General features: G+C 39.0%; 1 protein-coding gene and 2 non-coding genes across 4 annotated transcripts; 1 reads left to right on the forward strand and 2 right to left on the reverse strand.

Moving 5' to 3' along the window:
- The first annotated feature begins 10,826 nt into the window (after positions 1-10,826).
- Positions 10,827-16,068, forward strand: LOC105034927 (protein IQ-DOMAIN 3). Of its 2 annotated transcripts, none has more exons than XM_010910261.4 (6): positions 10,827-11,005; positions 11,237-11,388; positions 11,482-11,781; positions 13,095-13,316; positions 14,721-14,840; positions 15,022-16,068. In XM_010910261.4, the coding sequence occupies exons 2-6, from the start codon at positions 11,284-11,286 to the stop codon at positions 15,748-15,750; spliced, it is 1,476 nt and encodes a 491-aa protein (XP_010908563.1). In that variant the 5' UTR covers positions 10,827-11,005; positions 11,237-11,283; the 3' UTR covers positions 15,751-16,068. The 2 variants fall into 2 exon arrangements, with proteins under 2 accessions (XP_010908563.1, XP_010908564.1); XM_010910262.4 differs by having other exon boundaries at positions 10,868-11,005; positions 11,278-11,388.
- A 40,947-nt stretch (positions 16,069-57,015) lies between these two features.
- Positions 57,016-57,121, reverse strand: LOC114913167 (small nucleolar RNA R71). The gene has a single exon (XR_003799200.1). It is a non-coding gene; the product is annotated as a small nucleolar RNA R71 (small nucleolar RNA).
- A 14,191-nt stretch (positions 57,122-71,312) lies between these two features.
- On the reverse strand, positions 71,313-71,419 carry LOC114913168 (small nucleolar RNA R71). The gene has a single exon (XR_003799201.1). It is a non-coding gene; the product is annotated as a small nucleolar RNA R71 (small nucleolar RNA).
- Positions 71,420-72,089: the final 670 nt, after the last annotated feature.

Below are 72,089 nucleotides of genomic sequence, written 5' to 3' on the forward strand. Positions count from 1 at the left end.
AGGTGGAACCTGGCTCCCATAGGAGTCCGGACGGAGCCGCCCTGCTACTGATGGAGGAGCCCGGCTCCCATGGGAGTCCGGACGGAGCCGCCCTGCTACTGATGGAGGACCCGGCTCCCATAGGAGTCTGGGCGAAGCCGTTCTGCTGTCGATGGAGGAGCCCGGCTCCCGTAGAAGTCCGGGCGGAGCCGTTCTGCTGTCGATGGAGGAGCCCGGCTCCCGTAGGAGTCCGGGCGGAGCCGTTCTGCTGAAGATTTTGGCTGCGGATATTTTATACCCAACACTAGTCCCCCTACTTCCGAGTCTGAATTTCAAGCGAAGGAAGTACACACAGAGAGAGATGTGCGCAGTCGGAATTGCCCCTTCGAACCTTGTGCACCGCCGCCCCCATTTAATGCGCGCACGTCAGAGTCTGTTTTTCGGTGAAGGTGACTTGAAAAGTCTTTTCGGAACCCCCGTTGAAACGCGATCCCAAGCGTCGCTTTGCGGGAATTTGTGAGCGATCAACCCTCGATGGCGGTGAAGGGGATAAGTGCGCCACGCGGCACACACCAGTTGGCCCAGGAATACCCGCCGTTATAACTGTGCCAGGATCCATCGGCTATTTAAACCCCTCGGTCCCTTCGCGATTTCAATTCTGTTGCTGTTCTTTCATCTGAGAGTCTTGCTTCTCTCGCCCCAGTCCCTGTTTTCTTCCCTCACCATGTTCTCTACTCGTGGGGCTATTCTTGAGGGAACCTTTAGGGTTTGGAGAAAGGTGAGGAGGAGAATGGCGGCCGGTGAGAATCTCCGTCGTGCCAAAGGGAGCTCAAGAAAGAATTCCTTCAACAACAGGGGTTTAATAATGGGGGCTGTCGGTGAAGCTATTCTGCCCGCGAATCTCGGGGCAGCAAGGCGGGGTGATACCGGTCAAGAGGGCAGAATAGACGTCATAAGCCATGACGGAATCCTTGACGCCGTCGGGGCCAAGAGACCAGAGGCGGTCGGCGTCGACGGTGTGGCAGTAGAACTTGTTGCGGGGATGGTGGAAGTAACGCATGCCGACCTTGCCGGAGCGTCTCGGGTGGCGGCCGTCGTGGTGCATTCGGAGATGAGGCATATCTCTGGTGTCCCAACCACTCCTGAAGTGGCTACGGTTCTTCTTGAAATAGGTCTTCGCTACTGCCGCCGTTACCCCCACCGCCTCCGGAGATCTATCCCACCCCTTTCCCGCTAAGGTTGGGACTTCGGGAACAGAATGAGGCAAGATGGGGCGAGAGCTGTTATACGCACTGGAGAATGTGACTGAGAAGGATAGAGATGGAGTTCGTAGCTCGGAGCGGCCTCCGGTTCGTCCTGCCCGAACCGTGCTCGCGATATTTGCGATGACGTGTATCTTCTTTCTTCCTGATCCACCGGATCCTGTAATGTGTACTTCTGTTAAACGAAAAAGTGATTTCAGTACCTTGTTTGCATCTTATGTTAAATAGTTGTCTGTCGAACTTCTTCATTTTCCTTTCCTTCTCTTTGTCTGTGTTACGTCGTTCCCAGGTCGTCGGCGACCTTTTCAGTTCATGTGGGGTCGTCATTCGCCGAGCTTCTTTTTGGCTTTTATGTCGTTCGGAGATACCCACTTGTCAGGTTTACTTAGATTTTTCTCCGCTGAAGTTGGAGCTAAGTTCGGCTCCCTTGATAGTCCGAACGGAGAAGCCCTCCGAAAGTTGGAGTAGCTCGGTTCTCGTAAGAGTCAGGGCAAAGTTTTTCTGCAATAAAAGTCATAAGTAAAGTCCGGCTTCCGTAGAAGTCCGGGCGGAGTTGTCCTGTAGCTGATGTTGGCGGCGGAGCCCGGCTCCCGTAGGAGTCCGGATGAAGTCTTCTTTGGCGTAGGGACCCGGCTCCCGTAGGAGTCCGGGCGAAGTCTTTTTTGCGGCGGAACCCGGCTCCCGTAGGAGTCCGGGTGAAGTCTTCTTGACGGCGGAACCCAGCTCCCGTAGGAGTCCGGGCGAAGTCTTCTTAGCGTAGGGACCCGGCTCCCGTAGGAGTCTGGGTGAAGTCTTTTTTGCGGCGGAACCCGGCTCCCGTAGGAGTCTGGGTGAAGTCTTCTTGGTGGCGGAACCCGGCTCCCGTAGGAGTCCGGGTGAAGTCTTTTTTACGGCGGAACCCGGCTCCCGTAGGAGTCCGGGTGAAGTCTTCTTGGCGTAGGGACCCGGCTTCCGTAGGAGTCCGGGCGAAGTCTTCTTGGCGGCGGAACCCGGCTCCCGTAGGAGTCCGGGTGAAGTCTTCTTGGCGTAGGGACCCGGCTCTCGTAGGAGTCCGGGTGAAGTCTTCTTGGCAGCGGAACCCGGCTCCCGTAGGAGTCCGGGTGAAGTCTTCTTGGCGGCGGAACCCGGCTCCCGTAGGAGTCCGGATGAAGTTTTCTTGGCGTAGGGACCCGGCTCCCGTAGGAGTCCGGGTCTTCCACTTTGCTCATGTCAGGACGAGGTTCTCCTCCTATTCCTGACAGGGCTGCGGGGGCACATTAGGGCGTTGCGAGGCCTCTCCCCCCATCCGGTCTAAAAGAACCGGGCCTTCGACTTTGCTCGAGTTAGGGCGAGGTTCTCCTCCTGTCCCTAACAGGACTGTGGGGGCACATATGGGCGTTGCAAGGCCTCTCCCCCCATCCGGTCTAAAAGAACCGGGCCTTCGACTTTGCTCAAGTTAGGGCGAGGTTCTCCTCCTGTCCCTAACAGGGCTGTGGGGGCACATATGGACGTTGCCAGGCCTCTCCCCCCATCCGGTCTAAAAGAATCGGGCCTTCGACTTTGCTCAAGTTAGGGCGAGGTTCTCCTCCTGTCCCTAACAGGGCTGTGGGGGCACATATGGGCGTTGCAAGGCCTCTCCCCCCATCCGGTCTAAAAGAACCGGGCCTTCGACTTTTATAAGGTTGCCCTCTCATTTTTGATACCGTCTGCTTGAATTGTCCCAAGACAAATGGGCACGCATTTTTCGATTAGGACGAAATTACTGATAGTACATCCGTAAGTTTTCTGAGCTCCAAGGTCGTGGGAGGTCGGCTCCTCCGAGCTCCTTAAGATAATAAGTTCCAGGTCGGACTACTTCTTTGACCTCATAAGGTCCCTCCCAGTTTGGGGCGAGCTTTCCCTGGCCCTGTGGTTGTGAGACAGCAGCTCGCCGGAGCACTAGATCCCCTGCTTTGAATGCCTTGTTCTTGACTCGGGCGTTGTAATATCGGGCAACTTTCTGTCTGTAGGCTGCCATTCGAACCTGAGCAATCTCCCGCCTTTCTTCCAGTAGGTCGAGGTTGGCTCTAAGACTTTGCGCGTTTTGGGGTTCGTCGAATGCCATGACTCGTGCCGACGGGAGTTTAAGCTCGATCGGGATGACGGCTTCCGTACCAAAGGCTAAAGCAAAGGGAGTCTCTCCTGTAGGCAACCTCTGGGTGGTCCGATAAGCCCATAGCACATGATAAAGTTTGTCCGCCCAAGTTCCTTTTGCTTTTTTGAGCCTGGTCTTAATCCCCTGCAAAAGGGTTCTGTTTGTTACCTCGGCTTCGCCGTTCGCCTGGGGATGGGCCACTGATGTGAATTTGTGGGAGATGTTTAGGTCTTCACAGAATTCAGCAAATCTGGCTCCCGCGAATTGCCGCCCATTATCAGTGATGAGGGTTCTAGGCAAACCGAACCTGCACACGATCGATTTCCAGACGAAATCCTGCACTTTCGCTTCTGTGATTTTGGCTAGCGGCTCGGCCTCGACCCATTTGGTGAAGTAGTCGATTGCTACGAGAGGAATTTCCTTTGACCAGATGCCATGGGAAAGGGGCCAAGAATATCCATCCCCCACTGCGCAAAAGGCCATGGGGCACTCAAGGGTGTAAGCTCGGTAGCAGGTTGTCTCTGGACGTTGGCGTATCTCTGGCATCGATCACACTTTTTGACATATTCGATTGAATCACGATGCATTGTTGGCCAGTAATACCCTTGGCGGAGTAGCTTGTGGGATAGAGACCTGGCACCTAAATGGCTTCCACAAGCTCCCTCGTGTACTTCCCATAAAGCGTAGTCAGCTTCTGAGGGTCGGAGGCATCTCAAGAGAGGCAAGGAGTACGATCTTTTGTACAATTTGCCCTCATAAAGGATGTATCGGGAGGCTTGATTTCGGAGTTTTCGGGCTTCTTTCGCGTCCTGGGGGAGAATCCCATCTCTAAGATAGGTTATTAGCGGGTCGACCCAGCTGGGCTCGTGGTCGATCTCCAATACGAGTCGCGGTTCTTCCGTACTCGGATGTTTTAAAACTTTAAAGAGGACGCCTTTTGGCAATTCGGCCGGAGCTGATGTTGCCAGTTTGGAGAGAAGATCGGCTCTGGTGTTCTCCGACCTTGGAATTCGCCTGATGTCGAAATTGCCAAAGGCAGGGATGAACTCCTTCACCTTCTCAAGATATTTGGCCATACTATCCTCCCGCGCTTCAAAGCTCCCGCTGACTTGCCCTACCACAAGTTGGGAATCGCGGTGCACCCAGAGCTGACCTATTTCGAGCTCCCTGGCGATCCTCAATCCTGCGATCAGAGCTTCATACTCCGCTCCATTGTTTGTTGCGGGGAATTCGAAACGCAGAGCGTACTCCGCAACGACTCCCTCCGGGCTGGTCAAGATCAGGCCTGCACCCGCGCCTGCCATGTTGGACGATCCGTCCACATGGAGGGTCCAAAAGCTATTGGAGGAACTGGCTTCTTCGTCGGGGGAGTTCGGTTGAGTCCTCAGGTCGTCAATTTTGTTTTGCTCAGGTTCGGCCTCCTCGGGGATGGTGCATTCTACTATGAAATCTGCCAACACTTGGGCTTTTATCACCGGTCTAGGTTTGTAGTTGATGTCAAATTCTGTGAGCTCGATGGCCCATTTCGCCATTCTCCCGGAGATATCAGCTCGGTGCAAAACTGCCTTGATCGGTTGGTCGGTGAGTAACGTCACCGTGTGCCCTTGAAAGTAAGGCCGGAGTCTCCGAGCTGCAATCAACAAGGCGTAGGTCAGTTTTTCTAATTTAGTATATCTGGTCTCGGCATCCCTCAATACGCGACTAATGTAGTAGACCGGTCGCTGGACTTTCATTTTCTCTTTAACAAGGACAGCTGCAAGGGCTGTGGGAGAGACTGCCAGGTATAAAAATAATTCCTCCTTGGGCTCGGGCTTCGCCAGCAGTGGGGGCGAGCTAAGGTAGCTTTTTAATTCTTCGAATGCCTGTTGGCATTCAGAGGTCCAACAGAAGTTCTTCGGCTGCTTGAGGGTTTGAAAGAAGGGCAGACATCGTTCGGCCGACCTCGCGACAAAGCGATTAAGAGCCGCGACTCTTCCCGTGAGGCATTGAACCTCTTTGATTGACCTTGAGGCAGCCATATTTTGGATGGTGCGAATTTTCTCCGGATTGGCCTCGATCCCACGCCCCGACACCATGAAGCCCAGGAACTTTCCTGAGGTTACCCCAAAGGCGCATTTGGTCGGGTTCAGCTTCATTCTATACTTTCGAAGAGCGCCAAAGGTTTTCTCGAGGTCGGCGACATGATTTCTGGAAGACCTGCTTTTCACGAGCATATCGTCCACATAAACCTCCATATTCCGGGTGATCTGCTCCTTGAAGACTTTGTTCACCAGTCGTTGATAGGTTGCTCCCGCGTTCTTGAGGCCGAACGGCATAACCCTGTAGCAATAAAGGCCGCGATTAGTGATAAAAGCAGTCTTCTCTTCATCTTTCGACGCCATTCTAATCTGGTTATAGCCGGAGAACGCATCCATAAAAGTGAGAAGCTCGTGGCTCGAGGTAGCATCCACCAGTTGGTCGATCCTGGGAAGGGGATAGCTGTCCTTTGGGCAAGCCTTATTCAGCTTTTTGAAATCGATACACATCCTCCACTTGCCGTTTGCCTTCTTGACCAAGACAACATTGGAGATCCACTCTGGATAATTGACCTCCTTGATGAATCCGGCCTTGAGAAGTTTATCCACTTCCTCGGCTATCGCCCTCTGCCTCTCTGGGGCATGACTCCGGATTTTTTCTTTTGTTGGCCGATGTTTAGGGTCGACCGCCAGATGATGTTCCATGACTTCTGTGTCAATCCCCGGCATATCCACCGGGATCCATGCGAAAACGTCCGCATTCCTTCGGAGAAAATCCACGAGATGCGTCCGCACCTCCTCCTCCAGGTTGGAGCCAATTAACACCACATGCTCCGCATTCCCATCATTCAAAGAAATTGGTATTAGGTCCTCGATCGGGCCGCCCCTCTCTTCAGTGAGGTCGTCGCGCGCATCCAACCCGTCGACTGGACGGAGGTCCGCTTGATCGCTTCTTTGCAGGGCAATATTGTAGTAGTGCCTGGCCAGCGCTTGGTCTCCCCGAACTTCTCCAATCTCCTTGTCAGTGGGGAACTTCAACTTCAAATGGTAGGTTGAAACAACGGCTCTGAGGGCATTGAGGCCGGGTCGGCCAAGAATTGCATTGTAGGCAGATGGCGCCTTTACCACCAGGAAATTCACCAGGGCTCTGGACTGCTTTGGATGCTGACCCGCGGTCACAGTTAGAGCTATCATTCCTTCCGTCGGAACGGCGTCACCAGTAAACCCTATCAAGGGGGAGCACATCGGCCTTAGATGACCGCCAAGAGTGGCCATTCTCAAAAAGGCACTGTAGAATAAGATGTCGGCCGAACTTCCGTTGTCGACGAGAATGCGACGGACGTCATAATCTGCTATATTCAAGGAAACTACGACCGCGTCGTTATGAGGGAATTGGACTCCCTGGGTGTCTTCTTCAGTGAAGGCTATGGGCTCTTCAACTTTTTTCCGCTTGAGGGGTGCAGCTGATGTGCTGATTGCCTCCTGCAGGGATTCCCCCGAGATGATGTTGACGGAATCCGACGAAGACTGGTCATCCGGCCACCCTTTATCGGCAACCATAGCCGGAGGTAGTTGTGCAGAAACCTCGCAAGAGGGCATCGGATGGGGAAAAGAGGATTGGATGCCGGAAAAGATGGCCGGAAGCGGGTCCGTTGAGCGCTCCTTCAAGAATAAGGGTGCTGCGAAGACACAGGCCCCTTCCTCTAGCACCAATCCTGTTGGTGCAAAAATCCGCTTGCGCCGGAGAAGCTGGAGTCGGGGAAGCCGCGGTCGCCGCCGGGACCTGCAAGGGAAGTCTAAACCGGAGGTGGGGTTGCTCCGGCAAGACCCTCCGACGCTCAAGTCAGTTTTCTGCCTCAACAAGAATGGAGTGCTCGAACGGAGAATTTAGCAGAGTTTTGAGATAAGGAAGAATGAGCTTAAAAAAAATAGCGTATCTGGATCTCCCTTTTTATAGGCGGAGGAGGCAACGGGTTGATGGCGACGTTTGTAACCGCCTGGTAGTGGGCCGCCCACGGTCAGGAGAATTGATTGCGGAAGTTAGTGGAGCAGACACATGGCCATCACCTCAGCCCGCCACGTGGAGTCTGTTACGGGGGGTGGAGCAGCGTCCGTTGTCAGCGGGTAGGAGAATCGCGTGGTATCCGTCGCAGGAGGTGGAGCAGGTTCGTGGCCATCACTGTGGCCTGCCAGGGGATAGTGGAGCTGTGCGGAGTCCGCCACAGGAAGTGGAGCAGGGCGGCTATGGTTACTGCGGCCTGTCAGGGAATGACGGTACTGCGCGGAGTCTGCCACAGGAAGTGGAGCAGGGTCGTGGCCGTTTTGAGGGCCTGTCAGGGGGCGCGGATCTGTCGATTGAAGCTCGGCAACGGTTGGAGCCCGGCTTCTGTTGGGGTCCGAGTAAGGTCCTCCTGGCGGTAGGGGTCGTGAGCAGAGCCCGACTCCCGGGGGAGTCCGGGCGGAGCTGTGCTGATGTCGTCGGCAGAGCCCGGCTCCCGTAGGAGTCCGGGAGGAGCTGCATTCACTGTCGGCGGTGGAGCCTGGCTCCCGTAGGAGTCCGGGCGGAGCTGCACTGCAATCAAAGTTAAGGGAGAAGTCCGGCTCTGGTAGGAGTCCGGATGGAGCTTACCACCAGTTGATACTGAGAGCGGAGCCCGGCTCCCATAGGAGTCCGGGCGGAGCTGTTCTGATGTTGGCGGCGGAGTCCGGCTCCCGTAGGAGTCCGGGCGGAGCTGCGCTGATGTCGTCGGTGGAGCTCGGCTCCCGTAGGAGTCCGGGCGGAGCTGCACTTGCTGTCGGCGGTGGAGCCCGGCTCCCGTAGGAGTCCGGGCGGAGCTGCGCTGATGTCGTCGGTGGAGCCCGGCTCCCGTAGGAGTCCGGGTGGAACCCTCTCGGAGCCGAAGTTGCAGGTGGAACCTGGCTCCCGTAGGAGTCCGGACGGAGCCGCCCTGCTACTGATGGAGGAGCCTGGCTCCCATGGGAGTTCGGACGGAGCCGCCCTGCTACTGATGGAGGACCCGGCTCCCATAGGAGTCCGAGCGAAGCCGTTCTGCTGTCGATGGAGGAGTCCGGCTCCCGTAGGAGTCCGGGCGGAGCCGTTCTGCTGTCGATGGCGGAGCCCGGCTCCCGTAGGAGTCTGGGCGGAGCCGTTCTGCTGTCGATGGAGGAGCCCGGCTCCCGTAGGAGTCCGGGCGGAGCCGTTCTGCTGTCGATGGAGGAGCCCGGCTCCCGTAGGAGTCCGGGCGGAGCCGTTCTGCTGAGGATTTCGGCTGCGGGTATTTTATACCCAACATATGGATTAAAGGATATTATAATCTAGATTCATTGAGACTAACCATGAGCTAATCATGAGGTTTATTAATAAATATGAATAAATTTAGATATTTAGTCTAGCGAGGACGTCGCAGCTTAAACGAAAAAGTATAAGGACTCGTGCGAACGTGTGGTTAATCTCATATCAATTTTTTACAAAAAAAATATTTAAATATTTATATAAAATTAAAAAATTTAAATAATATTTTATATTTAATTTTTTTGATTGTTACATGTACAACTATTCTATACACAAGTCTTTAGAAAGGATACAATCAAAAATTTATACATTCGGCATCTTAAAGATTATTTGATATTCTGCATTTATATTTGTACTCATGTTTTGAACATCAAATTATCAAATCATATTTCGCTTACATTTCGTTTTTCCCTATTGGGTTTCTCGGGCCCGTCTCAAGATCCTCAGACATCCAAATGAGGTACAACTTATTTAATTCCAGCCTTCAGTGAACCACTCAGCTTTTCTTACCCAAACAAACCGTACTCAGCTTTTAGTCAACTCCACTACAGGTCCATATGACGTTCTGGACCCGGACCAGTTTAATGACCGTTTCAAAAGGACCAGTTCTTCCAATCACCCGCAGTTTTCTCGTCTTAGCGTGTTTTCACACTTCCATCACCTCCGTTTCCATCTTCCGAACGGCCAGATGGCAGCACGGGCCCGACACAGCTCATGCTTTTTGTCACCTAGAAATTCTTTGTGCACCGCGTGCAGTGCACACGGTAACTACGTGCGGTGATTGATTCACATGAGAGACTGATGAGAAAAATATTTTTTTTTGTGGACTGCTCGTTTCCATATATGAACCAATCACCGCATGATACGTGCGTTCCGTCTCATGCATTATATATAAAAAAATATCTCTTTTCCCACCACCCCTGTTTCGTATCGTGAGGTGGACTACTTAAAAAACGCCACGATGTTAGAATTTTATATCGACTTCAAGCTTATCTAAAACGTATCAGAACACGAAAACGTTTGATAAATATAGCAACAATTTTAATAAATGAACTCACCAATGAGGTCTCTTGGAAACGAATCAAGGAGTGCGCCTTTTTAAAAGCAGTTGGACAAAACAAATTGGGAAAAAGGAAAAGTCTTCTTCCTAATCCTTTAACTCATCTTTTTGACACGAGGAAAAGTTAATGTCAAGAAAAGTACACCAGTTCCCACCCCTGAACCCCACGCTCACGCTGATGGGCCCCACCTAGTCGACGGCGTTGAATTACCCCACATCCCATGGTCCCACCAATGACGGCACCACTATCCGGAACGAATGCTTTCACGGATCCAGCGCCCCGGTCAGGGTTAACAGTAGAATGATATTAAGAGGCCCAAAAACTAAACCAAATGTACCTCTAACCACGGAGCTTCCAGCTATGTAGGGAATGAGATTAGTAATATCATGAGGCCTCTTATAAATTATAATGCGTGATGAAGTAATGGTATAGTTCTCGGAGCCATCATGAACCCCAACCATGGTAAGAATTTATTAATGCTACGCAGCCCAAGCACGACACCAACGGCCCCTTCTAGTGACTAGCCGGTGTGTCTCTATTCAGATCATTAAAATCCTCTTGCCACGTAGTTGCCACCTGCAAAGGGACTTTCGGTAATGTCATTGGGCCTCGTACGGGGTGTGTGAGTAGTAGTAATATGTTTTTTTCTGCAAAAGTAGTAGTATATAGTTTTGGGAGCTATCATTAAGCCCATAGACCGATCCTTTGATCCGGTGAGAATAAATGCCATCACCGCGAACGCCCCTCAAGCGACTTTACTGCCTTTAAAAGCTCCGTCTGGACCGTCTCTAAAAATGGCGCGGTTGTTCTATCCGGGGGTTAGGGATGGTGGTTGTAGCTTGGGAGACGGATAAGAGAACTGGGTGCTTAAAATGGAAGGGGCGCAGCTCAGTTCTGTTGGCAAACGGACGACCTTCTCTTAGGCGCTGGGTCCCACCTCCACGCTACCTCCTACGGTGGGGCCCGGTGGGAAGACAGAACCAGCACCTGCGGCTGTTCTTCTCCTGCCCCCTGCTGCTGCCCCAGTCCGCGCGCTCACCATCCCCCCGGCCTGCCCCTGCTTTTCTCCCAACCCCCAATTTCTCCGTGGGCCCCGGGTCAGATCGCTCTCCCACTCTGAGAAAAGGAAGAAAGATTGCATTTATCTCTTGGTGTTGATCTAATCGGACCCGCGGAATCCATTTAGTCGTCCCCGTCTCGCTGTTTGTTTGGGTTGTTTTAGAGAGAAAGAGGAGCCGAGCTCGCCGGAGGTCCAGCGATCTCGCCGCGACTACCACCGCCAGGTATTAGCTTTTGGTCTCGAGAAGTTTTCTGTCGTCCTTTCTGTCTTCTGGGTCCTTTTTATTTCTTCTTTGTATAGTTTTCTTGATTTCTAGGTTCTGGTTCTTGATCTTGGATAAAAATTGTTTTTATGTTTTTTTTGGGATTTTTTTTCGTTTTTGATGTATAGCCGAATTTGGGCATGAGAAAAGTTGAGATTTTGATGTTATTTGTTTGTCGTTTATTGAATCAAGGTTTAAGTATAGGAGTGGTATAATCATAATCATAATAATAGAAGAAGATGGAGGAGGAGAAGGATAGGAGGAAGAAGATGGGGATGAAGCGGAAGTGGTGTGTTTCCATCAAGAAAATTTTCACCGCTGAATCCAAGGTGAAGAAAGACCAGGTTAGAACTTTTGATTTCTTCGTCTTTTAGCTTTTCCAATGTCTCAAGCTAGATGGTATTTAATCAAAATGCCTCCTTTCTTCTTTCAATCAGAAGTTCAAACGGAAGAGGAATTGGATATGTGGGAAATTCGCGGATTCTGATCGGTTCGACTCTGGGTCTGCTCGGGAGGGACCTCCACCGCCACCTCCTCCTCCGCCACTGGTGGAGAATGGACAGAACAACCATGCCTACTCTGTGGCGCTGGCATCTGCAGTTGCGGCGGAGGCTGCCGCCGTGGCAGCTCAGGCTGCTGCGGAGGTTGCTCGCCTCACTGCGTCATCAAGCATTGCTGGTGGATCAAGGGAAGGGATTGCGGCGATTAAGATTCAGACAGCTTTCCGAGGATACATGGTTTGAGAACTAATATACTCAAGAGAGAGAGAGAGAGAATTTTTTTTTATTTCAGAAACGGTTCTTTAATGCATCCTCCAAATTTATTGCATTAAAAGGCATAATTTTTTTTCTTCTATTTTCGGGGTGCTCCCTTGATATATGCTATGGAAACTTTCATATAAAATTTGCTTGATTGGAAGTGAAAATTGTTTTTAACGTAATCAAGACATAACGATAAAGTTTTTTTCCCCCTTCATTTGGTTAGCCTTTAAATTTTGAAAAAGAAAAGGAAAAGAATTCCCATCCTTCCTCAATAGAAGATTAGAAGAGAAGGCCTTACGTTTATGGCAGTAAAACCTGGGATTTGCCTAGTTATCATCTGTTTGTTTATTGGAAAAACGACAAAACTCCCGTATGATCTTTAGGAGTGATCGGTTTTTTCAGAAAAACCATGCAAGGCTTTTGCTTTGTGCATCTATTAGAGACTAGAATTTTGGAGGGTAAATTTCTAGAAAAAGTTTTAAGGCTTTCTAATAATTAGAGACTCTGCTGTCTTGTAGGAAGTGTAGACTCTTTGGTTATGAAATTGTATGGTAAGCTTTGGGCAACTGTTGATTTATTTGCCATTATGCTTTTAGAAGAAACAGATGAAACTAGTTTATGACCAGTTCAAGGGCATGCTTGGTGTTGCTTAAAAAAAGTACTTCATTACTTTAAAACAGAAAAAAGTACTTTCTAAAAAATAATATCTGGTAACATTATATGAGACGGGCTTTTTGAAGAAGAATGGTCACAGTGTTCTTATGAGAAGCTAAAAAACCTAGCTTCTGTCTTTTTCTGTGTGTGTAAGAAGAACTTCTAAAAATGCAGAAACAATATCAAACATGCCCCAGGTTGTTGCTTGAAGACAAAACTTAATGGTTATATCACCTATTATGGTTAAATTTTATGAAGTGTACCATTTAGAGCTAAAAGTTTAGTTGCCCAACAATGACATCACATTTTGTCACCTAGAAAGGAGTAAAGTAGGCATAATGGAAAAAAGTCTTATGTCGAGCATACTGTCTTCACACAGGTTCTCTACGCTGACATGATGATGGTGTGACATGTCACGATTTGACCAGGCACACACAAACCATACCAATGCCCATGAATTGCACTATATCTTTGTGCCATGTGGCACAAGGAATCTTTTTTTGCAACTGACTAGTTACTGATAGCATTGCACTTATTTTTTTACTAATGACGTTATTCTTACTTTCTTATGTTAATTTTCTATAGCTGATCTTATGATTTTTGTTTTTTTTTCTTTTTTGGAACCTTTTATTAAGGCAAGGAGAAGATTGCGAGCCTTGAGAGGATTCGTTAGATTGAAGTCATTGGTTGAAGGAAATGCTGTCAAGCGTCAAGCTGGAAACACTTTGCGTTGCATGCAGACATGGGCAAGAGTGCAATCACAGATCCGTTCAAGGAGGATCAGAATGATAGAGGAAAATCAGGCTCTTCAGAGGCAGCTGCAGCTCATACGTGAAAGGGAACTTGAAAGATCAAAGGTATATTCCATGAAACCTTATAAGGGGTATTGCTTGACTTCTGCTAGACATACTACAGTAATTTGATCAGGATATATGGATAATAATCAGGCTATGGCAATACTAATAACTATGAGATGCACATAATGGATTTTTTGTTGATTTTTGTAATAAATGTGGCAAAATGAGGAAGGAGTTGAGGATGAATCAAGAAATAAGGACATGTTACTTTGTGGCTGATAAAAGCAGAATGAAATTAACTGACACAAGTTGGCTATTTGCAACAAAAACTAAGAAATGCCTCCTCAAAAAAGATATAATTTCACAAGAGAAAAATTTTAAAAGGCCAGATTGTAAGTGGTGAGCTAGACTTGGATATGCCCATCTTGATGGAGTTTATGCTATGGCAAGGAAGTCCTATCACTTTTCATGGTCTGTGAATATGTGTTGCATTCATATACGTATAGTTGCTGGAGATGACAAATCTCCAAATTTTAAAGACAACAGTATGGGGGATATGCATCCGTTTAGTCTATTATGATGCATAAGCACTTCTGTGTAATGTTTTCAACCAAATTTTTGTATCACCTAAGAGTTGAAACCAATTTTCTGCATGGCACTAGAGGAAACAGTAAAAGCAGAAATAAACATTTGTCTGGTTCGATGAAAAGAAACTATTCTATATGTTTGAACTAACTTCAAGTCAGATGTGTTCTCCAAGCCATTAAGAGATATTTTTTTATTGTTTCATCTGAAGCACAAAACATGCTTCCCTATTGATGCATCTCACTGATAAGATGACAGTTATTATTGATAATCACCTTTCCCTGACAATTCATTTGGGGTGCTAATGCATATGCCACAGAGATGCAGCTGTGTTTCTATCATGTGTTTCAGACATATCTGAGGCACATGCTTGCCTTATGATCTTTCTGTATCTTCTAATTCATTGTAAAGAAAGAAGCTGGGTTGAATTTGTGAACAATTTGGTAATGAAGGAATTATTTTGTCACATTTTCTGAAACCATTATCATAACCATAATTGACAGGTCTCATCTTTCTGTTGCCAGCATTGTAATTCCTTTGCCGCTTAGATTGATTGTTTGAATTTAGCTTAAGCAATTTTGCCATTCTACTAATTTTTTAAATTTTTTATTCAAATTTAGAAAAACTGAGATCTAATATCATTTGCTTTTTGTGTTCTGAAAGAACAGAAAAGAATATGACTAATTAACCCATGGTTCCACTCTCTGGTTGCACACCTCTTCTGCATGCTATAGCTTAATACCTGCTATCTTACATATATATATTTTTAGGGTTTAAGATATTTCTCTAGCAGCTTTCTTATATTGTTTATTTTTCCCACAACACTAACAGATTGGTTTTAGGCATCTTAGGGACACTAATCTTAGCTTTTCGTGGCAGTTGGGAGAGGAATGGGATGACAGTCTTCAGTCCAAAGAGCAAATTGAAGCAAATTTATTAAACAAGCAAGAAGCTGCTATCAGAAGAGAAAGGGCACTTGCTTATGCATATTCTCATCAGGTACCTATCCTTTGGTTCCTTCACTTTCTTTCTCATCAGACATCCTCTTTTCTCCCTTGGCATGTTTGCTTTGGTGTCACTTCTCATATTTGTTACTTGGATTAAGTTAGCTCTGTAAGTTAAGGTAGTTTTGAGGTATGTAATGTCAAGTATTTTAATTCTTAAATTTGGCCTAGAACAGTGGAAGAGCTCATCACGATCAGTGACTCCAACATTCACAGACCCCCACAATCCGCACTGGGGTTGGAGCTGGTTGGAGCGCTGGATGGCAGCAAGGCCATGGGAGAACCGCAGCATGTCGGAAAAAGATCTGAATGACCATGCCTCAGTGAAGAGTGCCTGCCACAGCATCACAGGGGACGCAAACAATGCCTTCGCTCGTCGAAACAGCATCTTGGAGCGAACCCCGCCCCCACTGCAGAAATCGGGCCGCTCCAGCCGCCAGTCACCCTCAACTCCCGCATCCAAGCCATCATCAGTGGCAGGGAAGCTGAAATCGGTGAGCCCAAAAAATGGTTGGGCCCACATAGAGGATGATTCGAGGAGCATGCACAGTTTGCACTCAGAGCGGGCACCCAGAAGGCAGAGTGTTCCGGGTTCATCAATAAGAGATGACGAGAGCCTAGTAAGTACTCCGGCCATGCCTAGCTACATGGCATCCACAGAATCAGCGAGGGCAAAATCCCGTTTCCAGAGCCCATCAACAATGTGCGATGGTGTTGAGACACCAGAGAAGGGACCCATGAGATCGGCAATGAAGCGCTTGTCTTTTGCAGAGACAAATAAGCAGAGTGTGTCGTCCCCAGGAGGTGTGAGACGCCACTCTGGTCCTCCAAGGCTAAATATTGCCTCATTGAAGGATGTAGGTGTCGTCTCTGAGCAGGATATGAGCAATGGAGCAAGCAGTTAGCCTGTTCAACCAGCACTTACACAGAAGGGAATGGGGGAGACTACTGGTACAGCCAGTTTACTCATTACAGTATTAATTTAATTAGCGTGGGACTGTTCTTGGGTGAGAGCCTACTTTGAAAGGGTTGGTTTCATGGATTGTAGCTATGAACTTTGTTTCCATCCTTTCTTTATTTGGGTTTGTTTTGTGTGTGTTTCTGGACGGTGCTTGGCTTTTGATCATAGGATGTGCATGATTGTGGGGTGCATTGTCTGACATTGGTTGTTGAACAAAAGAGATACGTGCTTTAAATTTACTGACAAGAGATGTTTGTTATTATATTATCCATTTTTCCCTATGGTTTGTAAGAGATGGCAGTATGAAGCAACAATGCACCATCTCAAGTTAATTACCGTGTGAAGAAGAGTTGGCCAGGTAAAATCCGTCGTGCATTCATCAACGTTATGGGATGATTCAGGCCTGAATGAGCCCTCAGTAAAGATGCTTCTTAATGTAGCTAAAATGGCTTGCTTTGACATCTTGCGGCTGTTGCAAGCTTACGGTAAAATATTGTCGGTATGTGACGAGAGATTAGTAGTATTTAGCTAGTCATGGATCAGGGCAGCCGCAGTCTTCATCGAGTCTCTACAAGAGAAAGGTGTAAATAGAGTTGTAACATTTGGAGATTTGTGGATCAACTCCAAAGCTATCTTAACTATAAAATTTCTGTGAAATTTAACCGTGTCAATTATAATAAAGTCACAGAAAACTCGAGCTTCAACCACAATCTGAAAATTGAAGATTGGTGTCAGCAATGTCTATATAATATAATACAAGTTTGCATAAGCTATGCCTTTTACTATGTTTTTTCTGATTCTTCTTTATGCGTCACTCATACCAGCCGAATGATTCAGATTTTATAGCATAAATCCCCCTTTTTCTTTTATAAGGCTCGCATGGAAACACTCTAATGAGGCTATAAATTAACTTCCAAGTGTTCCCAATTTCACCGCGAATCGCGTCCTGTCTTCATCGGTTTGTTGTTTCCTTCTCTCTTGCTGTCTTGTAACTGCAAGCTTCTCCTGTCGCTTAGCATTTTGTTCTCCCATTTCTCTCTTTGCTTATCTACCGCTAAACCTATCTGGATTTCTTTATCCCTTGCAGGCTAACCTTTACTCTCTTGTCTATTGTTGAAAGTGTAAATCTAGCCTGCCTGACCCAAATGCTAAAAATCTGCACCTGCTGTCTGGTAACCAAGATTGCTCCCTGACAATTTTTGTATGTCAGTGAAGCGTAAAACACTAGAAATCTCAGAAACAATAGCTGAAGAGGAGGAGACTTCATCACAACCTTCTCGTGATTATCTTCAGGAAGCATCAGTTCTCAGTGATTTGTAGAATGGAAGAGAATATCTGTTCTGATGACTTTTCAGCTTTTATTTCACACTGATCAGTTCTGATGGCAATAGATTGTGCATGTTCCTCTGTAGTTTGTCCTAAATGTTATATATGACATTTTGGCTAAGAGTCCCTTCATATTGAAGCAAAATGATCTTTTGAGTAGGTCAATAGATCGACCTACTATATTCACATTGGGGCATAGTTGGAGTAACTTTTTAGAGTTGCATTTGGTAGCTCGCAATTTATTCAGATTACTGACAATTTAAAGTGGGCCTATCAGATTATTATGTTTGGTATATTTTTTGGGTGGCAATCCAGATTGCCTCTCAGAAGGTAATCCAGATTGTCTTAAGGAGAGATGGCTATCGAGATTACTACTTTTTTGACAATGTTGCAAAATTTTTTTTACATCAAATTATTTCTAAAAAAAATCATACAAAACCTACCCCCCTCCCCCTCCCCCTCCGGCTCTCACCCTCCCCTTCTTTTCTGAACTCTCCCATGACCTCGCCTCCCTCGATCGCCTCCCCTCCACCCATGCCCTTGTCATCTCCGGCCATAGCCCCGGTATCAATCTCTCCTCCCTCGCCTCCATCACCGCTGCTTCTCCTTCGACAACTTAGCAACCTCTCCCTCCACTCGTCAAGCGTATTTTAAAAATTTTGATTTAAATTTAAAAAATAAAATTTAACTCTTTCTAAGTAATTCAAAATTTCATAAAATTTTATGGAGCTATTTTGAGAATTTGATTCCACATTACTGATAATCTGATTGTCATATCAAATATGTCAATCAAGATTTTCAATAATTTTACTACAATATTATATGTATGTACAAAACACAGTAATCAATATTACTGATAATTTTATAGTGGCAATCTATCTTGAAGGTAATCCACAATATCTTCCAAGATTGCTTGGCGATGCACCTAATGCAAGCTAAGGGAAATATTCAAATTTTTTGATGGAATACTTACCAAGAGTTTGCTTAAGAGATGAACATTAAATTAATTAATTAGTGTATATTGCCATGCATGCCGAAAAAGTAAGCATGGGAGGAAAACCGAACAACACAACAAACAAACAATGTTAATATTGAATATGGCAGGGAGATAGAGAAATGCCAATGGTTTGAGATTTTTGTCTCTTTTATTCTCTTTTCTTTCCTCTCTATTTTTTTTCTTTCTTTTTCTATTTTTTTTCTTTGTATGTATTATTGTGCCATATTTTCAGATATGTGGAGTACTTTTCATCAGGAGATCAATGAAGAAAACTCTCTAGAAGGGAATGAAACACGTTGAAGAAGAACAGCCTTTCTGGTTGCAGCAGCCTTGTAAATCCTGTCGGTAGAATTTTTTTTTTTCGATTTGAACCTCTTTTCCATTAGATCTGAAATTTACCTTTTGGGACCTGCAAGCACACTTGATGAAGCCTCCAAAATCAAAAAAATTAAGACCTGAAACTCCTCTTCGGCGGCCAAGAGGGGGCACTCAAAATAGGGGCATGCAAAAGAGGTAGCACTGGTTCCTTTCTTTCCTTTTTGGGTTGGTGGCCCAGAAACCTTAGGTTTCTTGGTTCTAGGGCATGGAGAAGACCAAAGAGAGAGGAGGAAAGGAAGGAAGAAAGAGAGTTCTAGGAGAAAATAATTTGATTGATTGAACCCTTCATACAAACCCTAAATACAAAAGTATTTATGCAAGATCAATGTGACCCAACCACAAAACTCCCTTGGATAACTTGATATGAGATTTGTGCTAACCCAAACCCATATACGCCTATGATTTGAACAAATCTCATCTACCTAGGACTTAAATCTAGCCCAAAATAAGTTAGCCCTTCAAGGCCCAAAATTTTTGGACCTCAAGATCCGAAAGGCTGACAGCCTTTCGTCCTAAAACCCAAACTAGTCCTAGAAATCCCTTGAGCACCTCATGGATTTTGAACATTGGCCTTAGCCTTGGTCTCCTGAGCCTTGGGAGCACCACATGAGGCCCAACAATCTCCACCTTGGTGCCCCAAGGCCTCAGCTAACTCTATCCTTTCCATTAAGCACATCAATGTCACACATCTTCGAAAGCTGTCCCATAGAAAAACCTTCATCATTGCATCCGCTGGATTCTCCTTGGTGTGAACCTTCACCAGCTCCACCTTGTCTTCTTCCACAAGCTCTCTGATCCGATGATATCTAATATCAATATGCTTCATCCTCACATGGTAGACAGAGTTCTGTGCAAGTAACAGTACACTCTGACTGTCATAGTGCATTCTGACAGTCTCTTGTGCAAGGTTCATCTCCAACGTTAAATCCTTCAGCCATAGGGCCTCCTTTGTTGCCTCCGCAATGCCAATATACTCTACCTCAGTGATCTATAAGGCTGTGATGGACTGCAAGCATGAACTCCATGAAACTAGACCTCTAAACATGCTGAATATAAAACTTATCGTAGATCGCCGAGTGTCCATATCTCCACCAAAATCAGTATCTACAAATCCTCATATCATCCCCTGAGCCTCCTTGGACATATTGGAGAGTCTTTCAGCACCTCCTCGCTATCCATAGTAGATGCCAACTCCAACAACACCCACCAAGTACCTGAAGATCCTCTTCAGTGCTCACTAGTGCTCCCTACCAAGCTATGCCATGAACTTGCTGATCTGGCTCACTGTGTAGGCGATATCCAGCCTACAACATACTATGACGTACATAAGGCTTCCCACACCAGAGGCATATGGCACTCTCTCCATCTCGTGGGCCTTCACCTCAGTCTGTGGTGACATCATCTTCGAGAGTCTGAAGTGCCCGGCAAGTGATAGCTCCGTCGGTTTTACTTCATCCTGAACCTCTCCAAAACCTTCTTGATATAGCCTCCTTGAGATAAATACAGCACCTTCTTGGCTCGATCTCTAAAAATTTTTATACCTAAGATTTTTCTCGCAGGCTCCAAATCTTTCATCTCAAACTCCAGAGACAAAGCTGCCTTCAGTTCCTGCACAACCTTCCTACTCTTGCATGCTATAAGCATATCATCCACATACAAGAGTAGAAACATCCTAAACCCATCCTCCAAAGATCGAACATAAACACAAGAGTCATACTCACACCTGGAAAGCCCGATGCTCCTCACATAGGAATCAAATCACTTGTGCCATTGCCTCGGTGACTACTTTAGCCCGTACAGCAATTTCTGCAGTAAACAGACCTTCCCTTTTACTCCTGACTCTTGAAACCTTGATGGCTACTCCATATAGATGCTCTCTTCCAGATGCCCATGGAGGAACACCATCTTGACATCCATCTGCTTCAGCTCCAAGTCCTGAGCTGCTACGATGCTCAGCAACATCCTGATGGAAGTATATCTAATGATAGGAGAGAAAACCTCGCCGAAGTCGATGTCTTTCTTCTGAGAGTATCCTTTAGCCACTAACCTTACCTTGTACCTGATACCTCCCTACTTCGAAGGCCCCTCTTTACGTTGATAAACCCATTTGCAACCAACAAATTTTTTTCCTTGTGGCAACTGCACCAATCACCATGTCTCGTTTTTGTGGAGAGACTGCATCTCCTTGGATATTGCTTGGACCCACCTTTCTCTATCCTGACACTCCATAGCCTCCTCCTAGGTGTAGGGGTTCCCATTCACTGTCACCAAGGCATATGACAATGTCTCCTCGAAGCCATATCATTCCGGTTGCCTGACGTTTCTTTTGGACTTGTGCAGTGTAACCCAGATGTCCATTCTACATCCAGCTTGCTCCTGCTGGACCTCTTGGCTTATCTGTCCGAGCTCTCTCCACCTGTGGAGATATATCTAAAGAGTGCTCCACTTGAATACCAAGTCCTCCCAATGCACCTGCAAGAGGCTAAAGAGAATAGGATGTAAGTTGTCCAGCGCTGCCCTACTGGACCTCTTGCTACTCTTGCTACTCCTCCATGCCATCTCGCCTTTGAAGAACTAAATTTTCATCGAAGGTGACATCTTTACTGATGATGACCTTTTCCTCCAAGGGATACCACAGTTGGTATCCCTTAATTCCTCGCAGATACCCCAAGAACACCATCTTCCGTGACCTAACGTCCAACTTGATCCGCTCACCAGCATCGATGTGCACATATGCCGTGCCTGTTGTGATCTAGGTGGTGTGCCCAAGGCCCAGGGGACCAAGGCTAAGGCCAAGGTCCATCATTCATGAGGGCTTCATGGAGGCTCTAGGGCTAGTTGGGCCCTGATTGAAAGGCTGTGGGCCTTTCGGGTTCTTGAGGTCTAGGTTATGTGGGCTTCAAGGGACCAACTCTTTATGGGCCAGGTCTGGACCCAGAATAGGTGAGATTAGGTCAAGTCATGGGTGTACATGGGCTTGGGTTAACCTAATCTCCCATAGAGTTGGTCAAGGGAGTTTTGGATTTGGATCACTTGACCCTGTGTTTATATATACATGCACTGTATAGGTTTGATTAAGCCAAAGAATATGAAAACTCTTTCTCTCAAGTCTCTCTCTCTCTTCTCCCTCTCTCTCCAGCTATTCTCCATGCCCTAAGAGCAAGAAACCCTAGGGTTTCTTGCCGCCAGGTCCATAGAAGGCAGGAAAAGCAGGGGAGGCGCTAGGGTTTTGAGCCCCTCCCCCTTTGTGCTGCCAACCATATTACCTCTCCCTCTCTTGAAGCCACCCAAACATCAGGTTCAGAACTTGGAATCTCTTGCTACGAGGTTGGTACAAGTTTCTCTCAGATCTGGAGTTGATCTGAGGTCGTTTGAGGCACGGGTCCATCAACAGATCTACAGGAAAGGCTGCAGCAGGACAGATCTGCAAGGTCTAGTTCTATCTACCTTCTTTCCTATCTAGAATACTCTGATTTGAGATCTATAAATTGAAAGTCCTCGGTCCAGGTCTGATCTAGTTGGGTACCAGATCTTGGATTTTTCAGAGGTGATCTTAGAGGCATTCTTCATCTGGAACGAAAGGCTGACGAAGAAGACAGCAACCAGACTGATTTCGTCAAGGGCCTTCGATCGAGTTCAGAAGTCTCTAGATTTGTTCGTTGCTAGTTTTGCTGCACCCAAGGTCCATGGGAGGAGTCGGGATCATGCTCCAATAGTTGGTATCAGAGCCACATTGCTGAGGAAGCGGTTCCGAGCGCAAGAAGTTGAAGATCCCAAGTACTGAAAATTTTCAGCAAGGTACCATCAAGGTATATTCTACACTTCTTGATTTTATATTGCTTGTTTGGCTTGGATCCAGTCATGGGCAGCAATATGAAGGTTGATTTTGAGAAGTTTGATGGTAAGAGAAAATTTTCCATGTAAAAAATTCGGATGGAGGATATTCTGGTGCAAGCAGATCTGGATCAGGCTTTGGATGAGAAGCCTGAGGGAATGACAGATAGACAGTGGGCATCGTTGGAGAAGAAAGCATGCTCGATGATCAGAGGATGTTTGACGGATGCAGCGTTGTATTCGGTGCTGGAAGAAAAGACCCCGAAGGGCCTTTGGTCAAAGTTGCATACCATGTATATGGGGAAGAATATGTGCAACAAGCTAATGCTGAAGAAGAGATTGTACAGTCTTCGGATGCAGGAGGGATCTGATGTGATTGGCCACATTCAGAGGTTCGACCAGTTGTGCACGGAGTTGATGAATATTGGGGTGAAGCTGGATGAGGAGGATAAGTCCCTGTTGCTTTTGTGTTCGCTGCCAGGATCATATGACTCTTTAGTGACTACACTGCTCTACGACAAGGAGACTCTGGAATATGAGGACATGGTCTCGGTGTTGAGGTCTAATGAGCAAAGAAAAAAGTTGACCAGAGATCGGGCTCCCCAGGAGGGTTTGGCAGTAGGGGAGAGGACAGGTAGAGGCAGAGGCAGAAGCAAGTCCAGGGGGCGGTCCAAGTCCAGGAAGGAAAAGAAAGGATGAAATGCTTCAAGTGCAACGAGTTCGGGCACTTCAAGCGAGAATGTCCACTATGGAAGAGCAAGAAGGGAGAAAGAAGTAGCTCAGAATCAGTGAGTGCAGTTGCTGGGCAGCAGGTGGAGGATGATCTACTTATGGTATCAAATGGTCACAGGCATTACATAGAGGAGTGGATACTAGACTCTGCGTGCTCACATCACTACACACCATATAGGTCTTGGTTTGTGACATACACCAAGACAGATGAGGGATCAGTGACTCTAGGCGACAATCATCCTTGCAAGGTGGCTGGGATAGGGACAGTCAGGGTGAGGATGTTTGATGGGATTGTGAGGACATTGATAAATGTAAAGCACGTCCCGGAGCTGGAAAAGAATCTGGTGTCACTAGGCTACTTGGAGCGCAGTGGATACAGCTTCAGCAGTAGGGCTAGAAGCGGAGTACTGAACATCTCCAATGGAGCTATGGTAGTGATGAGAGGCAGGAGGTTGGACAATAACCTCTATCGCATGGAGGGATCTGTGGTGACCGGAGAGTCTGATGCAGCAGCTGCAGCACAGGACCAGCAGGGGGCCTACAGGATGTGGCACTACCGCTTAGGCCACATGGGTGACAAGGGGCTGAGGGAGTTGAGCAGGAGAGGACTCATCTCTGATATGGAGGATGGTGCTACAGGGGAGATCTGTGAGCCTTGCCAGATGGGAAAGCAGAGGAGAGTTCAGTTCAACATCAGTACAACCCGCAGTGCAGCCCCTCTGGAGTTAGTACACACGGATGTGTGGGGACCAGCCCCAGTTTCAGCTAGAAATGGGGCTAGATACTTCATGACCCTGATTGATGATTTCTCAAGGAAACTCTGGATTTACTTCATGAGAGAGAAGTTAGAGGTCTTCACCAAGTTCAAGATCTGGAGAGCTGAGGTGGAGAAGGAGCAGGGGAGGAGCGTGAAGTGTTTGAGGTCAGACAATGGTGGGGAGTACACCAGCAGAGAGTTTCAGGACTACTGTGAGGAGTGTGGGATCAGGAGACACTTCTCAGTTAAGGGGACTCCACAGTAGAATGGGGTGGTTGAGAGGATGAACAGAACACTTCTGGAAAAGGCACGATGCATGAGGCTGCAGGTAGGGCTTCCAAAGGCATTCTGGGTTGACACAGTTGACGCAGCAGGTTACTTGGTCAATCGGTCACCTCACACCAGGTTGGATGACAGGCTTCCAGAGGAGGTGTGGTCTGGGAGGACAGTTGGGTTGGACCATCTACGGGTATTTGGGTGCACGGCCTATGTGCACATTGGAGCTGGTGAGCGGAGCAAGCTAGACGCCAGATCACGCAAGATGGTGTTTCTAGGCTATCTACAAGGAGTTAAGGGATATAAGCTGTGGGATCCCTTGAAAAAAAAGGTCATCATTAGTCAGGATGTGACTTTTGATGAGGAGTCAGTCCTATGGAGGCGAGCAGGCATGGAGGAGCAGCAGGAGCAGGAGGAGGTCCAGCAGGGTGCTGCTGGACAGCTTACCTCTTTGATTTTGCCTCTTGTAGGTACTATGGGAGGACATGACATTCAGGTGGAGAATCTACCTAAAGTGTCTCCACAGGTGGAGAGGACTCGGACGGATGATCGAGGTGGAGAGGTCCAGCAGGAGCGAGCTAGATCGAAGACTGATATCGGTGTTGCCCTACACAAGCCCAAGAGGACCATCAGGCAACCAGATCGATATGACTTCGAGAAGACACTGTCATATACCCTGGTGATAGTGAATGGAGACCCATATACGTATCAGGAGGCTATTGAGAGCCAGGATAGAGAGCGGTGGGTCCAGGTGATGTCCGAGGAGATGCAGTCTCTCCACCAGAACCAGACGTGGCGATTGGTGCAGTTGCCACAGGGGAAGAGGCCCATTGGCTGCAAATGGGTCTACAGTCGCAAGGAAGGGCCTTCAGAGTAGGGAGGTATCAGATTCAAGGTGAGGTTAGTGGCCAAGGGATACTCCCAGAAGGAAGGCATCGACTTCAGCGAGGTCTTCTCTCCCGTCGTCAGACATACTTTCATCAGAGTGTTGCTGAGCATTGTAGTAGCTCAGAATTTAGAGCTGGAGCAGATGAATGTCAAGACGGAATTCCTCCATGGGCATTTGGAGGAGAAGATTTACATGGAGCAGCCATCCGATTTCAAAGATCCAGGATCAGAGGAAAAGGTTTGTTTGTTGCAGAAGTCACTGTACGGGCTGAAGCAATCGTCGAGGCAATAGTACAAGCGGTTTGACTCCTATATGCGCAGCATTGGACTTTCCAGGTGCCAGTTTGATCCCTGTGTTTATGTTCAGTCTCTTGAGGATGGTTCTAGGGTGTTCCTACTCTTGTATGTGGATGACATGCTTATAGCATGCAAGAGTAGGAAGGTTGTGCAGGATCTGAAGGCATCCTTATCTCGAGAGTTTGAGATGAAGGATTTGGGCCCTGCAAGGAAGATCCTAGGCATGGAGATTTTCAGATACCGAGCCCAAAGGGTGCTGCATCTATCTCAAGGGGGCTACATACAGAAGGTCTTAGAGAGATTTGGGATGAAGGGAGCAAAGCCGACGGAGCTGCCACTTGCCGGTCACTTCAGACTCTCGAAGACCATGGTGCCACAGACTGAGGTGGAGGCTCAGGAGATGGAGACGATTCCTTATGCTTCATGAGTTGGGAGCTTGATGTATGCGATGGTCTGTTGTAGGCTAGACATCGCTCATGCAATGAGTCAGGTTAGCAGGTTCATGGCGCAGCTTGGCAGGGAGCACTGGAGAGCTCTGAAGTGGATATTCAGATACCTGGCGGGTTCAGTTGAAGTTGGCATCTGCTACGAACAGCGAGAAGGTGCAGTGGGATACTCTGACATGTCCAGGGAGGCTCAGGGGCTAATTGACAGTTATGTAGATACAGACTTCGGTGCAGATGTGGATACCCGGAGGTCTACGACAAGCTTCATCTTTAGCCTGTATGGAGGTCTTATTTCTTGGAGATCGAGTTTGCAGCCTATCACGGCCCTATCCGCTATAGAGGCAGAGTACATCAGGCTGACAGAAGCAGCTAAGGAGGCAATTTGGCTGAAGGGTTTGTTGACGGAGATGGGCCTTACTCAGGAGGCCATTAGAGTGCACTGTGACAGTCAGAGTGCACTTCTATTAGCACAGAACTCAGTCTATCATGCAAGGACAAAGCACATTGACATTCAGTATCATCGGATCAGGGAGCTTGTGGAGGATGGCGAGGTGGAGCTGGTAAAGGTACACACCAAGGAGAACCCAGCTGATGCACTTACGAAGGTACTTCCATGGGACAGCTTTCAGAGATGTGTTGAGCTGATTCCGCTGATGGACAGAGTGGAGCTGGTTGAGACCTTGGGACACCAAGATGGAGATTGTTGTGATCCAGGTGGTGTGCCCAAGGCCCAGGGGACCAAGGCTAAGGCCAAGGTCCATCATTCATGAGGGCTTCATGGAGGTTCTAGGGCTAGTTGGGCCCTAGGTTGAAAGGCTGTGGGCCTTTCGGATTCTTGAGGTTTAGGTTATGTGGGCCTCAAGGGATCAACTCTTTATGGGCCAGGTCTGGGCCCAGGATAGGTGAGATTAGGTCGAGTTATGGGTGTACATGGGCTTGGATTAACCTAATCTCCCATAGAGTTGGTCAAGGGAGTTTTGGGTTTGGGTCACTTGACCCTGTGTTTATATATACATGCACTGTATAGGTTTGATTAAGCCAAGGAATATGAAAAATCTTTCTCCCAAATCTCTCTCTCTCTTCTCCCTCTCTCTCCAGCTATTCTCCACACCCCAGGAGCAAGAAACCCTAGGATTTCTTGCCGCCAGGTCCATAGAAGGTAGGAAAAGTAGGGGAGGCGGTAGGGTTTTGAGCCCCTCCCCCTTTGTGCCGCCAACCATATTGCCTCTCCCTCTCTTGCAGCCACCCAAACATCAGGTCCAAGACTTGAAATCTCTTGCTATGAGGTTGGTACAAGTTTCTCTCAGATCTGGAGTTGATCTGAGGTCGTTTGAGGAGCGGGTGAGATCTCCATCAACAGATCTACAGAAAAGGCTGCAGCAGGACAGATCTATAAGGTCTGGTTCTATCTATCTTCTTCCCTATCTAGAACATCCCGATTCAAGATCTACGAATTGGAAGACCTCAGTCTAGGCCTGATCTGGTTGGGTACCAGATCTTGGATTTTTTAGAGGTGATCTTAGAGGCATTCTTCATCTGCAACGAAAGGCTGACGAAGAAGACAGCAACCAGGCTGATTTTATCAAGGGCCTTCGATCGAGTCCAGAAGTCTCCAGATTTGTTCGTTGCTGGTTCTACTGCACCCAAGGTTCATGGGAGGAGCCAGGATCGTGCTCCAATAGTGCCCCCAATAACCCTTAGATGGCTCAGCCCAATCCTTCTTCCAGACCATTTTTCCTTAGGAATACCACCATCTAATTTTGTGTGAGGTGATCGATTCACCAAATAGCAGGCTGCATCTACTGTATCAACCTAGAATGCCTTAGGAAGCCCTGCCTACAGCCTCATGCATCGTGCCTTTTCCAAAAGGGTTCTGTTGATCCTTTCGGCCACCCCATATTACTGAGGAGTTCCTCTCATGGAGAAGTACCTTTTGATACCGCACTCCTCACAAAAAATATGAAACTTTCTGTTGGTGTACTCTTCACCATTGTCGGACTGTAGACACTTCAAGCTCCGACCTGTCTCCTTCTCCACCTTAGCTTTCCACACCTTGAATTTGGTGAAGACTTCTGATTTTTCTTTCATGAAGTAAACACATACCTTCCTTGAGAAATCATCTATAAAGGTCAAGAAGTATCTTACCCTATTTCGGGCTAAAATTAGGACCGGTCCCCACACTTCAGTGTGAACTAGTTTCAGTGGGGCTACACTACGGGCTGAACTGCTGGTAAACTACACTCTCCTCTGCTTTTCCATCTGGCATGGCTCACATACCTCTGAAATATTTTTATTCAGATCTAAAATCAAACTATGCTTGCTCAGCTCCTTCATTCCACGATCACCCATGTGGCCTAGGCGGTAGTGCCACAACCGATGAGCCCCCTGCTGATCCTGCACTATAGCTACTACATCAGATTCTTCGATCACCACAGATCTTTCCAACCTATAGAGGTTATTCTCCATCTTTCTATCTCTCATCACCACCATAGCTCCATTTGAGATGTTCAAGACTTCACTTTTGGCATGACTGTTGAAGCTGAAGCCGCTCCGCTCCAAATAGCCCAGTGACACCAGATTCTTCTTCAATTTTGGGACGTGCTTCACATTTGTGAGAGTCTGCACTATCCCATCAAACATCCTCACCTGAATGCTCCCTAAACCAGCAACCTTGAATGGGTGATCATCTCCGAGTGTCACGATCCCCTCATCAATCTTGGTGTATGTCACGAATCAAGATCCGTTTGGGGTGTAGTGATGCGAACAGGCTGAATCTAGGGTCCATACATCTGTGTATCACTTGTGACCATTAGATACCATCAAGAGGTCATCCTCCACCTCCTTATCAGCCACCATACTCAGCACATCAAATCCTCCCTTGTCTCCTTTCTTGCTCTTCCACTGCGGGCAATCTCGCTTGAAGTGCCGATCTCATTGCACTTGTAACACCGAGCCTCTTTCTTGCTTCTACTCTTCCAGGACTTTGATCATCCCCTTGACTTACCCCTTTCTTTTCCTCTTCCTGACCACTTCCCCATGGCCAAGCCCTCCTAAGGAGCTCCATCCTTGGTCATCTTGTCCCGCTGTTCATTGGAGCATAGCACCAAGACCATGTCTTCATACTCCAGAGTCTCCTTGCCATACAACAGCATCGTCACCAATGGATCATAGGAAGGGGGCAGCGAGCATAACAATAATAAAGATCTATCTTCCTCCTTCATTTTCATCCCGACATTCAGCAACTCGTTGCACATCTGGTCAAACCTCTGGATGAGACCCAAGACATCTTCACCTTTCTGCATCTGAAGGCTGTACAGTCTCTTCTTCAACATCAACTTGTTGCACATATTTTTTCTCATATACATAGTGTGCAACTTCGACCACAAACTTTTTGGGTTCTTCTTCTCTAATATCGAATAGAGAGCCGCATCCGCCAAATATTCTCTAATCACCGAACAAGCCTTCTTCTCTAGGGACATCCATTGACGATCCGACATTCCTTCAGGCTTCTCCTCCAACACCTGATCTAGATCTACCTGAACCAAGAGATCTTCAACCCTAACTTTCCACATAGAAAAGTTTTCTTTCCCATCAAACTTCTCAAAATCGACTTTCATGTTGCTTTCTATGGCTGGATCCAAACCAAATCACAATAGAAAACTCGAAGGGATTTGAGAAATACCTTGACAGGGATCTTGCTAAAATTTCAGCCTTTGAAGATCTTCACCTTCTGATGTCTCATTCTCTCTCCATACAACACGGGCTTTGATACCACTTGTTGTGCCATATTTTCAAGTGTGTGGAGTACCTCCCACCAGGATATCAATGAAGAAAACTCCTTGGAAGGGGATGAAACACGTTGAAGAAGAATAGCCTTTTTGGTTGCAGCAGCCTTGTAAATCCTGTCAGTAGGATTTCTTTCTTCGATTTGAACTCCTTCTCCATCAGATCTGAAATTCACTTTTTGGGACCTGGAAGCACACTTGATGAAACCTCCAAAACCAAAAAAATTAGGACTTAGAACTCCTCTTGGGCGGCCAAGAAACCCTAGGTTTCTTGGTTCTAAGGCGTAGAGAAGACCAGAGAGAGAGGGGGAAAAGAAGGAAGAGAGAGAGAATTTTGTGAGAAAATGATTTGATTGATTGAACCCTTCATACAAATCTTAAATATAAAGGTATTTATACAAGGTCAATGTGATCCAACCACAAAACTCCCTTGGCTAACTTGATATGAGATTTGTGCTAACCCAAACCCATGTACACCTATGATTTCAACAAATCTTATCTACCTAGGACTCGAATCTAGTCCAAAATAAGTTAGCCTCTCAAGACGCAAAATACTGACAGCCTTTCATCCTAGGACCCAAACTAGTCCTAGGAACCCTATGAGCACCTCATGGATTTTGAATCTTGGCCTTAGCCTTAGTCCCTTGAGCCTTGAAAGTACTACATGAGATCCAATATATATTGGTCTGTGTACTTGTGCCCTGGCAGTGGGTGTTGAATGCCCAATGATTCTCAAAAATTTTAAATTATTTGAGAAGAATTCATAAAACTACTCATGCCAATAATTCATGAATATTTGGAAAAATTTTCAGAAATGTGGAAAAAATTGTACTTCTGCTTTGTGGTTGCAAAGAAAGAAGAAAAAGAAGCTCTAAAGAGGAAAGAACTCATTTAAGGCAGCCAAATTCCATTCATGATTCGGGTGATGAAGTGACTTATCCTTAAGTCATCACTGCAATCTGAGATGTTGATGAGCATAGGCCAATTGTTTATAGTAGTGAATAGCCAGGGACCTGAGAGTCATTTCATGCTCCCAACGTTCCCTAATAACCACCAAAATCCATTAGCAATTAGCTCAGATGAGTTACAAACTGCTGAAATGTTCCTTTCCTTTCTCCAGGTGCTCCAATTCTCTTGAAAGTTGTATTTTGCCAATACAAAACCTGGCATTATACGGAATCTGGATGGATGATTAATTGCCCTGCTGCTTGAGCTAAGAATGCTTTTCTCTTAGTCCTAAGATCATGGATTCCAAGCCCTCCTCTAGATTTAGGTTGGCAAATACGGTCCCAACCACATAAGATGCAGCTTAGATTGAATTGAATCGATATCTTTCCTTCTCTAAAATATAAAATGGTTTTTAGGAAAAGCTTTCTAGGTAATTTCATATTTTAGGCAGTTGAAAAATACTTAGCGATGCATGTTATGTGCGCATGAAAGGTTCATTAGAGTGAAAAATATTGATTTTACAATTCCATAATCACTTGATTATGTCATAACAAATCCCACAAAATTACACTAATCATCTTGTACCATGCGGCAAGAGAATGATTAATGTACATACTATGATAATATTAGTCCTGGTAGCTATAGTTATATGATTTATTATTATTATTATTTGTTGGGAAAAAATATTTTTATAAAATCAAATCTTTATTATGATTAAAAAAGAACTTCATAATTAAAAAAATATTATATTCAAGGATAAAAATGAAATTAGATAGTGTTGGTGCGAGAAATCGCCTGGTGTCAGAGGACTGGAGTGGATGATAAGGTGGCTTCTGGGGTGCCCGACCTGCAAAAAATTTCAAATCAGAGGTGGCTCCGACAAAGATCCTCCAATGCTCAAATCAAAATCTCATTCAATAGAAGAGGAGCATGAGAGATAGAGTTATTATGTACCTTTTTTTTGGGGGTCTTCTTTTTATCTCCGTTATGGCAGAGAGTTGGAGCTTCAATTGGCAAGTTAGTTGGCACGATCTCGCATGATCAGGATGTGATTCGTTGGACATGAGATTGTCGCTCGATATTTTTGGGATGTGATGCTTGCAGTTGCCTTATCAGTCCAGTAATAGCTGTTGCTTGGTGGGTGCCACATTTTGAATGAAATTGCCAATCTGAGTACTGTAGAGGCGAGGACTGGTTCGCAACGACTAGGGCTCGATCGTCTTGTGCCACAGTCAAGACGGGTTCAATGATGCCTAAGTGATCGACCAGTGAGGAGTCATCGGTAATGGTGTACAGAGGTCACCGAGCCACCGTCGATGAACAAAGCTCTAGTTGGATGGTTGTAGAGGACTATTCGACAAAGACAACACCGACCTTAGATCAGTGGAGAAAGTAGTGGCCGACCTTGAGTCAGTGATCACTATCGTAGGTGGCCAAAAATACAAACCAACTCAAACTATATAGATAGGATGAGTCGGGATCATTTTCATGGAGATCTAGGGTGATTGTTTTTTCTTTATTTTGAAGAAGAAATAAAAGAGAATTGATTGTAGAAAGATTAAAGAAAGAATAAAATAGCAAGAATTTAATTATAAATATAACTTAATTTGTGAAAGAAAACAAATCAGAGAGATAACCCAAAAATTTTGAATCTATCATGCAAATTAGATTTATTTTTTTTATATTGTAATATTAATTTTTATGATTAGGGTATTAGTAGAGCTTATCTCTAAGGGATATGGATTGTATCAGTAGATTACAGTTCATCCTATTAGAGTATAAACTATCTAAATTCAATTACAAGATATCAGGTTTAATCTAATATACCATGATCTATCTCTTTTAGGCATGTACCATATCTAGGGATCACGGCACGTCAGTAGATGGTTTAGACCATGTAGGCTAGATCAATACCTCAGAATAAAAAGATATGAAATAAAAGCATAATTTTATTGCATGAAAATTAAATATATAAAAAAAATAAAAATCTATTTATAAGCTTCATCGTATTCCTGGATTGAAGGGATTTAGCCACGCATCAAGATCTCTAGCTCCATATTCTCTAACTCTTGGATCCCTAAACCTTCTTAATTTTCTTTTTCTAATTTTTTCTCATAGTTCTACTAATTTTTTCTCCCCCATACTCTTATTCCCGGACCTCCTATTTATAAATAAATTTTTTATCTTTTTCTGATAGCAAAAGGAGTCCCAAAACCCTTAAAACTCGTATTATACTAGTATGATTTTTTCCTGACATTAGGATCTTACTTAGACCACCCAGATTAGATCAAAAATCCATGTTATACTCCTTATCATAGTCGAAAACAATAACAACTGTTGGATCGTGCATCGGATTTGATTTCAACCATTGATCAGTGCATTTGATCTTCTATTCTCAGTCGGAAATAACCATAGCCATTGGATCGAATGATGGATTGAATTTCGACCGTCAGATCGTGCAAAAATTTTCTTCTTCTGAACTGGCAATGAACAGCAGCCGTCCGATCGCGTGTTTGATTAGTTTGGACTGTTAGATTGCGAAAAACTTCTTCTGTCCATATGTGAACCGCATCGTGCGTCATGAAACTATTCTTGTGGACTGTGCCATTGCTTCTGTGGATCGAGCGGTTGGTCCACCATGCATCGAAGGCTATAAAAATTAATTTTTAGAGTATTTTGGCTTGATTTTTGCTCTGATTTATTCTTAAAATATAAAAAAATATGTATTAAATTTTTTAATAATTCTTTATTATTTTGGTACTTAAAATTGCTCAATTAAATTGACATTTATTTTTCATAAATATGCTCTAATTTTTTATTTTTTAAAATTTTTTATTTTTATAAAAAAATCTAATTTATTTATGAAATTAAATTTTTTAGAAGATGTTAGCATCATAAAATATTAAAAATATCTTCAATAAATATAAAAATATACCACTTATGTTTAGTAGAGCATGAGTGAGATATGTCATTGGGATATTAATACTAATCAATATGAGAGTTAAACCAAGAACATTAAATCTTTTCAAATTTTTTTTAAAAATTATCTCTATCTTTATCTCCAAATCATTAACCTTCATATAGATAAGTATATTGTTATTTCCATCCTTCATTTATTAATTTTTTTTTATTAATTTTTATTTTTAATGTTGTACTGCTATTGAGTGTCTTAACTCCTTAAGCTTTTTGTCTGACCCATGTAATGAGTTTTCAGCCAATGACTTTCGAATCAGATGGCTTTAGGATACTAGGTATAGAATATACCTCGGACTTACTTGCTCGAATCAAACAGGCTATGAGTTAAAACTAGCTTTACAATAAGCTTCTTTGCCCTTCATACTTTTTGACGTGAAACTCAATATTTGCTTAGGCAAAGAGGTCCAGTTACTTAGTATGAAGTACTTAAAAATCTTTATATATATATATATATATATATATATATATATATATATATATATATGAAGAAATATATAGTTACCCTACACAAGTTCATAAAAAGTAAACTCTTCTTTGATGCTGGTAGAAAAAAATTAAAAATATTCAAAGAAAACTGTTTAAGTTCTAAACATAATTCTTTATTGAGTTTTCTTAATACTTGATCCCTCAATATTTCACAAACTCTTTGGTCTGTACATCAATTTTCTTTTAAAAATACTTAGTTTAACTTAATTTTTAAGTATAATCAGGTACTTAAATACTAAATACTAACTTACTTGAAGATTAAAAATTTTTTATTCTCCTCTTAAACTTAATCGACATTATCCTCAATGGAGTAAGAAAAAATGAAAAGTGCATACAAAGAGAAAAAAAAGAGAGAGATGTCACCTGATCTAGAAGTCTTTTCAAAATTAGTTCTCTCTCCAATTTAGCCAATATTGTCATTAAATTTTTATAAAAAATACGAAGCAAGACTTGATTAACCTAAATAAAATGCAAAAGATATAAAAAAGCAGAAGCTAAAACTGGGTTGCCTCTCAAAGAGCACTAAGTTTATCGTCTTCAGCGAGATCATATTTATTGACAGGTGCTTCCACACAGAGCGATCCATTATTCTTAAAAAAATGAAGATCAGTTAAAATAAAGTAAAAAAAACTAGGGTTGCCTCTTAAAATATGCTAAGTTTCAAGTCTTCAGTCAGACTGAACCTGTGATACAGATCAATCAAAATAAATAGGCTCATAGAGAACTATGGCCTTCTCCTCAATTTTAGTAGGCAACTCCAAGAATGGTTTCAATCATTGTCCATTTACTTTAAAAATAAGTTTTTTAGGAAATAAATGTAGCCTAAAATTATACAAAAGAACTTTTTGACCAGATGAAAATAATTTTTTAAGGATTGCTCGATCATAAAATATTTTAATTTATTCTTTGTATATCTTAGCATTGTCGTATGTTTCATTCCTGATTTTCTCAAGTTCATCAAGTTGTAGCTTCCTATGTTGTCTAGCCTCATCTAGATCCATGTTCAACTTTTTGATAGTCCACATAGACCTATGTTCACGCTCTACTGGCAAGTGACATACTTTACCAAACACAAGCCTATAAGGAGACATTCCTAAATTGGTTTTGAAAGCAGTGTGATATGCCTAAAGAGCATCCATTAGCTTTAATGAACAATTTTTTCTATTAGTGCTCATGGTCTTCTCTAGGATTTGTTTGATTTGATGATTTGAAACTTCAACTTGTCCACTAGTCTGGGGGTGATAGATTGTGGCCAATTTATCGGTGATGTTATATTTCTTCATCAGGGTTGCAAAGAATCGATTGCAAAAATATGTTTCCTGATCACTTATAATGGCTCTAGGGATTCCAAAATGAGAGAAGATGTTTTCTTTTAAAAATTTGATAATAATTTTACTATCATTTGATCTATATGGCATAGCCTTTACCCATTTGGATACGTAATCGATAGCCACTAAGATATATTCATTTCTGAAAGAGTTTAAAAGTGATCCCATAAAATTGATTCCCCACACATTAAAAATCTCACAAACCAAGATCGGATTTAATGGTATCATGTCTCTTTTTGTGATCCATCCTACTTGTTGACATCTAGTGTAGCTTTTACAATATTCATGTGCGTCCTTAAACAAATTGGGCCAATAGAATCCACATTGAAGAATTTTGGCAGCAGTTTTCTTGGATCCAAAGTGGCCACCGTAGGCTTGGTCATGATAAAAAGATAAAATACTTTTGATCTCATGGTCCGGGATACATCTTCTAATGATTTGGTCAAGATATTATTTAAACAGATATGGATCGTCCCAAATAAAATATTTTACTTGGATAAAAAATTTGTGTTTGTCCTGAGTGATCCAGTAAGAGAGAATCCTACTAGTGGCTAAGTAATTGACAATATTAATATACCATAGTTTTTTGATCACAGATATGAGTTGTTCTTCAGGAAAAGACTCTTCTATTGATTGTTCATTAGAGGGTGCATCAGTCAATCAGGATAGGTGATCAGCCACTATATTTTTGGTTCCTTTCTTATCTCTGATTTCTAGATCAAATTTTTGAAGAAATAAAATCCATCAGATCAAACATGCTTTTACATCTTTCTTTGTTAAGAGATGTGTAATAGCTGAGTGATTAGTGTATACAATGACATGTGATCCAACCAAATAAGATCTAAACTTTTTGAGGGCAAAGACGATAGCCAAGAACTCTTTTTTAGTGGTTGAGTAGTTAAGCAGCGCATCATTAAGGATCCTATTGGCATAGTAAATAACTTGCAGCAAGTTATCAATTCTTTGTCCTGAAATGGCTTCGATGGCATGATCTGATGCATCACACATGAGTTTGAAGAGTTGAGTCCAATCGGATGGGTGAATGGTGGGTGTAGATGTTAATGCCTTTTTAAAATGCTCAAAAGAATCAAGGCACTCAAAAATAAAATCAAATTTGACGTCTTTGGCAAAAAGATTAGTCAATGGTCGAGCTATTGTGCTAAAATTTTTGATGAACCTCCTATAGAGGCCAACATGTCCTAAAAATGAGTGAATTTCTTTGACTGATTTGGGTGATGAAAGATTTGTAATCAAATCTACTTTGGCTTTATCCACTTCAATTCTCTTCTTTGAGATAACATGGCCAAGTACTATGCCTTCTTTGACCATAAATTGGTATTTTTTTCAATTAAGCACTAAGTATTTCTTCTTACACCTTTCTAAGACTAGTCTTAAGTGATGTAGGCACTCAGAGAAGGTGGAGCCAAAGATGAAAAAATCATCCATGAATATTTCTAGAAATCTCTCGATCATATCAGAAAAGATGCTAACCATGCACCTTTGAAAAGTAGATGGAGCATTATATAAATCAAAAAGCATGCATCTATAGGCAAAAGTTCTAAATGGATAGGTAAATGTGGTCTTCTCTTGGTCCTCTGGTGCTATAAGAATCTGGCTATGGCCAAAATATCCATCAAGAAAAAAATAGAACTCATATCCGACTAACCTTTCCAACATCTGGTCAATGAATGGTAGGGGAAAATGGTCTATTTTTGTGGCTGCATTCAGTTTTCTATAATCAATACAGACTCTCCATCTAGTTTGAACTCTAGTCGGCACTAACTCATTTGCTTCATTTTGGACCACTGTTACCCCTGACTTTTTAGGCACTACTTGAATTAGGCTAACCCATGAACTATTTGAAATGGGATAGATAATTTTATTATCTAGTAACTTGAGAATCTCTTTCTTCACTACCTCCTTCATAGCTGGGTTAAGTTTTCTTTGGGGGTCTCTAATTGGCTTGGCTTCCTCTCCTAAATGAATTCGATGTTGGATAATTGAAGGGCTGATCCCTTTGATGTCAGTCATGGTCCAGCCTATGGCTTTCTTATTCTCTTTGAGGATAGCTAAAAGTTTCTCCTCTTGGATTTGATCTAGGTCTGATGCGATTATTATGGGTAGAATTTTTGATAGACCTAAATATGCATATTTGAGGTGCTCAGGGAGTATTTTGAGTTTTAATTTTGGTGCTTCCTAAATCGATGGCTTGTGTATTGGTTCATCCATCCTTACAAGTGGTTCGACAGGTGGTTGCTATTGTGGATGAACTCTCTGATTACTAGAGTGAAAAATTTCATAAGCTATTTCAAATTTTTGGTCTGACCAGAGATTAGAGTCAAAATCTTCTTTTTCTGGATCAATGATCTCATAGATCTCATCCTGGATCAGGTTTACATCAACGAATTGGTCCCTTTTATTTTCAAGATTGAAAATATTAAGATCAATGGTCATATTTTCAAATGAGAGCTTCATGAGTCCATTGCGATAATTGATTAGGACGTTGGTGGTTGCTAAGAATGGTCTTCTTAAGATTACTAGATGTGACCTTTTGGATTAGACACTGATTTAGTTTCGAAGATCATAAAATCTATAGAGTAAATAAAATTACCGATCTTGATTAATACATCCTCCATAATTTCTTTGAAGATCTTCACTGATCGATCTGCCAATTGTAATGTGATTTCTATAGACTTTAATTCTTCTATCTCTAATTTTTCATAGACCGAATAAGGTAAGATGTTCACACTAGCCCCTAAGCTAATAAGGCCCTATCAATGATGGTTTTTCCAATGACACGAGATTGTCAGAGATCTTGGATCTTTGTACTTAACGGACATGTGGCTCGATAGATATGAGCTCACACTGGCCACCAAGAAGGCTTTTTTGGGAATGTTGGTGGTCTTCTTCTTTGTGCATAGGTCTTTGAAAAATTTGACGTATGTGGAAACTTGTTGGATCATATCTAGTTGAGAAATATTTATTTTTCCTTATTTAAACATCTCTAAGATTTGATCCATATGGGTTGAATGTTTGTTGGACCTAAGTCTATTTGGAAAAGGAGCTACAGGATTGGTAGGTGATGTCTCGAATTGCTTAAACTCTGAGGTGGATTCTACAAGTGACTCGGGTGGTTTGTTAATCTCTGTCGACTCCTTAGACTTACCTAGCTCCTTAGACTCAATCTGATCGATCACTCGCTCATGAGGTGGTTTAGACAATGGGTCATCTTGATCTTTAGGTATACCGACATGGTTGTCTACTTATTTTTCAGATCTTAAGGTATGAATTGTATTTAATTAGTTGATCTGAGCTCCTTGTTGTGGTCCTTGATTGTTTTGAGTTCTAGAATTAGTCTCAGATTGACTCGGTAGTTTATCTTTTTTCCTTTCACTCACAGTCATGGCTAATTGACCTAACTGCATCTCTAAACGAGCAATAGCCTAGGTGTTGGAAGTTACAAGCGAGCCCGTGGTCTGCATGAAGTTGTTTAGTGTAGTGTTGGTGTTAGCAGTCGATTTTGTTAGGATTTTTAGACTCTTTTCTAGCGAGTTAAGCCTTTGATCATTATCAAAATTTGGTGGGTTATTTGATGACTGAGTGGATCTGGGGTTGGGCTGAGTGAAGACAGGTCTACTTGAGTTTGATCCTTGTGACCAAAAAATATTAGGGAGGTTCCTCCATCTTGAATTGTACATTAGTGCGTAGGGGTCATTTATGGGTCTTTGATAGACTGCATTCACATGTGCTACTTCATTCTCGGTTGGACCCATCAAGAAAAGACATCCTTCCATTGTGTGGTCTGTGGCATTACACCCATTGCAAGTGGATGTTGCAACTTGGTTCACTTGGGCATGTTCCTTAAGTTCTAGGGCCTCTATCCTACGGATCAAAGATGTAAATTTAGCCTCTTCAGTTAGGGAAGGTTGAACTTAATATACACCTCCTCTTGAAGGTGTGAGTCTATCAAGTTCCCTAGTAATCTCTCATTGTAAGCTCTTTTCTGCTAGATCCTCTAGAAATTACCAGGCTTCTATAGGCCTTTTGTTCATGAATTGACCCCAACACATTGATTCTAACATGGTTCTAGAGTTTGGGTCTAGTCCTTCATAAATGATTTGGCACAGCCTCCAAGTTTCTATTCCATGGTGTAGGCATTGACTCAAAAAGTTCTTAAAATGATCAAAGCACTTCCAAAAAGACTCATCGGATAATTGATAAAATTGATTAATTTCATTCCTAAATTTGGCAGTCTTGTGGTGTGAAAAAAATTTTTTTAGGAACACTTTAACAAAACCCTCCCATGATGCTATAGATTGGTTAGGAAGACTATATAACCACTTTTTGGTATTATTCTTAAGGGCAAAATTGATCAACCTAAGTTTTACAGCATCCTCAGTGAGCTGTTAAAGCCGTATCGTGGCGTATACTTCCTCAAATTTGCTTATAAAAATGTATGCATCCTCAATTTCAATAAATTTGGGAAGCATGCTTATGATCTGAGGTTTAATTTCAAAAGTGGCATCAGTTTGTGGCAGTCGGATACATGAGGGTTGGGCTGACCCAACTGGATAGTAAAGGTCATTCAGTACTCGAGGTTCATGTTCGGGTTCACTCATGGTGGGCTTAAGGTCTACTAGACTCAATGCAAAGTTTGAATCTATTCTAACTAATCAACCAGATATCCTTGTCCAAAAAAAAATTTGAGAATTTTTAGTTATTTTTATAATTTTTTTTTTCTTTCTTAAGAAAAGAGGAAAGAGAGATAGATGAGATAAGAATTCTAAAGATGAGAACCTAAGGAGTTCTAAATCTAGAGATGATAGAGAAGAGTATTTTAATTAGGATTAATGGTTGTAGGTTAGTAATCAAATTATACAGTTAATCCTAGCTAAGGATAATCCTAGATTTAGACAGCTCCTAACTGCCAAGATTGCCTTTGAGCACTCCAAGTAAAAGACTAGCTACTCAACTGGTCAGGTAAATGTAAGATTGGTGGGGATCTCCTCGTTGCTTTTTTTAGACACCAACTGAGTTGGTCAGATAAGTGAACGGAACTAATTAAATAACCATCTTCCTTCAGGACGTAGTCTCTGAACCACTTTTCTAGATACCAGTCAAACTGACTCACCCTAACCTGGTCCAACTCTTAGGATCTCTTATCCTATTGAGCTCGAGAGTCCTTAGGGACTAATGTCTAATTAATTTTAGGTTAAGATTTAGGTCAATGCAGTATGTAGGATGATGGTTTGTGGATCAAGAAAAGGTGATGAAATCTCCACCTTATCTTATTTAAGATTTGTGCCCTTAAGATGTTTCATGGAATTATGTAATGCAAAAAAAAAATGTGGCCAGATTTGGTAGTTAGTCAAGAGTAAATTGATTTATTTTATTTTTTAGATTTTGTAATTAAGTATCTAATTTTTTAAGTAGATTATGAGGTGTCAATGTAGAGATTTTTTTTTGAAAGAAAGTAAGTTTGACTAAGGAAATAAGCAAGTTAGAAAGCAAATAAAAAGAAACTAAGAATAAGACTAAAAAAGAGTTCTTTTTTTTAATAAAAAAATCATACCTAGATTCTCGACAATGATGTTAAAATTTGATCACTATCGTAGGTGGTCAAGAATACAAACCAACTCAAACTATATAGATAGGGTGAGTCAGGATCGTTTGCATGAAGATCTAAGGCAATTTTTTTTTTTTGAAGAAGAAATAAAAAAAAATTGATTGTAGAAGGATTAAAGAAAGAATAAAATAATAAAAATTAAATTATAAATATAAATTAATTTATGAAAGAAAATAAGTCAGAGAGATAACCCAAGAATTTGGAATCTACCATACAAATTAGATTTTTTTTTTATGTTGCAATATTAATTCTTATGATTAGGGTATTAGTATAGCTTATGTCTAAGGGGTATAGACTGTATCAGTAGATCACGGCTCATCTTATTAGACTATAAACTATCTAAATTTAATTACAAGATATAAGATTTAATCTAACATACCATGATCTATCTCTCCTAGGCACGTACTGTATCCAAGGATCACGACATGTCAGTGGATGGTTCAAACTGTGTAGGCTAGATCAATACCTCAGAATAAAAAGAAATGAAATAAAAGTATAATTTTATTACATAAAAATTAAATACATAAAAAAAATAAAAATTTATTTACAAGCTTCATCATATTTCTGGATTGAAGGAATTTAGCCACGCATCAAGATCTTTAGCTCCATATTCTCCCACTCTTAGATCCCTAAATCTCTCTAATTTTTTTTTCTAATTTTTTCTCATATTTCTACTAATTTTTTTCTCTCCCATACTTTTATTCTTGGACCCCTATTTATAGGTGAAATTTTCACCTTTTTCTGGTAGCAAAAAGAGTCCCAAAATTCTTAGAACTCATATTATACTCATATGATTTTTTCTTGGCCATCGGATCTCACTTGGACCATCCAGATTAGATCAAAAATCCATGTTATACTCCTTATCATAGTCGGGAACAATAACAGCCGTTGGATCGCACATCAGATTTGATTTTAGCCATTGATCAGTGCGTTTGATCTTTAATTTTCTATCGAGAATAACCACAGCCGTCAGATTGAATGATGGATTGAATTTCGACCGTCGGATCGTGCAAAAATTTTTTTCTTTTGAATCGATAATGAACAGCAGTCATCTGATCGTGTGCTTGATTAATCTAGACCGTCGGATCATGAAAAACTTCTTTCACCCACCTGTGAACTGCATCGTGCGTCATGAAACTGCTCTTATGGACCGCACCATCGCTTCTATGGATTGAGCGGTCGGTCCACCGTGCATCGAAGGCTATAAAAATTAATTTTTAGAGTATTTTGGCTTGATTTTTGCTCCAATTTATTTTTAAAAATTATTCAATAATTTTTTTTATCATTTTGGTACTTAAAATTGCTCAATTAAATTGACATCTATTTTTCATAAATATACTCTAATTTTATATTTTTTAAAATTATTTATTTTTGTAAGAAAATCTAATTTATTTATGAAATTAAATTTTTTAGAAGATGTTAGTACCATAATTTATCAAAAATATCTTCAATACATATAAAAATATACTACCTATCAGTCGACGAAGGCTCCAGTTGATGGGCCTGCTGGATGCAGTCATTTTGGGCTCTGGGCCTTTTCATGAATTCGATCCGTACAAAATTTTTTCCAACACATACCTCCTACTCTCGAGTTTGACTTCAGTCAGGAAAATAGAGTACACCTATCATCCTAAGGTCGATGATGTGAAAAGAGCTTTGTGACTAATGGGACGTGCATGACTTTCTGGGGCAGGCTTGAGGCGGCATGACTTGAGTCATCATGATGGAACTAAATGGCCGTTAGCTTACCATTTGCTTTTGAATTATGGCACCGATTTGTGTAACTAACGATAGTGGCTGGCCGAATAGGAGAATGGCATGTGTGTCACGTTCTTCGACTTGTTGGAAAAAAATGATTCGATATCTGGGCATTATCTTCTCCTGACTATAAATAGAAAAAAATTTATCCTTGGCTTTTCTAATTGCTGCTAAAGTCTTTTATTCCTTCTTCCTCTCTTGTCCATTACGATAGCTTTTTGGAATAAGGCATGTTTCTTCTTCTTGCATGATGCAACCTTTTTCGAAGGATTTTCGAAGGTTTTTGGTGGTTGCTTCATGTCCTCCATCTTCTTTCTTTACTTTAGGTGGGTTTCCTTTCTCGCCAATTTATTCCTCCATTCTTTCCCTCTCTCTTTAGATATTCTTCCAATCTTTTTGCTTGAAAATGGCTGAGCAGGATGAGCGAGGTCCTGACGACTATTGCTTCATGCTGAACCTAGATGACCTGAGTCGAATTCGGGTCTGGTATGGAATCTCTCCAGCTTTCGATGTTAGCCTTCTCAGGACTGATGAGCGTGTCGACAACCCACCCCTTGGTCGGCTTGCCATATATGAGGAAGCGCTCCAGATGGGCTTAAGATTTTTTGTTCATCCATTCATCTTCGATCTCTTCCATTTTTATGATTTATATTTTTGTGCTGTTGTCCCAAACTCCTTTAGATTTGCTGTAGGCTTTTTGATTCTTTGATTCATGGCTAGCATCCAACCATTTATCGATCTTTTCCACTCATTTTTCACCATCAAAGACATCCCCACTCTAAGGATTGGTGGTATTTTTCCTCTCAAAAGGGGGTTGCTTCTTTGATTAAGGGTGCTCCATCTTCCATTCATGGTTGGAAGGAGTGATTTTTGTTTGTTTCTATTAGAATTTTTATGGTGCATATGCATGTGTGTTTCAAAATTTTTTTTTCTAAATGATTGGAGAATAAATTGCAAATGTTTTGTAGCCATAAGTATTTAGTTGAAGATTGAAATTTATAACTTCATTTAGTGTTTTGGATTTATTTTTGCATTCACTTACTTTTGAATCTTCTTGATGTTTTGTAGGTATTAAGTTGCCTATTTGGACCGAATATGGGCAGAAAATAAAGAAGAGACAATTTGATTTGAATAATAAAGAAAGTTATGAAAAGAAGAATCAACAAAAAGAATTTCAGCAACAGAGTTTCATACGAGTTGACTTGAACTTGAGGCAAGCCGACTCAGATCAAGAGTTTCAAAGATTTTTGTATGGCACGCAGTCTGGAGTCCACTCGACACAATTTTGAGTTGACTCGATTATTGTTAAGTCAGCTAGTTGAGTCAACTCAAGACTGTGGCTTCGACTCAAAGAATTTAATAGAGAGCTAATTTTCAATGGAACAAAGGCAAGCCAACTCAACACCATCTCGAGCCAACTTCATAGAAATGAGTTGACTCGACCTCAGCATGAGTCGACTCATTTCACGGGCGAGACAGTTTTGATTTTTATTTTCTGACATAATTCAGGGTCAAATCTTTTCAAAATTCAAAGAGCTTCGAGGGATTTGATAAAAGAAGAAATGAAGAGATATTAGGAGGGAAAGAATGAGAATTTAAGACAAAAAATCCATAGGAATGAATGGAGAATGGATGATTTTCTGGATGGTAAAATAGAGAAGGACGAATGGGCAAAGGCGAAGGCTGGGCATAAGGAATTGGCGTGCTGGATGTGGCAAATAGCTGGATGCTTCAAGGACATTTGAGGCATGAGGAAGAGCGCACGTCCAATAGGAGCTGGAGGTGGGCTATCCACAAGTGTGATCTACAACCATGAGTAGGGCATTAGGGATTACCACGTGTTATGCACAGATTTGCGCGAGAGCAGAGTAAGAGGGATGCGGGAGGAAGAATGTTAAGCATGGATGGTGCAGGAATTGGAATTCTATATAAAGATAGAGATCTGGTAAAGAAAGGGGAGCAGAAGAGGAGGCACAGAGTTAAAAAAATCAAAGAGAGTAGAGAGCTGGAAGGCTTGGGATTGAAGAATAGAAATCCAAGGGCTGTTACTCGAGAAGAGAAGAGCCAGGATCTGATCATCAAGCTATCTTTCTTTCTATCTTCCTTTGTATTTTAGTTTGCTGAATTTTTTAGTGTTTAAGAATGAACTTTGTTCTATTTTATTCAATGAATATTATGTATGATTTTCTTTCTATGAGTAGCTAAATGGTTTGGTCCTAGAACTTAGATATAGTCCTTGATTTCCTTGTGATCATTAGATGCTCTTAATTAGATATTCTTGCTAGTGTAATTTGACATTTTTAAATTTAATTTGTGTAATTAACTGGCCACTAATTACACATTTAAGGTGTTACATGATGGATCGAAAGATGAAGTGTGACATTAGTTGGTAAAAACATCAAACCTTGGTAGTGCTACTTAGAAATAAGAGCATTCCATTGTAATCTTTGTAGACATTCATAGAGCTTAATGAACTTGCATTAAAATTAAAGACCATGAAAGTAGGCTTAGGATTAATGTGAGTATTAGTGTTGAGTCTTGAAAGAGATCATCACATACAAAGGAAGAAGTCTTGTCATTACTACTAGCAAGATTAACTTAATCAATCATATTCAAAATTATCACAGGGAATCAAGTGATGAAATCTAAGTTCTAGACATCTTTAACTTGAAACTTTGAAATTTGTAATTGATTTAGTTTTAGTATTCAGTTTAATTGAATTTCAGATCTAATCCTTTGAACTTGATTTGTCTAGATAATATAGAAAATTTGAACTTTGGTACTTAATCCTCTTCCTCATGGCAATGATACTTTATTCACCCTTTACTATGATTTACGATCCGTACACTTGCGGATTAGTTTCAAGGGACACCAAGTTCTTGATGCTATTATCGGAAAAGAGTGTTTTCAATATCAAAAAAAAAAATTTCCACATTAATCTAGATTGTTTTGTTTTTAAAATTTTGTGTTGATTTTATTTATTCAGTTTTCTTATGTTTTAGGTTAGTTTCAGTGCATGAGACAAGATCATAGTCTAAAAGATTTTGATCCAGAGATTGAGCGTATATTGCATACACTAAGGAGAGAACGAAGATTGGAGGAAGAACAGCAAGTAGGCATGGCTGAGAACCAGATGACTTTACGTGATAATGCAATACCGAATGTCAATATGGTGCAGACAAGCATTATTAGACCAACTGTCAATGCCAATAATTTTAAGATCAAACCTGGTCTTATCCAAATAGTTCAACAAGAGTAGTTTGGTGGAGGAACTACAGAGGATCTAAATAAGCACTGAGCTAATTTTTTGAAAATTTGTGACACTATCAAGATCAATGGAGCTAGTGAGGATGTCATTCGGTTAAGGTTATTTCCATTTTCTTTGAAGGATAAAGCAAAGGCATGGCTAAATTCTAAGTTGTTGCTCCAAGAATTGATTTTGATGATCACAAATCATTTGAGGAGACTACTAATAAGTTTCTTATCTTTGGAAAATATTTTAGTGATGTTTCAGATAGTCCAAAATATTAGATTTGAAAAGCTCTATCAAGTGTGCTAAAGTTGAAGTTTTTGCAAGTTGAAAAAGTTTTTGAAGTCTTTTGGAAGTGTCAAATTGATTCAAGTTCATTTAAGAGTATTTGGTAGTATTTTGGTAAGTTTCAAACCTTAAATGTATGAAAAATTAGGTTGAAACAAAATAAGATGACCTATCTGGGTCATCCTCTTTCATTGGGTAGCCGGCATGCACTATTTTGACTTGTGACACGCAGTGGGATGATCCATGTGGGACGACCCCCTGTGACCTTGAGACCAAAATAGAGAGTCTATTTTCTGTCTAGCTAAATGAGGCATCCCATGGGACATCCCATTGCCAGTGAGGCATCCCATGGGATGTCCCATTCTGGACGGACCTCGTAACAACTAATTTTCAGTCTATTTTTGATACAATTAATGCACATTAGACACTCTCCAATGGCTCTTAATCGATACCAAAATACTCTCAAGTTTGAATGAAGATTATAAATGCTCTCTTGAGGTAGAAAATCAAAAAGTTTCAAGCATTCAAAATTCACATCCGTGAAAGTTAAGGAAATCCCAAAAAGAGAGGAAAGAACATTCAATCAGCTCACCAACTACTCTCCAGCTGTATTCAAGTGTGCCAATCATTTGAGGGTATTTAGCAAAAACTTCTTCTCCTTAAGTATTATATTTTTATTATATTTATTATGCTCATTTAAGGAACTGTTGTGCTAAAATTCTTGTACACTATGTTCTTGCTATTGTATTTTAGGTTTTGAGTTTTGGAAGGTTTCAAAACTTGGATAGATTAATCTGAACCTAAAATCAGAGTGTTGTGGATTGGTTTATATCTAAAAAATAAGTGTTCTTACTTGGATAGCAAGCATCAGGGTTATCCGGCATGTTGTAGCTTAAAATCTTTTTAGTGGATTGAATTTCTAAGTAGGGACTTGGAGAGTGAATGTAGCTGTAAGATTGGCACCGAACCATTATAAATCTCTTATGTTTGTTGTGCTTGCATATCTTTATTCATTCATTGTACTTTATATTCACTTATTTATCATTTGTAGTTGATTTCATTTTCTTAGCTAATCAATTCACTCCACTCAACAAGTATAGCACATTACTTGAGTGCTATAATCACAAAAATTTTAAAAAGATCCAATTCACCCTCCCTCTTAGGCTCCATAACTGGGCAACAAGTAGTGTCAAAGCCCAATGCTCTAGCCCTTGCTTGATTTAACCATCAAGAGCCAAAGATCGATGGTAGCCCAATTTGGCATATCTCTAGCTGAGGGGCATTCCACAAATCAACCTTCACTTTTTAATGGGTTAAACTACACCTATTGAAAAGCTCGGATGAAAATTTTTATTCAAGCACTTGACTATGATATGTGGAGTATCATAGTAAATAGACCCCACACACTTACTAAATTGATTGATGGTGTGTCTCTCCCTAAGTCGGAAGGTAAATGAGATAAATTTGATAAGAAAATAACTCAGCTTAATGCTAAAGCCATAAATGTCTTATGTTGTGCCTTAGATACAAATGAATTTAACCATATTTCTACTTACAATTTAGCTAAAAAAATTTAGAATAGGTTAGAAGTCACACATGAAGGCACAAACTAAGTAAAAGAGTCTAAAATTAATATGCTTGTATATAACTATGAATTATTTAAAATAAAATTTGAAGAATCAATAACTCAAATATTTACTCATTTCACTGACATCATAAATGATCTAAAAAGTCTTGATAAGTGTTATTCTAACAGTGATCTTGTGAGAAAAGTGCTTAGGTCTCTACCAAGATCATGGGAGGTAAAGGACACTGCGATTCAAGAAGCCAAAAACTTAAACACTCTACCTTTGGAGAAGCTACTTGGATCTCTCATGACCCACGAACTGACCATGAAGCAACACTCTAAGGAAGAGACCAGAAGAAAGAAGACAATTGCTCTCAAGTTGACAGCTCAAGAAGAAGAAGATTCAAAAAAATTTAAGAACAACGAAGAAGATGAGGACTTAGCCTTAATCACCAAAAAATTCAGATGGTTCACGAGGAAAAGAAGATAAGGGACCAAGAGAAGACCACCAGCTAAGAGGGAGCCAAGTAAAGAAAAGAAAAAAGAGCAGCCCATCATCTGTTATGAATGCAAGAAGTGGGCCACTTCAGATTGGACTGTCTCCAGCTCAAGAAAGATTGAAAGAAGTTCAAAAAAAAAAAGACAATGATGACTACGTAAAGCGATAGTGATGACTCCACCACAGATGAAGAATCTCATGAAGAAGCTAACCTATGCCTTATGGCATATGAAAATGAGGTAACCCCTGAAACTCAAAATAAATTTTTTTATGATGAACTACAAGAAGCTTTTCATGAACTTTTGGATGATTTAAAAAAATTAAAAGTGAAAAATAAAAATCTAAAATTAAGAAATCAAGTATTAGTTAAAGAAAAAGAAGAAGTTGACAGCAAAAATAAAGAATCAATCTCTATTAAAAGAAAAAGATGAAATCTCAAGCTTAAATAAAACTCTTGTAAAAGAAAATCAAGATCTAAAGGAAGTGGTAACCAAGTTGAAACCTATAGTTGATAAATTTGCTTTAAGTTCAAATAAATTTTAAATGATTATTGATAGTCAAAGAGCTGTATATGATAAAGCCGAACTTGGCTATAATACTTTTAGAGAACAAAAGTTTTTGAAAAATATTTTTGTTAATGTATCCATGAGCAAATTGCCAAATATTACTTATTTTAAATTTGGTAAAGTAGGACATAAAGCTTATACATGCTTATCAAATAAATTTATTGATATAAATATTAAAAAAATATAGATTTCAAAAAGAATCATTGTGACTAACCCCAAAGGACCCAAGTTAGCTTGGATACCTAAGGTTAAAACTTAACTTTATGTGTGCAGGTGTATCTTGCATCCCAAGCAACAAAACAGAAGTGGTATCTTAATAGTGGGTGCTCAAGATACATGACCAGTGATGAATCTCAATTCATCACATTGAAAGTTAAAAATGGAGGGATGGTCACCTTTGGAGATAATGACAAAGGGAAGATCATCGGCATTGGTAACATTGATATCACTCCCTCAACTTGTATTGAAATGTGTTACTTGTAGATGGTCTCAAGCATAATCTTTTAAGTATTAGTTAATTATATAATAAAGATTATAAAGTAATTTTTGAATTACTATGTGTATTGTAACTAGTTCTTTTGATGTTAGTATTAGATTCATTGGGCATAGGCATGGCAATGTTTACATGGTTGATTTGGATAATCTTTTCATGCAAAATATGCAATATCTTATGGTCATGAATGCTAAAATTAATGAGACTAGTTGGGTTTGACACCGTAGGCTTGCACATATTAGTATGCACACACTTTCTAAAATCATTAAAAAGGATTTGGTTTTTGATTTGCCAAAAATAAGTTTTGATAAAGATAAAGTTTGTGATACATGTCAATTAGGTAAACAAACAAGAATTTTTTTTAAATCTAAGAACATTATTTCAACTTCTAAACTTTTAGAACTTTTACATATGAATTTATTTGGTCCTACAAGGATAACTAACCTAAGAGGTAAAAGATATAGTTTTATAATTATTGATGACTTTTTGCATTTCACTTGGATCTTATTTTTAGCATCTAAAGATGAAGTATTTTCAGTATTTTTTAAGTTTTATCGAAAGGTTTCAAATGAACAAGGTTTACTAACTATTTCAATTCGTAGTAACCATGACACTGAATTTAAAAATAAAAATTTTATGATGAAAAAGGTATAGATTATAATTTTTCAGTACCTAGAACATCACAACAAAATAGAGTAATAGAGAGAAAAAATAAGATCCTTGAAGAAATAGCCCATACCATGCTATGTGAGAGCATGCTCTCAAAATATTTTTGGATAGAAGCAATCAACACAGCATGTTACATCTTAAATCGTACTTTAATAAGATCAATTTTAAAAAAAATACCATATAAATTATGAAAAGATAGAAAACCTAACATAGGATATTTTTATATTTTTTGTTGCTGCTATTTTATTTTAAATAATGACAAAGATGGCTTAAGTAAATTTGATGTCAAATCTGATGAAGCTATCTTTCTTGGCTATTCCACTTCTAGCAAAATTTTTAGAATATTTAATACAAGAACACTAGTAGTGGAAGAGTCAATTCATGTAGTTTTTGATGAAGCTAATAATCTTCCAACAAGAAAAAGAGAGGATGCTAATGATGCAGGTATCATAAAAGATGGAATGAAAGAGCTCACCATTAATGACTCAAATGAGCAAAATAAAAAATAGTTGGAAAAAAATATGAGGATGAAAGCATCAATGATCAAAACATTCAAGAACAATCTCAAGATACAAGTAATCTTTCAAAAAAAATAGAGGTATGTCTACAATCATCCTAAAAAATTAATCATTGATGATCTGACACAAGGGATAAGAACTAGATCCTCTCTTAGAGATGTAAATAATTATGTAGCTTTTATTTCACACCTAGAACCTAAAATAATAGATGAAGCTGAAAAAGACCATAATTGAATAATTGCCATGCAAGAAGAGCTAAATCAATTTGAAAAGAATAATATATAGACTCTTGTTGCTAGACCTAAAAATTATTCAATAATTAGAATAAAATAGGTATATAGGAATAAATTAGATGAAAATGATAATATAATAAAAAATAAAGTAAGATTAGTTGCTAAAGGATATAATCAACAAGAATGAATTGATTTTGATAAAATATTTGCACCTTTTGCCAGACTAGAAGCCATAATAATCTGCTTGCTTTGCATATTTCATGAACTTTAAATTATTTTAAATAGATGTTAAAAGTATTTTTCTAAATGGTTATATTGTTGAAGAAATATATATAGAGCAATCTCTAGACTTTGAAAATCATGAATATCCAGATCATGTATTTAAATTAAATAAAGCATTGTATGGTTTAAAATAAGTCCCTAGGGCTTGGTATGAAAGATTAAGTAAGTTCTTACTAGAAAATCATTTTTCAAGAAGAAAAATAGATACAACTCTTTTTATAAAAAGAAAAGATGAAAAATTTTTAGTTATACAAATATATGTTGATGATATTATATTTGGATCTACTAATGAAGCTTTGTGCCAAAAATTTATCAAGCTCATGTAGGGAGAGTTCGAGATGAGCATGATAGAAGAACTCACTTTCTTTCTCAGACTTCAGATCAAGCAAATAAAGGAAGGGATCTCCATCACCCAAAGTAAGTACATAAGAGAACTATTAAAAAAATTTAGAATGGAAAGCTCCAAAAATGTAAGTACCCCTATGATCCCTTCCTGTAAATTAGATAAAGATGAATATGATAAAAATATTGATTCAAAATTTTATAGAAGTATAATAGGCTCTTTATTATATCTTACTGCTAGTAGACCTGATATAATATTTAGTATATGTATGTATGCTAGATATTAGTCAAATCCTAAGGAATCTTACTTAAATGCTGTCAAAAAAATTTTCAAATACTTAAAAGGAACACAAAACCTAAGACTTTGATTCTCAAAGCAATCTTTTATGGACTTAATAGGCTACTCAGATGCAGACTTTGCTTGATATAGATTAGATAGAAGGAGTACTAGTAGAACCTGTCAATTTCTAGAAGTAAATTTAATCTCTTGGTTTAGCAAGAAGTAAAATTTAGTAGCATTATCTACGATCGAGGCCGAGTACATTGTAGCCGAAAGTTGTTGTGCTCAAATTATATGGATTAAGCAACAGCTCATAGATTTTGAAATTAAACTTAAAATATTTTTTATAAGATGTGATAACACTAGTACCATTAATTTGATCAAAAATCTAATTCAATACTCTAGATCAAAACACATCGAAATTAGACATCATTTTATAAGAAAATATGTTCAAAATAATGATGTAGCACTTAAATATATAAATATTGAAAAATAATTAGTTGATATTTTTATCAAAGTATTAAATAAAAATAAATTTTATGAAATTAAAAAAAAATTGGACATCTTAGATCCTTCTGCTTGATCTTCAATTATAATTTTACCTTCAAAATCTATCCAAAATCTCTTGACATCATCATCTTAATTTTGAGAGGCATCTATCTTTTTTTTTTTGAGATTATTTCAAGTCAATTAAAAATCATCAATGTTATTCAGATGTAATCTCAAATTTTTTTTCCATTGAAATACTCCATCAAAAATCATACCAAAATTTACTTAGACTCTTCATGATCATCTCAAGTCAATATAAGCCTTTTCAAATTCTTTCTCTTGATTTTTATCTCTTTTTTAAATTATTTTCACATCGCCTGATGTTTCTCTGGATGGGGTGTCCCATGGGGCATCCTAATTGATCAGGCAAATGGGTTTTATGTGAGCCGACCCATTTAATCTCCCTCTTAAAACCTAAGTGGGGCTACTCAATTACTATGCTTCTTCCTCTTCTTCTCATCCCAAACCAAAAACACTTCTTCTAGCTCTCCAGCGGCTACAAATCCATCCAAAAATCTTGGATTTCTACCTCAAATTTTAAGGCAAACACATTCTCTCGACATATCCTTGATCAAAACTATCTCCCTCTTGCTCTCCATCAAAATCTCAAGCCCTAATCTCCAAAATCCGAGACAATTACTCCAAAATCCTTTTCTTCTCCTCATTTCTATCCATCTTCACCCTTCTCTATTCTCTTGATCGGTTCTCCTACTCTCCTTGGGACAATGGCCCCCAAAATGAGATTGCCACAGAGAAGGAAGTCAGTGAGGTCCTTAGAGGCTTAGGAATGAAGGAAGAAAATTGCTCAAGCACCAATTCAAGCCTCTCCTTTGATCACCCCAAGTAAGATCCCTTTGTCTGCTAGAAAAGTAGCCTTGGGAAGGAATGTTGACTTTCATTTCTTGAGAAATGATAGATTTTCTCTCGGTGAAAAATTGATTAAGCAATGATGGAGATTTTTCTGTAAATTATCTAAGCCCATTTACATTGATCTTGTCAAAGAGTTTTATTCGAATTTAGTTTTCATTGATGGAGTTTTGAGGTCAATTGTGAAGGATGTCCAAATTATACTTAATGCTCCTAGGCTGGGTAGACTTCTTCAGATGCCCTATGAAGGTAGTTACCTCGATGAGCTTTCAAGGAAAGAAATCAGGCTCAAGACCATTTTAGGAAGAGAGGATGTGGAGCGGTTCATGAAAATTGAGGCTAAGGATTTGAGTGTGGAGATGAGATTGCTCCACCACATGATTTTTAGGATTTTCTTTCCTAGAGGGGGTAGATATAATTTGATGACTGGTCGAGACATTTGTTTGATGCACCATGTAGTCTCTGAATCTCCACTAAATCTGCCATTCCTAATGATTGATGCTATGAGGGAGGCCTTGAACAGATCCAAGGCTCCCTTGCCCTATGGTATGGCTCTTACAGTGATATTTAGAGAGTCTAGAGTGAGCTTTGAGGGGGAGGTTGTTTGTAGGTCATCAAACATTGACACCTACAATGACCACTCTCTTCGATGCATGGGATTTATCAGAGTGGATGGTCGTTGGGTCAAGGGCTATGCAGCTGCAGTCGAGGAGGAAGAGAATGAGGAGGAGGAGCGTGCTGAGGGGGAGGGTCCCTCTTTACCTCTTGTGCCCAAGTAGAGCCCTGATGATCACCTTGTATTGGAGCCTGAGGCAGGACCCTCGTCAGTGTACCCTCATCTTCATGCCGTACCGTACCATCTTTTAGTCTGGGGGAGGATGAGATGGAACTGTTGGCTGAGAGAGTGGCAAGCATTCTATCTGCTCAGTAGCAACGGTTCCAGGAGCAAGTTCTTCAGCAGCAGCAGTAGTATCATCCACCTCAACTGAGTTCTTTTTCTGCCTCTTCCTCAGATCTTTCAGTCGTGCCACACATTTTTTCATTGATACAGCTTTTGTCTAACCTAAGCTCCAGAATGGAGAGTGTAGAGAGTTTCATGCTCAGGTTTAGTGGTACGATTTTTGATATTGAGAGAGAGATCAGACTGATATTGGATTCTCTATCGGCAGGAGCGAGCACTTCGAGCACCTCTTCACCTCAGTTGGCTGATTTGGCTTGAGAGATAGAGAGACTTCACAACCTGCTTCATTCCACACTTGAGCTGATCCAAGTAGATATCAGATACTCGAGGGACTTCATCTCTTCTGATCTTGTGGGGCTCCATATTTTTTTGAGGGGGGTCTTGTCCCAGCTGGATGCCATTAGGACTCAGCTCCAGTCTAAGCCCTCCGCATCCAGTGAACTCGCTTTTGTCCAGTCTATTGCATTCCATCCCTCAACATCTTCCACTCGGATCAGACCCCTCACTTGAGGCTAAGGTTGATTATGTTTCACTTATCTTGATTCTGAGCTCGATGCCCATTCTCACTGATTTGATCTGATCATTTTGTACTAGACGTTTTAGGTTACATACTACTCAGTTGTTGTATTTTATTGAATGTACGAGAGCTTTATGCTCATAGATGTATATTATGACTTTTGTAACTTCTCTTTTTGTTATAATTAATGTATGAGGTGATCCATTATCATTACCTTGTATGGCCAACTTCTGTTTATGTATGAATAAATGAATGACTATTATATTTGAATGAATGTCCTATTACTCTGATACCTGATGTACCACCATAACTCATTAAAAATTTTACTCTCTCTAGTCTATTTTTGATGATGTCAAAAAGGGAGAGAAGGTAGTCTATCTTGGTAATCTATCTTGAATTTTTTTTTCTGAGAAGGTAGTCTATCTTGAATTTTTTTTCAAATTTTCTTAAATTTTGTTCTAGTACAATATAGTAGTTTGCTCTGATACGCCCATCTTTTGCTCTAATATGTCTATCTTTACTTCTATTTTGACACCTTTTAAAAAATACTCTGATACATCCATTTTTCTTGTGTACTCTGATATTTTTATTTTTGCCTTGATACCAAAATGCCTTGATATATCTATTTTTGATTTTGCAAAATACTCTAATACTTCCTCTTTTGATTTTTGTTCTGATGTTTTCATCTTTGCCTTGATATCAAAATAAGAAAACAAGAAAGAAAGATTCTTTTTATACACATATTGCTCTAATACTAGAAACAAGGAAGAGAAGAAGAAATTTTTTTTATGAACCATGTTTCCTCTAATAAGAAAAATTTTACAACTTGACCACTTCTTATGTAAGAAAGGGAGAGATCTTTTTTAAAATGGTCAAAATAATTACTTTCATCTGGTTCATACAAGAAAGGAGAGGTTTTTGCTGATTAGAAATAATTTTTGAAAAATTCTGATACCTTCACAAATAATTTTCAGTAAAATAATTTAAAACATTACAACTTACTAAAAATATGTATCTCATGATATTCTATGCTTAATCTTTGGCATGTTCCTATAAGTGCTTCACAAACTCAATCCCTTAAGCTTTATGGATTTTTTTTTAACACTCAAATATTTTACCATCATCAAAAAGGAGGAGATTGTTACTCTAAGAAATGATTTTGATGATCACAAACCATTTGAGGAGACTATTAATGAGTTTTTTATCTTTGAAAAATATTTTAGTGATATTTCAGGTAGTCTAAAATATTGAGTTTGAAAAACTCCATCAAGTATGCCAAAGTTGAAGTTTCTATAAGTTGGAGAAATTTTTGAAGCCTTTTGAAAGTGTCAAATTGATTCAAATTTATTTAAGAGTATTTGGTAGTGTTCTGATAAGTTTCAGACCTTAAATATATGAAAAATTGGATTGGAACAAAATAAGGCTTCCCATCTGGATCATCCCCTTTCATTGGGTAGCTGGCACGCACTATTTTAACTTGTGGCATGCAGTGGGACGATCCATATGGGACGACCCTTGAGATTCTGAGATCAAAATAGAGAGTCTATTTTCTATCTGGCCAAATGAGGCATCCCATTGGATGTCCCATTCTGGGTGAACCTCATAACGGCTAGTTTTCAGCCCATTTTTAATGCATTTAGTGCATATTAAACACTCTCCAATGGCTCTTAATCGATATCAAGATACTCTGAAGTCTAAATGAAGGTTATAAATACTCTCTTGAGGTAGAAAATCAAAAAGATTCAAGCATTCAAAGCTCACATCCATGAAAGTTAAGGAAATCCCTAAAAGAGAGGAAAGAAGCATTCAATCAGCTCACCAACCACTCTCCAGCTGTATTCAAGTGTGCCAATCATTTGAGGATATTTAGCAAAAGTTTTTTTTCTTAAGTATTGTATTTTTATTGTATTTATTGTGCTCATTTAAGGGGCTGTTGTGCTGAAACTTCTGTACACTGTATTTTTGCTATTGTATTTTGGGTTTTAAATTTTAAGAGATTTTAAAACTCAGATAGGTTGATCCGAACCTAAAATTAAAATGTTGTGGGTTGGCTTGTACCTAAAAAATAAATATTTTTACTTGGATAGCAAGGGTTGGGGTTGTCCGATGTGTTGTATCTTGAAATCTTTTTATTGGATTGAATTCTCAAGTAGAGACTTGGGGAGTGGATGTAGGTGCAAGGTTGGTACCGAACCACTATAAATTCTTTGTGTTTATTGTGGTTGCATCTCTTTATTCATTCATTATGCTTTATACTTGCTTATTTATCATTTGTGGTTGATTTTATTTTCTTAGCTAATCAATTCACTCCGATCAATAAGTATAGCACATTACTTGAGTGCTCTAATCATAAAAATTTTAAAAAGATTCAATTCATCCCCCCTCTTGGGCTCCATATCTGGGCAACATAAGTCATCGAATTCTTTTATAACTTGGAATGCCTTGTCACAAGCTTTTTTAAGTAAGTATTTCCCCCTAGGTAAAACTGCAAAACTTAGAAATGACATTACGAGTTTTGTGTAATTGGATGGTGAATCTTTATATGAAGCCGAAAAAGGTACAAAGATTTGCAGAGAAAGTGTCTACATCATGGTCTTCCTGATTGGTTAATTGTGCAAACTTTTTATAATGGCCTAACACATTCAGTCAGGATTACTATAGATGTAGCTGCAGGAGGAGCTTTGATGGATAAATCAACTGAAGAAGCTTATGAGTTGTTGGAAGAGATGGCTTTCAATGATTATCAATGGTCAAATAAGAGAGGTATGCCTAAAAGAGCATCAGGTATGTATGACATGGATGGTATCAATATGTTAAATGCCAAAGTTGATTCTCTTGTAAAGATGTTTGGTAAATTCGATATTGCTAATATTGTTTCTAACACTATTTTGAGTTGTGATTGGTGTGGAGGAACTCATATAAGTTCTAATTTGTTTCCAATTTCAACAGGCAGCAAGACAATCTCTATTCCAACACCTAAGACCTGAGATAGAGGAATCATCCCAACTTCGTTTGGAGGGATCAAGGAAATCAAGGCAGCAATTCTAAACCTCTTAATCCCCCTGGTTTGTTAGATTTTCTACATCTGCTAGTGCATGTGGATTTCAAAATTTTTTTAAATCCAAAATATAGCGGATAAATCAGATCAAGACACTTTTAATCTAAAGATACATTCATCATATGAAAGTGCCTATGGATCTAGTTCATTTGCTAAAATTAACATAAACTAATTTTAGGATGAATGAATGAAAGTCTGTAATTAATTCACATACCTGAATCACTTTCTCTTTGCTTCAAACCTATAACTGAGGTTGAATCCAATTCAATCTTTGGATCTGGGGCTGAACAAATTCTGAATCAGTAGCATAAGCATCCTACCTCTACGGATATCCACAGGCCCAATTTGGATAGATTCCTCTTAATCGTGCTTGCTTGAACTAAAAGCCTGAATAGGCTTGAACCAAGCCTAGATAGGCTTGAAATTATGAATTCTTTTGATCTTTCTTTCTTAATTCTTAAAGAATCAAGAACCTTTCTTGATCTCTCAACTAATCAGGAAGAACAACAACTAAGAAGTAGTTGTAACTAACTCCCAACAAAGTGAAAGGAAGAAGATGAAACCAAATAACAACTTGATGCCAACCAATTGACACCAAAACAATGTTGGGGCCCATCTCTCTAAAAGCTCCAACAAGGGGATGCCAAGAGAGAGAGAGGGCATGGGCTAGAGAGAGGAAGGAGAAGGGAGGTGATGGGCACAGCAAAGGTGACGACAAGAAAGGGATGAAGTGAGATTAGGAGAGGAGAAGGCTAGGGCCCTTTATATAGATAACATAAGGGTGTCCTAATCAAATTACGAACCCTCCTCCTAATCATATTAGAAGTCCTAGCTTAAATATACTTGGACCAAATAAATGAGGCACCACCCATAACTCACCTACACTCACACCCAATGCTGGACATCCCATCATATGGGACCCAATAAAAAGCCTCAAATCGGCCCACATGGTTTCATAAATTCACTTTAAGGATTCTTAATGAATAAAATCAAGAAACTCTTTCTTGATTTAATCTAAGCCATAACTTAAATATTTGACCATTGGATCTTATTGAATCAAATTCAATTAGGTTCAAATCAAGTGTAGTAATTGGTTAACGCTTATCATATAAGCAAACCAACTATAAGAGGAATTGAGTTCACCCAGATGCTAGCAAGATTAACATGAACCCAATAGGATTTCTCTAAGTCTATATAAATTGATACTTTATAAGTTCAATTATTAATCAATCCAGATCTTCTCTCTTTATGTGTGACCCTATAGATTTAATTCTATCTGGTAGTAAGACATTCCATGATCTCTATCATAGGTATCATTGAAATTTCTTTTAGTGGGTCAGAATAATTTCAAGCTAACTTAACAAGGACCATTGATCCAAAATAATCCTATTGAGCTCTCATAATCCACTAGTGACATCTAGAAATATATAGTGGCAATCTAGTAGAATTAAAATAGAACCTGTAGTTGTAATTAATATATGATACAGTTTCTCTATTGCGAGTCCCAACTAGATGGCTGGTCATGGATAAATCATCAAACCTCATCATCAGTCATATGATAGATATGATTAGCTCAAGTCAAATAGTAATTTGAAATGAAAACTCCTTTCCATTAATCACACTACTATATCCATAAACTTGTGGACTCAGCTTCTTAAATCTCATAGGACTACTCCTCTCTATCAAGATCGATAAATTCTATATAGATGTATACGTTGCTTGCACAACTCAACCAACTGAAACCAACATTCATTACAAAAACTCATGATCAAGTTAATATTTATGTGTAGTCAAATTACAGTAGTCTTATTATGAGTAACTGTGACACTGAAGGTCAAAGGATCAGTCATACAACTATAGCATCGAGATAATCATTGATGATTGAATAAAAATTCATATGATCTCTTATATGGTCACGCTAGTATAAGTTGTTCTCTAACAATTATCCATACTTTTCGCTCAGTGTCTTTACATTGTAGACCAGAGATCATCTATTCCAAAGAAAGCAAAATATGCATTGATCTATCTGGATGGATCACCATCCTTATGACTATCCTATGATCGGAAGTAATTTAGAAATCGATCACACATGCCTCTAATTCTCAATACTTAAAAATTTGTATCATAACATCAATTTCAAGGATGATTTAAAGACACATAACACTTGAATAAAAAATAAAAAATTATCTTTTATTGATTAAATCAATAATTTAAGTATAAATATGTATCATAAAATAAAAATATGTTAGCCAATAATTGATTTCTAGGATATGCATCTAATAATCTCTCACTTGGACTAAAGTAAATTGACCATTAATCTAAGCCCCATCTTCTCAAGGTGGGCTTCTATTTTGGACTGGCTCAACTCCTTTGTCAGTAGATCTACTGATAAGTCATATATTTTTATATTTATTGAAGATATTTTTTATAATTTATAGTACTAACATCTTCTAAAAAAATCTAATTTCATAAATAAATTAAATTTTTTTATAAAAATAAATAATTTTAAAAAATATAAAATTAGAGCATATTTATGAAAAATAGATATTAATTTAATTGAATAATTTAAGCATCAAAATAATAAAAAATTAATAAAAAAATTAATGCATATTTTTTTTTATTTTTCAGGCACAAAATTAAAGCAAAAATCAAGCCAAAATATCTTAAAAAAATAATTTTTAATTTTTATAGCCTTCGATGCACGATGGACCGGTCGATCGATCCATGAATTCAAGGGCTCGATCTATGAAAATAGTTTGTAGTGTTTGGCACAGTTCACAGGAGGGCAGAAGAAATTCATGCGATTCAACGACTGATATCACTTCGAATACGCGATCGAACGACTGATATTATGTTATCCCATATCCAGCAATGGTGGCCCACTCCCAGTGCACGATCTGATGGTTCAAATCGATTCTAAGTGAGATCGAATGGTCGACATTCATTGTCAGCTAAAAACTAACTAGAAGAAGGATTTTTTCATGCGATCCAACGATCAAAGTTTGATCTGGAGTTTGATCTGATGGCTGACGCTATTCCCAATTGAGAATAGGAGAGCTGAGCGCTGATCAACAGCTATAATTCCATCAAGGGTGCGATCCGACGGCCACCATCATTTTTGATCGAAAGAAGGACTTGATCTACATGTTTTGGGCTGATTTGGGCATTCCAATGAAGATCCAACGATCAAAAAATTAAGATAGAGGTATATTACAAATTTTAAGGGTTTTAGGACTCCTTTTGCTATCAAAGAAAGGTAAAAAATTTACCTATAAATAAGAAGTCTGAAAATAAGAGAAAAGAGCAGAGAAAATTAATAAAAAAATAAAAAAAATTAGAAAAAATTTAGAGATCCAAAGGGAAGAAGAAGAGAAGTCGGTTCGCTCTACGGAGTATGAAAGAAGAAGGAGAGGTCATCAACCATCTTCCCGATAAGACTGCATCGATTAACTTTAGATCCTTATTATAGTTTTATTTTATTATTTTTTAATTTTTTTTATAACTGAATTTTAATTTTAATTAATAAAAAATTTATTTTTTGTACTTTAAATTTTTATCTTTTATTTTTATCGTAAGTAGATACTAGGATCTAAATAGTAAATCTTAGTACCAATTTATTTTATTCTCTTTAAATTTTATTATTTATTTTTATTACAAATAAAAGCTAGGATCTAAATAGTAAATCTTAGTATCTGATTTATTTTTTATACTTTTAATTTTTATTTTTTAATTTAAATTATTTTTTTAAAATTTTATTTTTTATAAAATCAAAGATTTCAAATCAAAATCCTATCTTCTCTGTGGATTCAACCTGACTTGCTACTTTCTGTGTATTTTTAATTTTTATAAAAATTAAAATTAATTTGATAAGTACGGTGTTCTAATGACAACATCATGATCCTATCAATTTTTGGCACCGTTACTGGAAAAGGCATCAATTTTAATATTTAATTTTTTTAATTTTTTTTGTGAATATAGCTTACTAACTTTTTTTGAAGTTTTTTATCTTTTTGCAAAAAAAAGAGAGAAGAAAAGAAGGGTGAAATGCTTCAATTTGGTGAGATCAATCCTAACCCTAACTCTAACTATTTTTTTAGTATTAATTGCTATTTTTTTTAAATTAATCTAAAATTCATCCACATAAATCTAATAAAAATCGTATGACAAAAGTAGAAACTTAATTATCTAGAAGCATTCATTATCTTAGATTTACTTTTGGTGATTGCTGGAGATAAGATAAGCTTTCAAATTTGATTAATTTCATGCATATAATTTAGTTATATAAAACTCTTTATTTAAAATTAGTTGTGCATATTCATATCAAATCAACTTAAGGGCAACATCCATTAACAAGATAAGATGGAGATTTTATCATCCTTCTTTAGCCTAAAAATAACCAACCAGCATCCCATATTAACCCAAGCCTAATTAAAATTTAGTAGACCTGGCTCCTAGGATCAATTGAGTTCAGTTTGAGTATTGTGGTGAAGTCAAGTGCAAAGTAAGTTTGGATTCACTCCTAAAACTGATATTTAAGGTAAGAGGTTACAAAGGCTAAGTCTAAGTGGACTCGTGGTTATTTAATTAGTTCCGTTAGCTTATCTGGCCAATCTAATTGGTGTCTAAGGCAAGCAACGGGAGGACCCCCACAACCCCACCTCTTATCTGACTAGTTGAAAGAAGTGAGAATAGACCTAACTTGTTTCTAGGCTAAGCCACTATACATCAAACTGTTAGGTCTAAGAAACCCATAGGTGTCTAGATTTAATTGTTTGCTAACTTGATTGCAATTAACACCTAATCACAACTAATTCTTCTCATCTATCTCTTTAGGTCTAGAACTTTCTTAAAATTTTCACCTATAGAACTTCTCTCTTTCTTCCTCTTCTCTTTCCTTTCTCCCTTCTTCTTAAAAAAAAAAAAAATCTAAACCACACTTTAGGATTTGCACTGGTACATGCATGGTAGGAGATCTCTTTACCCTGACCTAGTTAAATTCAATTCTGAAATTGAACGGCTGATCCATGTTAAACCTGATAATCAAATGGCTGAAAATTCTGGAGAACCACTTAGACAGATGAAGAAATATTTTATTCCTTTCACCTATAACCCATCGATGCTTCCATCATTCTATGGGATCAAATATTCAGATTTTAGTCCTAAGGCCGATTTGAACCTGATAGTCCAAAAATTGGATAAAATCGACTTTCTTATAGATAAAATCCTAGCCCAAATCAATAATCTCCTATGCAATACACACCATCTCTCAATTATTAGGAGATTTGTTCTATTTATGCTAGTCCAGCCCATCATATGAGTGAATATCCCACAGCTGCACAGTTTCTACCTATCATCCAAGAGCAAGTTCAAGCTATCCAAGATTACTCCAAGCTTTGTCAATAACCCATTCTTAAACACATATAACCAAGATTGGAGGAACCATCCCAATTTTTCTTAGAGACCGCAACAGACTCAGGCCCAGACCTAAATTTCTTCTATATAAAACTTTCAGAATAGGCTCCAATACCAAAATTATACCTATAATAGAGGTCAGTCTAGTTAGTCCACCCAGTTACTATATCACAATTAGCCATCATACCCACCTCCTCCATAAACCAATCTAGCCGATGATAGATTTAATCAACTCCAACAATTGATTATGACCCAACAGCAATCTATCGCTAGGCTAGAAGCGCAAATAGAACAGTTAGCTGAGTCTACCATAAGGAGAGAATCAGGTCAATTACCAAGCCAATCAATACCAAATCCTAAAAACAACCCACCCACCCACCAACCACCTGGACCTAGTCATCAATCCAATGTTCCACTTAAGAATCCTCAATTTGAAAATGACAAAGTAATCTCTGAGCTTCAAAGTGAGAAGATTTTTAAGGACCCATACCAAAATCAGGTGAGAGAGGCTAGTACTGATGCTAGCCAAAATATGAATTTAGAAGAGAAGGTTAGTACTGAGACTAATCACATAAAAGAATTTGAGTCTAAAATTAGTACTGATGCTGGTTTCAATTTGAGTGAGAAAGACAAAGGGAAGAAGAGAGCGAATGAGTTACCCGAGATATATAAATCAAGAGTCCTATTTTCTTTAGCCCTAAAAGTCGGTTCATTTTTTCTAGAATCATCACCTCTCTCAGAACTGAAATTGCCCTTAATCACATCTGAGTATGCATGTTTAGAATCAAGTGATATCCTTCCAGCACCTATTGCATCAAACTCAACTCCTAACCCAAAAACTCAATTTATGAGCATCTTAGAAGAACAAATAGGAAAAATTCTCAACAAACAAGGGTCTATAAATAGATTTATAAATTATCTTCTGAAAATTAAGAATGGAGATGTAAAATATTTTTTGAAGATTGATAATAAAATATTAAAATTTATGATAGACCATCTTCTTGAGATTGGCAATCCAAAATCATTAAAATTTATCAATCCAATATTTGACATGGGGTAAGTGAGGTAGAATTTGTATTTGGTTTGACTGAAGATGGTAAACTTAGCACTTTCTGAGAGGCAACCTAATTTTAGCTTTTACTTTTATTTTTTTATTTTTATTTTTATATTTCTTTTAGGTTAATCAAGTCTTGCTTCATATCTTTTGTAGGAATTTGAAGACAATATTAGTTAAGTTAAGAGAAAAACTAATTTTAAAAAGACTTCTGGATCAAGTGACATCTTTTCTTTTCCTTCCTCTCTGTATGCACCCTTTATTTTTCTTACTCCATTGAGGATAATGTCGATTAAGTTGCAGGAGAGAATAATAATTTTTTTTTTAAAGTCCTCAAGTAAGTTAGTATTTAGCATTTAAGCACCTGATTACACTTAATAATTGAGTTAAATCAAGTATTTTTAAAATAAAATTGATATACAGATTAGAGAGTTTGTGAGATATCAAGGGATTAAGTATTCAGAAAACTCAATAAAGAGTTAAGTTTAGAACTTAAACAGTTTTTTTTAAATATTTTTAAATTTTTTTACCAGCATTAAAGAAGAGTTTACTTTCTATGGACATATGTAGGATAACTATATATTTCTTCATATATATATATATATATATATAAATTTTTAAATACTTTATGCTGAGTAACTAGAGCTTTTTGCCTAAGCAAGCATTGAGTTTCGCATCAAAAGGTATGAAGGATAAAGAAACTTTATTATAAAGCTAGTTTTAACTCGTAGTCTGTTTGATTCGAGCAAGTAAGTCCAAGGAGTATTCTATACCTAGTGCCCTAAAGCTATCTGGTTCGGGAGTCATTGGTTAAAAACTCACTACATGGATCAAATAGAAAGCTTAAGAGGTTAAGATATTTAATAGCAGTACAATATTAAAAAAAATAATAATAAATAAAAAATATAAGTAACAATATACTTATCCATATGAAGATTAATAATTTGGAGATAAAGATAGGGATAATTTAGAAAAAATTCAAAAAAAATTTAGTATTCTTAATTTAACTTTCATATTGATTAATATTAATACCCTAATGACATACCTCACTCATGCTCTATTGAACATCAGTGGCCTTTTTTAAAATTACTTGGTGAAACTTTAAGTTAAACGATACTTAATTCTAAATTCTTTTTTTACTCGAAGACGAGCAAAGTTCAAGTTGGAGGGTGTGATAAGTCATATATTTTTACATTTATTGAAGATATTTTTTATAATTTATAGTTCTAACATCTTCTAAAAAAATCTAATTTCATAAATAAATTAATTTTTTTTATAAAAATAAGTAATTTTTAAAAATATAAAATTAGAATATTTTATAAAAATAGATATTAATTTAATTAAATAATTTAAGCACCAAAATAATGAAAAATTAATAAAAAAATTAATATATATATATATTTATTTTTCAGACACAAAATCAGAGCAAAAATGAAGCCAAAATATCTTAAAAAAATAATTTTTATATCCTTTGATGCACGGTGGATTGATCGATTGGTCCATGGATTCAAGGGTGTGATCCACAAAAATAGTTCACAATGTTTGGCATGGTTCACAAGCAGGCAGAAGAAATTCACATGATCCGATAGCTAATATCTCTTTGAATATGCGATCGGACGGCTGATATTATGTTATCCTATATCCAGCAGTGGTGGCCCACTCCCAGTGTGCGATCTGACAGTTCAAATCGATTCTGAGCGAGATCAGATGGTCCACATTCATTGCTGACTGAAAACTAACCAGAAGAAGGATTTTTTTGCATGATCCAACGATCAAAATTTGATCTAGAGTCTGATTTGATGACTGATGCTGTTCTTGACTGAGAATAGGAGAGCTGAGCATTGATCAACGGCTAGAATTCCATCAAGAGCATGATCCGATGGCCAGCATCATTACTGATCGAAAGAAGGACTTGATCTACATGTTTTGGGCTGATCTGGATGGTCCAATGAAGATCTGATGGCCAGAAAATTAAGATACGGGTATATTATGAATTCTAAGGGTTTTAGGACTCCTTTTACTACCAAAAAAAAGTGAAAAATTCACCTATAAATAGGAGATCTGGGAATAAGAGAAAAGAGCAGAGGAAATCAGTAAAAAAATAAAAAAAAAAATTAGAAGAGATTTAGAGATCCAAGGGGAAGAAGAAGAGAAACTGGTTCACTCTACAGAGTACGAAGAAAGAAGGAGAGGTCATCAACCATCTTTCTGACAAGGCTGCATCGATCCACTTCAGATCCTTATTATAGTTTTATTTTATTATTTTTTTAATTTTTTTATATTTGAGTTTAAATTTTAATTAATAAAAAAGTTATTTTTTTACACTTTAAGTTTTCATCTTTTATTTTTATCGCAAATAGATTCTAGGATCTAATTAGTAGATCTTAGTACCAATTTATTTTGTACTCTTTAAATTTTTATCATTTATTTTTATTATAAGTAGAAACTAGGATCTAAATAGTAGATCTTAGTATTCGATTTATTTTTTATACTTTTAATTTTAATTTTTTAATTTAAATTATTTTTTTTAAAATTTTATTTTTTTATAAAATCAAAGATTTCAAATCAAAATCTTGTCTTCTCTATGAATTCGATCCGACTCACTACTTTCTACATATTTTTTTTTTTATAGAAGTCAAAATTAATTTGATAAGCATGATGTTTTAATGACAACATCGCGATCTTATCATCTGCTACGTTATCTATGGAGTCTACTCTTCTCACTTCGACATATTGCTTCTAAAGGTAGTCACGGATAATATGGAATCGTCGTTCAATGTATTTTAATTTTTGATGAGATTGGGACTCCTTAGCAAGTGCTATGACTCCATTGTTGTCACAGTACAGTGATATGGCATCCAATGTTATTTCACCAAGTTTTGCAGCAAACTTTTTGAACCAGAAACCTTCTTTTGCAGCATCTGAAGCAGCTACATACTCAACCTCTGTGGTCGAATCTGCGATGATGCTCTGCTTAGAATACTTTCAACTGACTGCACCACCATTGCATATGAACATATATCTCGATGTAGACTTTCTATCATCGAGATCCGACATGAAGTCCGAATCTGTATTACCCTCAATCTGTAATTCATATGCTCCTCCAAAGATCAAGAACAAATCTTTAGTCCTTCATAAATACTTAAAGATATTTTTTACAGCTATCCAGTGCTCCTCATCTGGATTCGACTAATACCTGCTCGTAATACTCACAGCAAGGATAATATCAGGTCGAGTACATAGCATGACATACATGAGGCTTCCAATCATTAAAGCATAAAAGATCCTACTCATACGCTCGATCTCCTCAGAAGTGTTAGAACACATCATCTTAGAGAGTCGATTAAGGGGTAGCAAACTTCTTTTAGAGTTTTTTATGCTGAACCGCTTTAGCACCTTTTCTATGTATAGCTTTTGTGACAGACCAAGCATCCTTATAGATCTATCTCTATAGACCTTTATCTCAATGATATAAAATACTTCTCCAAAATCTTTTATGGAGAATTTCTTAGACAACCAAGCCTTAATCGAAGTCAGTATGAAAATATCATTCCTAATAAGAAGGATGTCATCGATGTACAGTACGAAGAAGACAAGCATGCTCCCACTGACCCTTTTATAAACACAAGATTCTTCTTCATTTTTGATGAAATAAAATGATTTGATCGCATCATCAAAATGAAGATTTCAACTCTGAGAAGTCTGCTTTAGTCTATAGATGGACCTTTACAGCTTGCAGACTCGATGATCATTATTATCAGACGTGAAATTTAGAGGCTACTCCATATAAATATCTTCCTCAAGATATCTATTCAGAAAAATAATTTTTACATCCATCTGTTAGATTTCATAATTATAGTAAGCTACAACAGTAAATAATATGCGGATGGATTTAAGCATGGCTATAGGTAAAAAGGTGTTATGATAGTCAATGCCTTCGCACTGACTAGAACCTTTCACCACCGGTCTTGCCTTATAGGTCTCTACCTTACCATCAACATCTATTTTTCTTTTATAGATCCATTTACACCCAATGGAAATAATTCTCTCTGATTGATCCACTAAGGACTACACTTGATTTAAGTACATTGAGTCAATTTCTGATTTCATTGTATTTAACTATTTCTTAGAATTGATGTCAGACATCGTCTCGTCAAAAGTATTAGGATCATTATGATGACCTCCATCTCTCATAAGAAATACTTTCTCTATGATAAGTCATATATTTTTATATTTATTTTAGATATTTTTGATAATTAATGGTGCTAACATCTTCTAAAAAATCTAATTTCATAAATAAATTAGATTTTTTTTATAAAAATAAATAATTTTAAAAATATGATATTAGAGCATATTTATAAAAAATAGATGTCAAACTAATTGAGTAATTTAAGTATCAAAATAAATAAAAAAATTAATGAACAATTTAGTTCATGTTTTTTTTCAATTTTTCATGCATAAAATCTAAGCAAAATCAAGCAAAAATACTCAAAAAGATCCATTTTAAATAGCCTTCGATGCATGGTGGACCGATCGCTCGATCCACAGAACCAGGGGTGCGGTCCATAGAAACTCTTGTGGTCCACGATGTGGCTTATGATGGGTAGAAAGATTTTTACATGATTGGACGGTTGAGATTATGCCAAACATGCGATCGGACGGCTAAGAAAAAGCTTTACCATATCAAGCGGTGGTGGCCTACTTTCAGTGTGTGATCTAATGGTTAGGAGCGATCCTGAGTAAGATCTGACAATCTGTGTTCATTACGGGTCAGGAAAACTAGACGATGAATGATTTTTGAGTGCCATCCGACTGTCCAAAATACATCAATTGCACGATCCGATGGCTGATATCGATCCTGATTGTGAATAGGAGATTCTGAACGCTGATCAATGGCTAAAATTCAATTTGATGAAGAATCTGACCACCAGCATTGATCCCAATCGAGATAAGGAGTTTAACGATGATTTTTGATGTGATCTAGGTGGTCCAAACAAGATCCAATAGCCAGAATTAAGGGATGCAGGTTTGATATGATTTTAAGGATTTTTGGGACTCCATTTGCTATCAGAAAAAGATGAAAAATTTATCTTTAAATAAAGAGATCTAAGAATAAAAGAAAGCAATAAAAATTAATTAAAAAATAAGAAAAAAATAGAAAAAAAATTAAAAAGATTTAAGGATCCAAAGAGAAGAAAGAGAGAAGTCGATTCATTCCATGAAGTACGGAAGAAGAAGGAGAGATTGTCAACTATCTTCCCAACGAGACTACACTGATCAACTTTAGATCCTTATTATAATTTTATTTTATTTTATTTTTTTAAAATTTTTTGTAATGAAATTTTAATTCTAATTAATACAAAATTTATGTTATTACACTTTTAAATTTTTATCTTTTATTTTTATTGCAAGTAGATACTAAGATCTAGTTAGTAGATTTTAGTACCAATTTATTTTATTGCTCTTTAAATTTTTATTATTTATTTTTAGTATAAGTAAAAGTTAAGATCTAAATAGTAGATCTTAGTATATGATTTATTTTTTACACTTTTAATTTTTATTTTCTCACTTAAATTATTTTTTTTTAAATTTTATTTTTTTTATAAAATTAAAAATTTTAAATCAAAATACTACCTTCTCTATGGATTCAATCCGACTCACTATTTTTTATATCTTTTTAATTTTTAAAAAATAAAAATAATTTGATAATCATGGTGTCCTAATGATAACATCGCGAGTCTATCAATTTTTGACATCGTTGTCGGAGAAGGCATCAATTTTAACATTTAATTTTTTTGATTTTCTTATAAATATAGCTTACTAATTTTTTTGATTTTTTATTTTTTTTATAGAAAAAATAAAAAAAGAGAAGAAAAAAAAGTGAAGCGCTTCAAATTGGTGAGATCAATCCTAACCCTAAACTGCTTTCTTTTTTTTAAGTATTAATTATTATTTTTTTAAATTAACATAAAATTCATCCACATAAACTTAATAAAAATTATATGACAAGAGTAGAAACTTAATTATTTAGAAGCATTCATCATCTTAGATTTACTTTTCATGATCGTTGGAGACAAGGTAAGCTTTCAAGTTTGATTAATTTTATGCATATAATTTAGTTACATAGAACCCCTTATTTGAACTTGGTTATGCATATTCATCTCCAATCAATTTAAGAGCAACATCCATTAACCAGATAAGGTAGAGATTTCATCACCCTTAGCCTAAAAACAACCAACCAGCATCTCGTATTAACCTAAGCCTAATTAAAATTAAGTAGACATTGGCCCCTAGGATCAATTGAGTTTAGTTTGAGTATTGTGGTGAAGTCAAGTACAAAATAAGTTTGAACTCACTCCTGAAACTAATATCTAAGATGAGAGGTTATAAAGGCTAAGCCTAAGTGGACTCGTGGTTATTTAATTGGTTTCGTTAGCTTATCTGGCCAAACTAATTGGTGTCCAAGGCAAGCAACGAGAGGACCCCCACAACCCCACCTCTTACCTGGCTAGTTGGAGGAAGTGAGAATAGACCCAACTTGCATCTAGGCTAAGCCACTCTACATTAAACTGTTAGGTCTAAGAAACTCATAGGTGTCTAAGTTTAATTGCTTGATAACTTGATTGTAATTAACACTTAACCATAACTAATTCTTCTCATCTATCATCTTTAAGTGTAGAGCTTTCTTAAGGTTCTCACCTTTAGAACCTCTCTTTTTCTTCCTTTTCTCTTTCCTTTCTCCCTCTTCTTTAAAAAAAAAATCTGAACCATGCACATTAGGATTTACACTGGTACATGCATGGTAGAAAATCTCTTTATCTTGACCTAGTTGAACCTAATCTTAAAATTGAATGGCTGATTTACGTTGAACTTGAAAATCAAATGGTTGGAAATCCTAAAGAACCACCTAGGCAGATGAAAGAATATTTTATTCCTTCCACATATAACCCATCGACTTATATCCACTTACCTGATATCTCTGCAAGCCATTATGAGATCAAGTCAACCACAATACAGATGCTCCTATCTTTCTATGGGAATATCAATAAAGATCCTTACAAGTATCTAGATGAGTTCTTAGAAATCTATTCCACGGTAAAGATTCAAAATTTTATTGATGATGCACTTAGACTGACCCTATTCTCCTTCTCACTTAAGGACAAAGTCAAGTACTGACTTGGTACAATAGGAAAATCGATCCGAACTTGGGTTGAACTGCACCACGAGTTTCTTAAAAAATTCTATCCCATAGGTCAAACCAACACCATGAGGCAAGCCATCACTAGATTTGCTCAGATTCTAGGGGAACAAATTCACGAGTCATGGGAGAGACTTAAAGAACTTCTTAGAAAATGCCCACACCATGGTCTATCTAAGTGGCAAATTGTTCAAGCTTTCTATGAGGGTTTAGATGATCAGTATAGATAGATGGTAGATGCATCTTATGGAGGTGCATTTATGAGTAAGAGTGAGGATGCAGCCTATACTTTGTTTGAAATCTTGAGTGAAAACTCGATCAATCATGCTTCATTATTTTCCTATGAAAGATCGATTTCTCACCAAAAATAGATCAAAATTTTTTAGATCAAACAAACAGATTCTAGTTCTAAGGCTGACTTAAACTTAATAGCTCAAAAATTAGATAAAGTCGACATTTTTGTCTAGAAGTTAGATTAGTTCCTAACCCTAGGCCAACAATTTCCTGTGCAATACACACTACCCCTCAATTATCAGGAGATATATTCTATTTGTGCTAGCCCAGCCCATCATGTGAGTGCATGTCCTATGGCTGCATAGTTTTTATTTTTTATCCAAGAACAAGTTCAAGCTATCCAAGGTTGCTTCAAGTCTGTCAATGACCCATTCTCAAATACATATAATCCAGGTTGGAGGAACCACCCTAATTTTTCTTGGAGTCCCCAATAGACTCAGGCTCAGACCCAAATTCTTCTTATACAAAACTTTCAAAATAGATCCCAATACCAAAATTATCCTATAATAGAGGTTAGCCTACCCAGCTACCATTTTATAATCAACCGT

Source organism: Elaeis guineensis, chromosome 10 (assembly GCF_000442705.2).
Source record: "Elaeis guineensis isolate ETL-2024a chromosome 10, EG11, whole genome shotgun sequence".
Taxonomy (NCBI): domain Eukaryota; kingdom Viridiplantae; phylum Streptophyta; class Magnoliopsida; order Arecales; family Arecaceae; genus Elaeis; species Elaeis guineensis.

Coding starts and splice junctions, on each gene's coding strand:
- LOC105034927 (XM_010910261.4), top strand. CDS start 11,284: ATGGAGGAGGAGAAGGATAGGAGGAAGAAGATGGGGATGAAGCGGAAG. Junction 11,389..11,481: donor CCAAGGTGAAGAAAGACCAG/GTTAGAACTTTT, acceptor TCTTTCAATCAG/AAGTTCAAACGGAAGAGGAA. Junction 14,841..15,021: donor CTTATGCATATTCTCATCAG/GTACCTATCCTT, acceptor GGCCTAGAACAG/TGGAAGAGCTCATCACGATC.